Source organism: Argiope bruennichi, chromosome 8 (genome assembly GCF_947563725.1).
Source record: "Argiope bruennichi chromosome 8, qqArgBrue1.1, whole genome shotgun sequence".
Classification (NCBI taxonomy): domain Eukaryota; kingdom Metazoa; phylum Arthropoda; class Arachnida; order Araneae; family Araneidae; genus Argiope; species Argiope bruennichi.
This window is the reverse complement of record NC_079158.1, coordinates 76,638,581-76,710,669: the sequence shown is the minus strand read 5'-3', so window position 1 is coordinate 76,710,669 and position 72,089 is coordinate 76,638,581. Positions and strand designations below refer to the sequence as shown.

At 28.2% G+C, this 72,089-nt stretch overlaps 2 protein-coding genes across 3 annotated transcripts; one reads left to right on the top strand and one right to left on the bottom strand.

The window, feature by feature from the left end:
- Window positions 1–12,311: 12,311 nt before the first annotated feature.
- On the top strand, window positions 12,312–36,157 carry LOC129980956 (DDB1- and CUL4-associated factor 8-like). Of its 2 annotated transcripts, none has more exons than XM_056091485.1 (12): window positions 12,312–12,449; window positions 13,666–14,519; window positions 15,063–15,203; window positions 23,890–23,984; window positions 24,632–24,739; window positions 24,844–24,904; window positions 25,394–25,448; window positions 25,548–25,655; window positions 29,861–29,991; window positions 31,368–31,487; window positions 32,393–32,509; window positions 35,679–36,157. In XM_056091485.1, the coding sequence occupies exons 2-12, from the start codon at window positions 13,698–13,700 to the stop codon at window positions 35,781–35,783; spliced, it is 1,863 nt and encodes a 620-aa protein (XP_055947460.1). In that variant the 5' UTR covers window positions 12,312–12,449; window positions 13,666–13,697; the 3' UTR covers window positions 35,784–36,157. The 2 variants fall into 2 exon arrangements, with proteins under 2 accessions (XP_055947460.1, XP_055947459.1); XM_056091484.1 differs by lacking the exon at window positions 12,312–12,449 and adding an exon at window positions 12,622–12,888.
- Window positions 36,158–38,259: 2,102 nt separating this feature from the next.
- LOC129980519 (ankyrin repeat and SAM domain-containing protein 3-like) lies at window positions 38,260–53,865 on the bottom strand. The gene is made up of 9 exons (XM_056090854.1): window positions 53,632–53,865; window positions 52,114–52,318; window positions 49,930–50,051; window positions 47,774–47,855; window positions 45,783–45,900; window positions 44,349–44,517; window positions 44,088–44,229; window positions 41,639–41,781; window positions 38,260–38,909 (listed from the first exon to the last, which is right to left on the bottom strand). The coding sequence occupies exons 1-9, from the start codon at window positions 53,742–53,744 to the stop codon at window positions 38,741–38,743; spliced, it is 1,263 nt and encodes a 420-aa protein (XP_055946829.1). The 5' UTR covers window positions 53,745–53,865; the 3' UTR covers window positions 38,260–38,740.
- Window positions 53,866–72,089: the final 18,224 nt, after the last annotated feature.

The following is a 72,089-nucleotide window of genomic DNA, read 5'->3' as shown; positions in this document are numbered from 1 at the left end:
CAGTAATTAAGGTTCGGCAAGACTTAAGATTAATGTCCAGTTACTTGCAAAACATGACCAAATCGTGCCAACTTTCTGAATAAGAATGAGTTGACGATCTGCCTAGCCAGGACTAATAGTTAAAATAGTTATAAAATACAGTTTATAGTCTATACATTATAGTTTAAGTATAGTTTTATAGTTTGCAATTATAATAGTTTCAAAAAAAATTCGAACTCCATAATTTAACGAATCAGCACATTTTAGATCTCCCAGAATCTGAGCAACTTATTTTTTGAATGAACAAAAACGCCTATGAATGAACTTATTTTTTGAACCCCTATGAGTGAACACAATTATTCAAAAGCGTTTTCAGCTTGATGGATAAGATTTTGTATATGGTCTCCACTTCAGATTTTTAAATTTCTAACAAATTTTGAACAAAGTGCATTCAGAGGAAATTTGTTAATTCGGTGGTCCAAAAGTAATTTAACACAAGAAACAAATCGAAGAACGCTAAATGAATAACATTTGATTACAGATTTAACACCTGATGGTGTCGTGCCCGCTTTAATGAAAGTTCGTGGGAATGTACAATCTGTAAGATCTGCTTATGTCAGAACTCTTTTGTTGATAATTAGTATCACAATTATTATATATGATGATGATGTCGTGTCCGCGTTACCAGGGAAAGGGGGTACAGTAGCTTCTGAGGGTAAAGACCCCTGAGCACCCGAGGGCAGAAGTCTGACTTCCAGTTCATATGAAGATAGCGCTCACACACTCGCATGCACAACCCTTTTTTACAGAGAGGCTCTTTAACACACTTCACAGATAGAACACAAGGGGGAAAACAACCATACCAGGTCTCCCAGATCACGGGGAAGACGCGCTACCTCTAGGCCAGGAGCCGGCAATTTTGCCCCCTCTAGTATTCTATGCTTGATTATTAGATTTGTTCCATTGTTAGTAATAATCATTGGTTATATTTCAGTTGTTATTGGATGCAGAAGGTTTCAACAATCACTTTTATTATTGTTGTTAGCAGAAATATTACTGTTTAATGTTAAACAAAGGCACAAAATACAAACAATATAATAGATGAAACAATGAATCCACCTTCTGCTTCTCTGTTAAGAATCATTTCTCTTTTTGCAATTGATCATTGTGTGACTTTTTTTTTTTTTTTGAGCTATGCTTGGTGCGATTTGTGAACATTTCAATGAGGCTACGGCCATCGTTGGATGGATCGTCCTATGGACGATTTGGGAACTGTTGAAATATTACATGTTCCCTCACTTACCCTCAATCGGAGATCTGTTTTTCAATCCTGATTTGGATCAAGATGTTGATACAACATCTGACCCACCTGTGACTAGAGTAGAATCCGTCCCAGTGGTTCGCTCCTACACGGTATTTAGGATTTGCCAGGCTTTAGAACTTCCAGCAAAACTGGTTCCATCTGCAATCCAGAAGTCTGATATCCCTGTTGTAGAATCCTATACGGTCTATAAACTGTGTTATGCTCTGGGTTTGTCTGCACGGACGGATCCTGTCAGAGTGCCAGTTGTAGAATCCCTTGCGATCTACCAGTTCTGCTTAGCCTTGGATTTTCCAGTGAGATAGCGGTCGCAGAAGGACGCAGTTTAACATCAAAACTGTCGTCGGCTGCCCGATGCAGTTTTCAGATCAGAACTGTCTTCGGATGCAGCGATGGTGGCTGGGTGGGCGGGGAACAAAAGTAGCCCACCTCCACGTGGTGTTCCCTGAGCAACGCTGCAGTTCTTTGGAACTGCATCGGCTAAGAGGCTACTCAAGTATGAAATAAATAATGAACTTTTTATTTAGTTTTACAAAACTACACATCCAATTTTTGATTTTGCCCAAAATTTTTAATGCCCCAAAATTTCATTACAAGCATCAAATTCAGAACATGCAGAACGTGTATTTATGGTAGCAACAACTGCAATGCTTTTTTATATATACGTAAGAATTATATATTTATTTTTTCTAAAAAAATAAAAAAAAAGAATTTAAAGTATGCTTTTGAGAAAGAATTGTTGCAGAACTCACACATACAGAAAATCAGTTGCGTTGACAATCATCAATCTGATGGAGGAATTTTATAATGATTTAAATTTGAAAAATTATAGTAACAAAAATTTATAAATTCATAACATAATTCGTAGCCATATATTTATAGCCGGTTATGGCAAAGTAGATTAAAGGCCTTCTTTTCAAAGGGGCTTGGGTGCAAAAAGTCATTTGGGGCCCTAATTTTTTGTAAAGCGAAAAAAAAATCTGAACATATATTATTAATGTATATTTATTAATTGAGTGATTTTTTTTTCTAACAATTATTCCGAAAAATTACAATTTTTTGCAATTTCTTTTCCGTTGTTTAATACAGCAAGTGCATTTAAGCATTCTGAACACATGCTTGATCGAAGATAATTCTTTATTATTATTAAGTTACTGAAAGAGCGCTCAGCACTTGCTGTAGTAACTGGCAACGTAAATAAAAATTTTAACACATATAATACATTTAAAAATAACTCATTATAATTATTATTTTGTATGCATTGCAATACGTCTTGTGTTTTATTTACATCTTTTCCATTCGAAATCAAATCCCTTAACAAACAAATTTCTTGGATTAGGTTTTCATCTACATCTGCGTTGTAAAACTTTACGAAGTCTTTGGAACATTTCTCTAATTCACATTTTTCTATCAGTGATTAATTTTAAATCAGAAATACTATTTAGTATACTTTTAAACCCATCTTCTATTTGTACAATAACAGTATCAATTACAGGATTATAAAAATAACATCTAAATTCCATTACTGTTTTTTTTAATAACTTCGGAACATTATCTTTTTCTTTTTCGAATTCGTTTTTCAGGAAAATGTTCAAAATATGTGCTAGTCGAAAAATGTGTAAAAGTTTGTTCTTAAAGTTTGGATTTCAGTTTTTATTTTATTGACTAAATTTGAAATCCGAGTCAAGAACAATTGTTTCTCCTTCAAATAGTTTATTGATAGTAATAATTTTGGAAAATATTGCAAACAATAAACATAAAATAAATGACATTCCTTGCACCTAATAAACCTTTAGCTTAGGATACCGCTGTATTATCGTTACTTACATCAATGAATTCTTCTAGGGCATTACAAGCTCCTTCAAACTGTGCATGCAGTGCTTTCATCTAATATGTTTTGGATTCCCAACGAGTGTCACATAATGGTTTAAGAGTAAGGTTTAAAGGCTTTGCAGAATTTCCCATCTTTTTCCTATTGCAGAAAATAAGCAATATAAACGTTGTAATATCCTAAAAAGTTTTTTTACTATATATACTGCTGGAAGCGGCATCACAAATTAATAAATTAAAGGAATGTGATGGGCAAGAAACATAGATTGTATGGGGATTTAGAGAAAGTATTCTAGATTGCACTCCTTTATATTTCCCTTTCATGTTACTACCTTTGTCATATGCTTGCCCTCTACAATTCATAATATCTAAATCAAGCTCAGTAAATATTTTCAATAGAGTTTTTGTTAGTCCTTCCCCAGTCACATCAGTTGCTTCAATAAACCTTATAAATGACTCATTTATAGTTAACCTTTTCTCTTCAAATTTTATATACCAAGTAATAATTGAAGTTTGTTCCTTATATGAAATATCAGGAGTACAAACCCTTTGAATACTTTAGTACAGGGCTGCTTTTATATCATGATTAATTTTGTTGAGGACTTCATTACCTAATGCACCGATAATTTGTTCTTGCTAGAAAACGCACAATTCTATTTTTCGAATTTATTATTTTGTTTATATGATCCGTTAGCACAGGCGTATTTACTTAATAATTCGTTCAAACATAAAAAATTTCCATTATTAGGCTATCCTTTTATTTCGCGATTTCCCCGAAGTGGAAGATTAGAAAAATAGAATCATTTGATTTGATTTGTTTTACCAATAGTTGAACGTTAATTTAGTCGTTTTAGTAATTATGGTGAGATTGCTTAATGGCCGAGAGATTTCAGCAAGCTGAGGAATAAAACGCCAATGCCAACAACAAGTTTGTAAGAAACTTTGGACGTTTCATATTTTTAGGAGGAGGGATTTTTATAATTGCTTCAATTTTTGCACGATCTACTTCAATTCCAGCTTTAATGATATTGTGGTGAATAGCATATAAGCCAGTTAACAACTCTTCTACCCGAACGATCGTTTTGGTATAATGGTTAAGTTACTGGACTGCTAGCCACAAGGTCCCAGGTACTATCCTATCACATCCCATACCGCTTCATTGGAGACCTTGAACAATGAACCTTCAACCTTCGTACAGCTGTTGTGGCGACATCTACCCGCAACCAAAGTCGTCAGACTCACTTGACGCAGCTAAACCAAAGTCGTTAGATTCACTTGACGCAGCAGACCAAAGTCATCAGACTCACTTGACGCAGCAACCCAAAAGCCGTCAGACTCACTTGGCGCATCAGCAACCACAAACGCTCGCCATAACGCTTGGCTCTAATCAACTGGGTAGGCCCATTAAAACAACAGCTACTAATAACTTAATACATCACCACTCAACATCCATATCGTTCGTCTCACCACCGATTCACTGGAGGGAGAGTACTGTGGTGAATAGCATATAAGCCAGTTAACAACTCTTCAACCCGAACGTAAGTTTTGATATAATGGTTAAGTTACTGGACTGCTAACCACATGGTCCCAGGTTCTATCTTCGCGCATCTCATACCTCCAAATATAATGTCCTAAATACTTTATTTTTGGACCGCGGAATTACATTTGTTTCTGTTTGCATGAAGTTTAAAGTGCTGAAGACGGTCAAATACTTGACGCAAATCTTCAATATGTTCTTCAATTGCCAAAGATAAAGCAATTACATCATCTAAGTAGGCTAAAGTTTTGATTTTAAGCCCATTTCTGAAAAAGTCCATCAGCCTTTGGAAAGTTGCAGGAGCTGTCTTTAATCCAAAAGGTATTCTTGTGAATCGATAGATTCCAAATTGACACACAAATGCAATTTTTTCTTTGCCAGAAGGATACATTTGAAGTTGATAGTATCCACTTTTCAAATCAATGGTTGTCATGAAAGTTGTTTGCTTCGCGTTTTGCAAGAAGTTCATTCTTGGTAGAGGATATGAACCAGACTTTGTTATTGTATTGAGTTTGCGGTAATCCACGCAAAGACGAACTATACCATTGGAATTCGGGACAAGCACTACTGGTGCGGTATAAGGAGAATCGCATTCTTCGATTATTCCATCTGCAAAAAGTGCATCAATTTCTTTCTTTACGATTTCTTGTCTAGCAGGAGACAATATGTATGGTGGTACTGCAACTGGTAAGTAGTTGCTTGTATCGATTTTGTGTTCAATGAAAGGTGTAGACTCTGCCTCTGGTTGAAAGTATGTTTCGTATTCTTCGAAAGGGAGTTGAGTCTTTGCTTTTCTTTCAGAAGAAAGACCTGTTCCTTCGTTTTCATGAAGCTAGCAAGGATGTGCACTGCTAGCAAAGTATTGATATCAGAATGATTTTATAAAATGGAATTTTATTTGAGGAGATTCAGAGAAATACCAATCTCCTTTTTAGAGATCTAGGACGATTCTCGCAAATTTTTAAAAAATCGACACAGGGAAGAGTTTTGTTTCCTCTGGCGTTTTTAATGAGTATCTCCATTTTATGTATCAGTCAATAAGCAAGATCATATCAATAATTTTGTTCTGGAATGACAAGCCGTTTTTCTTAAGTCGTTGATACAGCCTTTGTCCAGCTACTGAATTTGAAGCACCTGTGTCAGCATATACCGCTGCTTGAGTGTTACATATATAAATCTCAATTATACTTCTTGGATATCCTTCCATTAAAAAAACTATAAAAGTTCATATGGTTGAGATTTGATGATAAAGTTACATATTGTCGAGCTATTCTATTGCATGTATAACATTTGACTTTAATTACTCCAGAAGCACCACCGTTATAAAAGGTCAGCGATACTCGGTTTTCTACAAGTCCATCTGTGCTTCTTCCAAGGATCCCCATGCCACCGAATGCATACTGACTCTCTCAGGGCACATGAGAAAGCCAGAAACAAGTCTCGAGGAAGAATGGTACAGGAGAGTTACATCAAAATATCAAGTTAAATCATGTTCATAAATACCAAGACCTCTTCAAGATTACACAATAACTGAGACCAAAATGCTACTTGTCAAACTCAATGAAATTACTTATTCAAAAGTGCAGTTCTCACGAAGGAAATCAAAACACAGGACCCAGACGGACTATTATTATTCTATATTTTCTTTTAATTATTTTTCCCTCCCCCCCCTTCTCTTCTTCCTTCCATCTTGTGCTCATCCAACTGGTTGGATAACTTAGAGTTATAGGCACCGGGGCACAGGATGGCGTTATGTTATTTGCTTCTTCCATGGGATCTGCCATTGCTAATGGAATCCCGCCTACTTTGACTGGGGATTCTGGGATCCTGCATACTGTGATTGGGGATTCCAGACAGAGACTGTCAATCATATTGAATTTTAGAACCTTTTGAATAAAAATTTCGTTTATGATTTGTCTTCTGTGTATCTGACTCTTTCTTATGGCTTTCCAAATCTAAGTTTGGCGTTTCTTTTTTGTTTCGTCGCAAATTTAAGTAAATATCCAATTTGTCTATTAGGTCATCGGGAATGACCTATTCGCACCATACATCTTTACTTCTGGAGGACACGTTTCTTCATTTGATCGACGATCATCTTTTCAGTTGATCAAATTCCGGAATGTTTAATTCTTCCAGTCTTCAAAATAGTTTCTTAACTCAAAGTTACGTAAAATCTTTCCAGGTTTTATCTGGGGCCTTTCTATGCTTGGTGAAAAGATTACGCAATTTCTCTGCGCTTAATTTCAATCTTTTCAAAAGCCAGTGGCGGATTTCCGCACAGGCGTTGGAAGCGGTCGCCTCGTGACTTGAGATTTGGGGGGAGGGCTCAAAACCTATATCGTAATGCTAGTAAACCTATATCATATTTTTTTCCATTGTAGATTTGTTCAGAATTTTTTTTCCCTTTTACTTAGAAAAAAAAAAGAAAAGAAAAGAAAAAAGGCCAAACGTAAACCAAATGTAGGTGGAAATAACTATGAATGAAAAAACTAAAAATAAATAATTGCAAAAATAGTGATATTCAAGAAATTTCTAAGATACAAAAAATTATAAAGTCTTGAAAAAAAACAATATATTAAAACCATTTGTTCCAAATAAATTGCAATATGATTAGCAAAATCATATGATTGAATATTCTTATTAACTGAGGGAGATATGGTATACAGGGACCGGAATATTTAGGCGTACCTCACCTGGATACAAATCACCTAAGGACTGCAATAAAGGAATCAACCGTTGAATCACTAACTGCCTCAATATGATAAGTTTTGGTTGCTAGACAAACAAACAGAGCTATATAATCTTTTGTGATCCTCAAGCAACGACCTTTGTAAATTTTAAAATTACAGGTCCAGCCTAATCAATGCCTGTGCTAAGAAATGGTCTTTCAAGCATTACTCTTTGTTTTGGCAGACTTCCCATTAGTTGACTATTTGATGACAATTTATATCTTTGATTTATGGATAAAAGAATGAATAAGTTTCTTACCCTTTACAATCCAATAGTTTTGTTTTAAAAAATATTAGCCTGTAACCTAGAACCGGCATGCATATGCGTAATATGATATTGCTTAACAAGTAAAAAAGCAAATTTATGTTCACCTGGAATTATTATAGGATGCTTAACATTAAAAGTCAAATAAGAATTTTTCAATCGACCTCCCACCCGTAAAATACCGTCATTATCAAAAAAGGGAGAGAGTGAACTCAAAACACTTTAGAATTTAAAAGTAAATTGTTCCTAATCAATTTCAAATCATTCTGAAAACATGCAATTTAAATCCACTTAATAATTAATTTCATAGCTGCCTGCCGTTCACTTGCTGATGGAGGGAAAAAGAATGAATTTGGCAACATATTTTCATCAGCTGCAGACATCCGTTTTTTGCACCTAGAAATAAATCTTAAACAAAAAGAGATTATATTTACTATTTTAGATAAAGAAGAACAGGTTTGAAATAAATTGTCCACAGTGTCATTAGTTAATTGAACTGCAGTACAAAATATAGATTTTGTCTTTTGTTCAGCAAAGACAGTTGCATCATTATCAGTCTCATTACTGATAGAAGATTGTAGAGGCCAATTTGAACTGTTTAACTTCAAGAATGATTGTCCATGCCACCAAAAAGGTGAGTTGTGGAGAAGTTTAGGATCAATACCTCTAGAAGGGATGTCCGCAGGATTCTCTTTTGATGGAATATAACTCCATTGTTGGTAAGGTATAACATCTAGAATTTCAGAAGTCCTGTTTGCCACAAACAGCTTCCATCTTCTAGGGTGATCTGCTAGTCAACTTAGAGTCAGACCAGGCGTGGAAAGAAATGTCGTAACTGGAAAAAACATCCCTCACAGCCTTGAAAAGTCTGACAAGTAGTAATGCACCTAGAAGTTCCAGTCTGGTTAAAAACACATGCTTAATGGGAGCTACTTTAGTTTTAACAGCCACTAAGTTCACTTCATTCCTTTCAGGAGATATGGGTTGAACACAATAGATGACGGCAGCATAAGCAGATTCTGAGGCTTCACAAAATCCCTGCAGACAAATACTCTTCGTAGTCGTATGGAGCCACCTGGAAATCTTAAGATCATTGAGAGTTTTAAGCTTTTCTTGAAATCGTAACAATGTGTCTAGCCATTCCTTGGGAAGTGGAGAATCCCACTCAAGTTTCAGCAGCCACAAACGTTGATAAAACATTTTCAGCGTGACTGTGCATGATGGAGATAGCAAGCCAAATGGGTCAAAGATCTTAGAGGATTGTGAAATGAATATTCTATTGGTAATTTCAGTTCCAAAATTCATGGATATATCAAATGATCGTTACAGATCAAATTAAGAATCTTCTAACAGTATAAACACGTTTAATTTCACATTTAGAATAAAGTGTTACGGAAACGCCTGCAGCAGAGTGCTGCTCAAGCCAATAATAAAACATAACAGTAATTGCTAAGAGCATAATACAAATTGAACATTAAATTGGTTGCCAGATACAATGTCATACATTTAAATGATGATAATAAAAGAAACACAAGAAAACAAAAACACACGAGAACAGAACAAATAAAATAAATACAATTATAGTTAAAATTAAAATTACAAATACATCCAACATTTAGTCTTTATTAGTCAGCATCAGGAAATGAAATATTTCTGTTATTTCAATTTAACATTTTTTTTGTTTAAAAACAATTTTATTGAAAAATATTCATTACTCAATAATATTTAAATAAATAATTAAGTCTATTAAATAATATATTTAAAATAAACATTATTTAAAATAGTACTAGTAATTTAATTATTTTTAATAATATTTTCCTAAAATGCAAATGCGATTTCCGTAACATCAAATAAAAGGGTGTGAGAAAAATATTTAAATAAGCAATTTTCGTTAGGAAAATAAATTTGTGGTGGTAACATTATAAGCCAGCTAACAACTTCCGGAGAAGAGTGTACACTTTTGTCCAGTGACTTTGTTACTCGGCTATGAACCCTAACGTTGCGAGTTCGAACCTCAACCTGCACATTGGTGACCCTGGTTCTGAACAACCACATCCTTCCTTCAGCTGTCGTGGCTCCATCTACCGGCAGCAACCACTCACACACGCTCACCGTCGCCCGCCATAACACTTGGAGCGATATCAACGTTCGTCGCTCGCCATAACGCCTGGCGCGATAATCACGTTCGTCGCTTACAATAACTGGCGCGATAAACTCTACCGACTCACTGGTGGGGGACTATTGTGGTGGTAACATTATAAGCCAGCTAACAACTTCCGGAGGAGAGTGTACACTTTTGTCTAGTGGCTTTGTTACTCGGCTATGAACCCTAACGTTGCGAGTTCGAACCTCAACTTGCACAAATTAAACTTTTATTACTGAAAATATTTAATATAAAATATTTATTACTGAAAGTATTTAAAATAAAATTTTACTCAGAGATTCTCTAAGTATTATTTAAAAAAATCTTAGATGAGAAAATTTTATACATTTTCTTCTTTCTTTTTTTCTCTGCATTGTTAATAGAAAATACCATTGAATTCTTCGGTCAAAGGATGTTGACACTGTTTATACGAATTCAAAGTTTGGAAGGAATGTAAATAAGGATATTTTCTCCTAATAGTTACTGAATAGAACGTCATTTTATTCTTTTATGTTAACAATTTTTTTTATTTTTATAAAAGGGTTGCAATTTTTTTTTATCTGTTTTATATATACATATAATGTAAAAATTGTTAAAAAGTAAGAGCAAATCTAAAGTTCAATTCATATTACTTTCTTGGTATAAATAGAATCTACTTAGAAAGGGGCTTCAAAATAATTTAGCGCTTGTGGCCTCATGTTGTTGTGGTGATTAGCATATAATCCAGTTAACAACTACGCTACATGAGCGTAGTTTAATCGCTGGACTGCGAACCACAAGTTCCTCGCTCATCTCAATCCGCTAAATTGTCGAAATCCGCCGCTGCTTCTGACAATTTCTCGACGGCCAACTATGAACTGAATGCGATGGAAGTCCGCATTCTTATTCAAATGACGTTCATTCGGGCTATAATTTGCATTACTTTTGGCCGAATAATCGACAAAATGGCAAGTGAGCAAGACGCCGTATTTTAGCAGATTCATATTTGTCTTTCTACTAAGATGTTATCAAAAGTTATGACAAAACTATTTTTTCATCGAGTATTTCGATTATTTGCAAGTGGAATTATTAGGAAAAGTACTTTTATATTATACATGAATAGGGAGATAGAATTGTTTTTTCTAATTCAGAATTCAATGAACAATAGTTCTAAAATTTCTCGTCATTTTATTTATCTAATTGTTATTTCCTCCGTAATGAATTGGTAAATTTATTTTCTGTGAAAATTCTCTGACTAAAATCTAGTTAATGGTTAAACTAAATTTAATAAAACGCTATCTTTTCACCCAGCACTCTTGTGCAATATGCATGCTAAGTAGAATTACTTTAATGTAGCCAGATTATGGGAACTCATTATAAATAACGGAAATAAGTAAATTGTATAATTGTAAATTGTTCATTTAAAAGTAAAATATCTGTTTTCTGCAACCTAATTTATATGATGCAATTATTACACTAAAGAAATATTACTGACTGCAAATGACGACAAAAATTAAATATCTGTGATATGTTAGTTTTTTAGCTGCACAAAAAGAACCTATCCAAGTATGCACTAAATTTATTATATAAATTACTACCTAAATTCTTCAGGACCTGCATTCAGAATTATAACTACGTAATTGGAAAAAGCATTTTTAAAAATTTTCTTTTTCATTTTTTCTTTCAATTACTCTTCGCTACAAAATCTATATAATTTCAGGTGCTTCTAAATTTTTAATAGGCTTTAGATAAAGATCTTTTGATAAAATGTTAATTAAAATAGTCATTCATCGAATATTCATAATATATTAACCCTTGACATACGAATTTACTTAACTTTCTAATTAAATGGCACATATTATTTGGAACAATTATTATTATTTTTATCCTTAAAATAATATAAAAGATTTTGAGGTAATGATATACAACATTTTTCCAAAATTAGATCTTAGTGTAGATATATCTCAAGAGTCTCATAAAAAAAATAGACTGAAATATTGACAATTTTTGACGGTCAGTAAAAACAAACAAACAAACAAACAAAAAAAAAACCGAGAACAATTTTTTTTGCAAATATTTTTGTAAATTTTTAAGAATGAAAGAAAGGGGCAGTATTTGAATAAAAAAGAAGAAGCTAAATAATACTTAATATCCTTTAATTAAATGTAAAAACTAATTGTTATGAGTTATTTTGAAGCCAAATTAGAAAAATTGTGCTTGTGTGTATTACTTAAATTAATAAATAAAGTATTAATTGGAATTAATAAAATTTACTATTAATAATAAATAATTTTTAACTAAAATGTAATTGAAATGGTAGTTCTTTGGAACAAATATTTGCTATTAAAAAATCGTGGAGAATGCAAGTTGTCAGCCTACTCTGTATTCTGACATCAAAACATTTTTTCCTTTGTTTGTTTGAATGAGGGGGGTTTAGGAATTTTTAGCTACAAAGGCTGTCATCCCATTTTTTTATCCTATTTTCAGATTCTGAATAAATTCTGAAATTATACCAACAAGACATATTTTTCATATCAGCTGCTACTTATGATTTCTACTTGTATTCATAGCCTATATAAGTTGTAGATAAGCTTTAGATGATTAATATTAAGCTTTCGAAAAATATGCTGTCTGATTGACAGCGTAGATAAAGTACGCAATTATTTGTAAGTTTCTACATTTAAGTCCATTAAAATGTTTCTATTTCAAAATGTTTGAAATTTCTAAAATAATGTACTTATTTCGTACGATTTTTATGTTACTTCATCAATTTATATTTAACAAAATAAATTATTAAAGGTATATTTTTGAATAAAATTGGCAGCAGCCTCAGCTGATTTTAATTTTATTACTTTTTTTCCATGTCATGAAATGAGACGGAAAATGTTTTGCTATGAATTATCAAATCGAACATCATGAAGATTTTCTAAACTGTTGGAAACTTTGCAGTAGTTCAGTGTTCAAGAAAATATTTACATTCGAGTTATACTTAATCACAATCAGCATTTTACTTGTTTTCGCTTTTGCGCATCTCATGTGTGATTAAACCATACTGTGAACTTAAGCAAACATCAAAGCATAAGTAAATTGAGCGAACGTTTAAAGGTATATATGCATGTGTACATAGTTGATGAAATACAGTCACCTAAATAATTCACTTATAATGCGTTTACACTATAAAATTTTCAGTGCTTCTTTATATAAAGTCAGATAAAGACGTATGAAAAAACAGGGAAGTATTTTTAAATGAATTTCCGTAGTTGAAGGATTTAGAACTTCATTTGTAAGATTTCTTTTTGTTAATAAAAAGGAGTTTCTGTTATGAAAATGGAGTTTTAGTAGTTAAAGAATGAATATAATCTTATAGGAACGTATTTATTGTAAAGCAAATTTCCTTCTGTGTAAACATGTCTTGTTTTGAAGTCTTTCCTCATGATGTGCAAGCCTTTTTTTTTTTTTTTTTTCTCTTTGAAAACTAACAGTAAACTTATGTTAATTATTATTTTAATTGATGGAAAGTATCTTGAAATTTCCAATGTTTAATTTTTTTCATAATATTTTTGACAAATTTACTAAATATTACAATTTATTTTTAAAAATTTAATTGTGACACTTAAAATATCTGTTTTTCTAGCACTTCTTTTTTTTTATGTATATATATATTTATTAATATTATTTTTTTAAATACATTTTTTAAAAAACTGCTTTAGCAACAGAATAAGTATTCCTGTCTAATTAAGTTCAATATTTTTTAAATCTTCATATTGAGAATAATATATATATATATATATATATATATATTTCTTTCAAGAATAGTATATATATTTATATATTCTTATTTATAAATATATATTTAATGTATACTTGTTTATATCTCATCAGAATTTTTGTAAAGTACTGGTGGCATTTAAAAGATGGAATCAACATCAAGTAGTTCAAAAAGGTCAACAAAACCTGAAGGCCATGAATCAGAGGAATCTTCTTCTAATTTAGATGGAAATTCTGCTAAGGAACCTGTCAATGGAAAACGTTTGAAGAAAGATGACAGTGGAATTAATATAATACCAGAAAGTGATAACTCTGATGGAAGTGATTCTTCTGATAATAGTATTGTATGTGTCTTGTCTTCGAAGTTGTGTGACCAAGCAAATGAAATTTCAACAGGTCCTGATGAAAGTGAGAAAGACAGTAATGATTCTGGTAATTTAGAATCTATTAGTATGACAGAATCAGAAGCTGCTGCAGCAGAAGAAAATTCTGCAATTGCTAAGCCTTTTGAAAGTTTTCCTTGTTTACAAGATGCTATACGTAAAAAAGCATCTCGTGATCCCCCTGGCATTATTAGTTCATCAGATAGTGAGGATGATATTGACATTGAAAAAGTTAAACCAAAAAATAAAGAAATTAAAAATTTTGACCCAACACCAAATGCTCCAAGACCAAAACATAATTGGTCAGCACCTAAATCAATTCTTTCTCGCCAATATGGTTACAGTTCCAAATATTCTCCAGATCTCTTTAGATATAATTGTTATGGTGCTCTTCATATGGTGGAGCGTTTAGAGCTTATGTATAAGATGAAAAAACATGATGGTTGTGTTAATGCTCTGAATTTTAACACTACTGGAACTAGATTAGTAAGTGGTTCTGATGATTTACATGTGATAGTATGGAACTGGACTATATCTGAACCTGTTCTAGAGTACAGAAGTGGACATCAAGCAAATGTCTTTCAGGTTAGTAATCAAGGAAATCATTTGCTCAATTTATTGTATTTCAGGTATATAAAAATATAAACTAAATCATGTAAAAACATGAATCTTCTATCATTTATCACTGTATAGTTATTTACAACTTTAGTTATGCAATGTATTTTTACATTCTGTTAAATGCTTTTCAATATGACCCTAATAGATTTAAAAATAATTGATTTATGTGAGCTGAATTTAATTTTAAGGAGCCTTAATCAAAGTAACGAAACTTTATTTAAAATTAAGATTGCTTTGTTTCAAAGGATTCTTCCATGTCTTAAAATATATTATTTATCATTGATTCTTTCACTTCAAGTTTTCTATATACCATCAATTTAAGTTGTTCTTGCCTACACTTAGAAGGGGGGGGGTATATAATTTATTATTTCTAAAACGAGGTTATTGCATTTCAATGTTCAGTATGATTGATTGTTAAAGAACTTGATACAAAATCAATATTTGACTATATAACTATATCTGAAAGTGGATTAGAATTTTAAATAAATATATACTTATATATTATTTTAGGCAAAGTTTATGCCTCTCAGTAATGACTGCTTCATAGTAACTTGTGCTAGAGATGGAGCAGTACGCCTTGGCGAGCTATCCTCGGAAGGTGTATGTAAAGGTACAAGGAAACTTGCTCAACATAAAGGATCTGCTCATAAGGTAAATTTCTTAAACAGTGATTTAAGAGACTGTTTTACTTTCAAAGATAATATTTTAAGATATTTATTAATAAAGTTCTGTTTAAATTTAAACCAGATAAAAAATCTGAAGTGTTTTAAAAAATGTGCAACAATTCTTTTTGGACCAAATATATAAAAATGCTTTTTACTTGAAAACTTCAAATTATAAAAAAATGAGACTATGTGGTAAATTATTTATTGAAATCTTTTTAATTAAAAGAAAGGAAAGATCGTTCAAATTTAATTTTTAAAACCTGTTGAAACCAAATATCTTTTTTTTTCTGGGTTATGTTCTATAATTTATATTTCATATTATAAATTGAATGAATATTCAAGGATATATTTGTTGTCTTTGTATTATTGACATCACTGCTATCTTTTCATAAATTTTTGAAACACAAAAATTTTAATAGAAAAATTATTAACAATAAATTTTTTATTGTAGTGATTATTTTTTTTAATGATGTTGCCATGACATTACAAATGTAACTTATTAAAAAATTATTTAATTCTGACACATTTTATTTTATTATGACTGCATTTTACTGAACATTAAAATAAAAAAAATTCTGAAAAATTTAAATATATATCCATTTTAAATTTAATTGATATAGAAGTACATTTATATTTAAATAACTTAATGAAATTTTATGCTACAGGATTATTAAATTTCTCATTAAATATTTTATCAAGATTTCTGCAATTTAACTTTTCCAGTGCTTGAGAGGATAAAGTTTTGTAATCAATCTTTTCATGTATTTTCTTATGTGTAAGAATTTTTAAATTTTATACACTTATGTGTTTTTAGTGATAGTGCTTGTTTTAATGTTTTCAGAACTTAATTATCAGTTATTTGATGAATGTAATTAATTTGTCATCCTATACTTGGGGGTAGGAAATTTATGAAAAAGTTTGTTGCGACTACCTGCAATATTAATTATAATAAATCATAAATTAAAAATGAAAGAGTAAGAATAATTAGGATGGGGAAAAAAAAAATCTAATTTTTTAATAGCCCAATAAAAGTTTCTAAAAGCTATTTTTATTTATGCACATATATAAATATGTTTTGGCAATAGCAAAACTTAAATTTTTATTAGATGGTAGCATTCATTTTTTTAATACAATAGAAAAACAATATTTATGTGATTTTAGCATTTTAAAAGTTTGTTTTTATATAATTTGTCTTGTCATAGTCTAGATATAATGATCTAAATTCATTTTTGTTGAAAACTGCTACTTATGTATATCTAATGCCGAGGTTCATTTTCTCATATTTGTTCATTAGTTTAATATTTCAAAAGTAGATAACTTTCTTTTGAATACTGCTTACCTTGTAAGTGGTATCTTATAAGTATTTTTAACCTGAAGGTTCATTTTTCATATTTGCTTATTAGTTTAGTATTTCAAAAGTAAATGATTTTCTTTTGAATACTGCATACCTTATAAGTGGCACAAATGCTACTCAATGAATTTTCTGCCTTTTCTTAGTAGGTTGGTGTATTTACTATATGATAATTATAATTATTTTATATATTGATAACAATGACTTAAACAATTAAAATTTCTTTTCCCACAATTTTAATTTGCTTATCTCAACTCATTTTGTTCCCTGATTTAAGAAAAAAAAAAAAAAAAAAAAAAAAATAATGAATCATAGAACATGATATGGAATGACATTAGAATAAAAAAATAATACACATATGTTTGAAATATTATGCATAAAATAGATTTTTTTTTATGCTTTGTTTTCTAAATTTTATATTATTCTTATCTAGCTTGCTCAATCTCTCTCTCCTTTTTCATTTTTTAAATTTTGTTTGAAATATACCAATTTTTACTCATATATCCTATAAACCCATTTAGCTGTTCATTAGTATTAATCTAAAGTTGTTGGTTGTTGTTGTTGCTAATCTCCATGGCCTAACTTAGTCAGATCAAATCCAAAAATCTGTTTCAAGAAGAAAGTCTAAAACGAGGAAGGGAGAAGAATAAGTTAATCTAAAGTAGTAACCATTAAGTAAAGTACAACATTTATTTATTTATTGTAATTTAACAAAGCAATTAATTAAAATAATTAGTTAAATAATTGATGTTATTCCAAGTTTTCTTTAATCTAAATTCATTTAGAAAAAATGTTACAATCCTAAATGATGGCTAGTTTGTATCCATTAAAAATGCTATTAATAAGAAAGAAAAAAATCATCTTGCTGATCTGTAATTCGAAAAGTGATCGCTACTATACTCTGTTTCACCCTAACTTGGCAGTATTGTAAAAGGCAGAAAATGTGACGCTCCGCGTTGGGAAAGAATTCCCCATCAATTCCGACTTTAAAATAGTTAAAATGCTCAGAAATTTATCAAATAATATCATAAATTACAGAAATCCTTTTTTTATCAGTATGTATTTAAAATTATTCTCAAGTTAGAAGTGTTTATCTGTTAAGTATTTTGTAAATAAAGCGAGCGAATAAAACGAAACGATTGACATAATGAATTCCACTTTGGCTAGAACCGGTCTTCAAGGTCAAATATTTGGCGTGCTTTTCTTTTACGTCTCCGCCAACTCAGCTTCATTTAGTTCCCAACCATTATCATCTTTCGTACTTTTTTATTCTCGCTTTTTTACCAGCTGATATTTTTGATACTATTAATCACATTAGTAGTTATTAGTTTTGATTGTTGAATATTTATTCGATTCGTCATTTCTATTCACTTCCAAAATGTCTGAAAAAGAAAAAGTGTTATCACCGAATACGCTGTGCACACCTTCAAGACGAGTGAAATCAACAAAAAGTGCAACATGAAAACAGAAATAAAGGCATCCAGTCCTTTAAGTACCCCTGGAAAGAAGCTACCAGGCTCAGTAGGTAAACATTCAGGTCAACTTATGAAAAAGTAAATATGATGATGTAAAAACGATTTTACATTAAAATATGATTTTACATTATCCTGTATCTGACGAAAACTCCATGCATTTATTCGTAGAAATGAGATCCCAACATTAGATAAAGTTTTAAAAGATGTGAACGATGATACAGATATCTTATCTAAAAACATTAACCGAACTACGCTTTACAGAATATTGAAAGGTTTAGGGTTTTCTTTTGAGAAACGATGAAACGAAATGAAATAACTTTAATGATTTATTAAAATAATGTATCAATAATATTGAACAAAATAATGAAAATAAGGAAAAAATTAATTCTCTGATTTAAAATGATAATATAATAAAGTTAATAAATATTTACTATTTGGCGAAAAATTTGCGAGATAAAGCTCCGCCAGCGATCTGCATTTCTAGTAACTTTATTGTTTAAAGTAACCCAGTTCCCCTCACATCGACTGTGATTCGGCATGCCTAGAATATACACTACTGCCAAGTTAGGGTGAAACAGAGTATAGATGCTACTACTAGCTACTTTTTGCTACTAGATGCAATTCCATCATCAAGTTACGAAAATGTTAGAGGTTCTGGAATTTATTTACCAAGGGCTGTGGAAAGTTGTCATCAGTTATGGGAGACAGAAAAAGAGAGGAAAGAGAGGAAAAGAAAAAGAAAAAAAAAAAAAAAGGACATTGGCAGGCATTGTTTTGGTTTTGCTGTCAAGATTTCTGTTATGATTAGTGGGCCATATAAGCAGGCTTACAGTCATCACAAGAGGGAATGTTTCATTCAGATGTGCCTTGGATATTCTCTTTTTTTATTTAGAAAATACAGATGGCTTGATTGTATTTTTCTCTATGGTCTGACATCTGCCATAATTATGCTTGTTAATCCAGGTTTAAAATCCTACTGATTTAACCAAGAACAATGCTATTATTTACACAAATTCTCTTAGCAGGAGCAAAGTCACTCTGTTTCATTAATCTGACTTGTAAACATTAAAATAAAGCTTGTTGAACATTATATTTGGCCAACAAGCCAAAATGCAAAATTCACCTAAGATAAGTTATTTTTTCACCAATCCATTCATTCTTTCAGATGGATTTCTTGGAAAAGGATTAGCAAATTTGTTTTCTCTTCAAAGAAAATTCACATTTTTGTAAATATCAAAATAGATGCTTCTTAGATGTGATTTGGGCAACGTTTTCCTTAAAATGAAACATCAAACGACATCTTTTAATTTTTAGGTGAATGTAAATTTTAAATTTAGAAACTAGATGCACATATAGTCTAATTTTCACAAGAATAAATATTAATTTTAAAATGCAGTAAGATTTATGTTTAAATATACAATGCAAAAATTTTAAGAGATGTATTATCATTGTACCAAACTGTGTGTGTATATATATATATCTTTTAATAATAAATATGATATGTAGGGCATTTTATAGATTAATTAAATTGTTTTAGGAATTTAAAAATCGGAAACATGCCAGTTCAAATATTCATAATTAATATCTTTACACAATTTAAATGGATACATTTCACATAATTTGTCAAATAATAAAATTATAATTAAACTAATCGTCTTTGCCAGCGACAACCTAGTTTGCCATGAATAATGCTTACTAAAATTTTTAATTAAATATTTATGTACTTTGGTCTCTTAGTAGCTTATTCACTAAGCTTCAAATTTTGGTAGTCATATAACTTACACTATTAGAAAAGCTTTACGATGTTCAGAACATTGTACTATATATTTCTCTAATTTACTGTCAACTTCCATCAGTTTTAAATTTGAATTTGAAATTGAGCAGTTAAAACTTCAATAAATACAAACTTTTTTGCTGAAACAAAAAACAAACACAATTTTAAAAAAAATGACTGCAGAAAATCGAATCCTTCAGTTCTGTAATCTTATGAATTGCACAGAATATTTTTTAAAATAATTTATGCAGTATTTCCAAGAATTATTCAATAAAATTTGTCTGATTCATCATAAAATTCAGTTTTTCCTTCAAAAATATTTAAATGGGGGTAAATAATATTTTATTTTATTTCAATCAATAATAAACTTCTGAAAATAATTATCAAGTCTAAATTTTATATATCTCATCAATCGTATAAATCATGTTCAGTAAAATTATTTTGACAGTCTAGCATTCCAATCTTCTCGGATCAAGCTTCACTGAGTTATAAAGCTTTGAATATCATTATTTTAGGACAATCAACAATTTCATTACTTTAGACAATCAGTCTTGAGAAAGTCAAAGCATTTATTGTCTATTTTCTTCAAAACAGTTGATGAAGAGGTCCAAATTCATCCATTTTTATAGGAATAGAATAGAAGCATTTAAATTTTCATAACTCCGTCAGTTTTTGAGCAAAAAAGTATAACTTTTGTTACTTAAAATATTAGTATTTCAAAAATATTTGATTAAACATGACTCGCAAAACACGGGATCTGCATAAAAATGTCAATTTCGTAATTAAAATGTTTACTGATTGAAATTGCATAAAATATCCTTATTTATTTCATGTAGACCATTTTGTTAGCAGATGTATGTCTATCTTTACAAATTAGCTGTTGGTTCCTGATTAGAGTGAATATCTTGTATGTATTGAACTAAATACAGTGGCTCACAAAAGTGTTCGTACACCAACAAGAATCAATTAAAAACCTCATTATTTACCATTATATATTATTATTTTTACATGAAAATTTTTTCATAGCATATTTTTACAGTTTTTAATAAAGCAGTGAAGAATAAATTTTAATTACGATGCAAATTATTTTTTAAAAAAGGACAATAAATAAAATTGCACAAAAATAGGACACAAAAGTGATCATATACTTTAAAAAAAATCACTAAATATGAAATTTTCTAAATTTTTATAAATGTTTAGTATTTAGTAGGATATCCTTTATTCTTTATAACAGCTTTTAAACGTTTGGGCATAGATTTAACTAAACGGTCCGTTACTTCTGCACTGATCTTGTTCCATTCTTCGATCATTACTGCTTTCAGTTGAATTTTCGATTTAATGTCGTGACTTCTTATTCACACCTCTAATTCTTTCCAAATATGTTCTATAGGGTTTAAATCCGGTGATTGAGCTGGTGTTTTAAGGGTTTGAGGGAAATGATAGAGGCAAAAAAGACGAACATTCATGGCCGTGTGCTTAGGATAGTTGTCTTGGTAATACACAAAGTTGTTTAAAATGCCCAATTTTTGTGCTGACACTTTTAAATTATTATTGAGAATATTTATATAAACTCTTTGATCCATTATACCATCAATGAATACTAAATTGCCTACTCCAGCCGCTGACATACACCCCCAAACCATGACACCTCCACCGCCATGTTTTACTGTTCCAACTAAATTCTTGGGATTAAGTTCTTTGTTTTTTTTTTCTCCATACAATGATTCTCCCATCCATTCCAAAGATGTTAAACTTGCTTTCATCTGCAAATAAGACACAATTCCAATAGCTCTCTGGCTGGTTTATCATAGATTTGGCAAATTTAAGCTTAGCAATTCTGTTCTTCTGACTTACAAAGAATTTCTTCGTGCAGAGTGGCCATGTATACCAGCATTCCGAATAATTCTACGAATAGTTTCACAGGAAATAGAAGTTCCATTTGATTCATTATATTGTGAAGTAAACTTTATTGCACTCAGACGTGGATTTTTTAGAAATTTACTCACAATATTTCTTTGACTTCTAGCTGACAAAATTTGAGGGCGACCATTACGAGGCTTGTTTGCAATCCTTTTTCCCTCTCTGTAACGTTTTATTATGCTTTGCACCGTTGAATGACGTAGATTAGTTATAGTTGCAATGCCTCTAATTGATTTTCCATCTTTAAAATGAAATATAATTAATTTTCGTACGTCTAAACTTGTTTCTTTACGAATGCGCGTCATATCTAAGAATAAAGTAAATAGAATAAATAATTGTGATATTAAATACTGAAATCAAACGATTTTAGTGTATTTTTCAATTAGAAGAAAAATAAGCCACAAAAGATATTTTTATGATAAATTTAAATAAATAATGTTTGGATGTACGAAGACTTTTGTGTTCTAATTTTGTGACATTTTTTATTTATTTATTTTTTAGAATAATACTAGTTGATTTTTTATAAAAATATTTGTTCAGTTTTATTAAGAACTATTTAAAGATGCTAATTAAACAAACCCAACTAATAAAATGCTTTATTAAGAAGTATAGAACACAATTTCTGCAAATTTCTTTAGTGTATGAACACTTTTGGGAGCCACTGTATGTTTTAAATCAAATTGAAACACTAATTTAATATGTCACAAAAGAAAATGTTTAGAAAATATCATATTTCAAATTTATTGCATTTCGTACAGACACATGTTGAAAATTATACTTTTCTAGGTATAATTTGCAGTAATATTTAACATATTTTTAATTTGAAATTTTGTCAATGTGATGACAACACATTGATAAAAGCTAATTTTTTCCCATGCACATCTAATGTGCTCGAGTAGGTTAAATTTTATCTTTATTTTACGTGAAATAAATTTTTGAAAAATAATGGTTAAAATTTTTATTTAAATATTTATTAAAAAATAGAAACTTAATTTATAAGTAAAAATTATCATTAAAACGATAATAATTTGCAATTTGTTTGTTGTCCTTTCATTGATTATGACCAAAATTTTATGCACAAATATTATTTTAGTCATAAGCCAAATTTCTTATATCTAAGTTGTGATATTCTTTAATAATAATGTTAGCATAGGTACTAGTATAGGTTGACAGATAGTCACATTATTAACAAATATGGTCCAAAATTTGATACTCTGATGATAAAACTATATTATTTTGTCTATATAGCTTTTTAAGTTTTAAGTTGTCATGTTCCTAGGCACACATGCCATTGGATTTCTTATTGGGGGATGTAATTTAAAGTTTTATAGAAATTAACAAAAGAATACAGTATTAAGACTATATACTAAATTTCATCAATCTAATTCAAAAAGGTTTTGTGCTATTGGGTTCACAAAAAACAGATATAATTTCCAAAATGTATTTTTAAAATTCTGAATTTCTAAAATGTGGAGATGCATCAAAATATTAGGATTGAATTTTTTGACGATTACAATATTTTCTATTTATATATTTCATGTATGAGAAAGTAAAAACCAAAGCATTTTTTTTTTTTTTTTTTCCTCCCTTTAAGTTATCCTTCCTTCCTACGTTTGGTTTTGCATTGCATTGTTAAATGGAAGGTGTTGCATTTTATCTTTTTATTTCCTTGCATGTATTGTCTTAATTACTAAATGAACTTTTTTATGAAAAAATATTAAAATTTCATAATTAAAAATATTAAAATTTTCCAGTAGCTCTTTTTTTAAAAAAATTTGGTAATGTTTAAATTGCATTTTATACTAAGTATATTTTGGACATAAGTATTTTTTTGATTGAATTATTATTGGTATATTATTAGAGTGGCTGCAGTTTCATTTAATTTTCTAAATAAAAGAATATTTTAATTTGAAATTTCTTATCATTTACCATATATCTTTCAATTTTAATCAATAACCAAGTAAGAACTTAAGTTTAGTTAGTTTTGATGAGTTGATTTTTTTTTTATTGAATGAAATTTATTTTTGTAAAATGAAATATTATTATGATTAGAATTTCTGCATTATATTAAATATTATTTAAGATTCGAATTTTAAAACATCTATTTCATATAAGAAATATATATTTTTTTTTACTTATTTATTTCTTGAAGCTTGCACTGCAAATGGATTCTCCACATTATTTTTTAACTTGCGGGGAAGACGCTGCTGTTTTTGGAATAGATTTGCGACAGGAAAAGCATAATAAGTAAGTACTTAAATTTAAGAAATTGAAAGAATATTTTAATATGCGTTTTATATTTGTTAAAAAAATCTTGCTGCTAGATTCAAATCTCATAAATTAGGGAACAACCTGATGGTAATGAGCCATTTTGTGAAAATTAATCTGGATAAATGCTGAAGACTTAGATTTCATATAAAAATTACCTGTAATTTCCAGTTACAAAGTATTAATCCTTACAAATTGCTTTTTCTAAAGTAAAAAAATAATTCTTGAGGCTGTCAATTATAGTTTTTTAAACATTGGAACTGTTTAGCTGTTTTTATATATTTCTATTGTTCATGTTTACAGAAACAAAATTTTGTTACTCTCTTCATGATGTGCTTAAGTTTTAAAATTCTATAAAATTGTTTTCACAATAACAATAAATACACTTCCTTAATATTTTCAATATTTAATTATAAAGATTGAATTTAATTAAATTTTGATTTCATACCAACTGATAATGTTATATTAGTGCAAAATTCTACTGTATTAATAATAAATTTTAAATTTAAAAAATGGGATATATAAAAAATATATTTTTTATAAAAGTATTTTTTAGTGGTTGTTTTTTGTATTCTATTTTATTTTTAATGTATGTCCAAATTGAGCTTTAAATATTTTCTTTTCAGATTATTAGTCTGTAAAAGTAAAGAAAAGAAGGTGCCTTTGTATACCATTTTCATCAACCCTCAAAAATCTTATGAATTTGCAGTTGGTGGTAGAAGTCAATATGTGAAGTAAATATGCTATAAAACATATTTTGTCAAATAATATGTTTCTTTAATTTTTAAAAATTAAGAAGTTCCATTTTTGTTTCTGTAATGAACTTTTTAAATTTTAGAGTCTATGATACCCGTTATCCTCTTGATACTGCTTATAAAGACTTTTGCCCTGAACATTTAGTAAGTTCTATCTATAATTTTTTTTTTTATTATTCATTCCTTTGTCTTTCTGTGTTTGGGATTAAAATAATATTCTACTAAATTAACAAGTTAATTTTTTCTTGCTTTTCATGCTTTTGTATTGAATATTAAGAATAGAGAAAGTGAATTTTTCTCTTAGAGAATTAATTGATCCTCAGTTATTGTATATGTATAAAGTGCCAACTTTACTTCTTTTTATTTCTTTGCCTGAATTTGACTTATTTAATATTTTGTAAAGTATTTTTGTGAGAAAAATAGTCATAAAATGATTTTTTTCTTATATTGTACATAATTTTAATGCATTAAGAATTAAAAAAAACAAAATTTGTTATATTTGTCTTCTGTGCAAATAAATCTTCTGAATCATGAAAATTAATTGTAATATATTGTCGAATCTTATCCATGTCTTTTTATAATTTTATTAAATGTTATTTTATTTGTATTTCATAAATGATTTTTTTTCAACAGGTGAATGATAATAAAGTAAATGTAACTTCTCTAGTTTACAATTATACTGGAACAGGTAAAAGAGGAAAAAGCTTAAAAATCATATGCATTTTTCTTTTCAACTTTTTTTTCTTGTCAAATGTATTCATGATTTCCCCACCTTTTTCCTGTCTAGAAATCTTGGCATCATATAATGATGAAGATATTTATTTATTTGATGCTGCAGCAACGGATACCACAGAATATATTCACAGATATAGAGGGCATAGGAATAATCAAACTGGTTAGTTACTTATTCTTTAAATAGGTTCTGAAAATTTTTCTGTGTATTTAAAGATATTTTCTTTCTTTCACAAATTCTACTTTTCCTTTATTTTAAATGTTCATCTTTTATTTTTTATTTTTAATCATATAAAAGGCATAAAAAATAACTATTATGTAATCATATTTTGTTTTTTACACGAAAAGTGATTTTAGAATAATTTTAATAATTCATAATTATTAAAATTATTATAAGTAATCTTAATATTTGCTATAGATTTTAATGTTAAAAGATTTTATTTGGAACTTGGATTTTTTTCCCCCTATTCTGGTCTAACCCTCTAAGTGATAGCCTTAGGCAGATAAGGTAATCACTTTTGATAGTTTGATATATTCTCTATGTATAAAATATGCATATTAATTATATTATAGCAAATAATTTAGCAACTGAGTGTTAGAATTGATTTACATTATATTTGATTGGTTTCTAATTATAATTTGGTTTTTTTTTTTAAAGAAGTTATTGAAAAAAAAAAATTAGCCACGATTATATTCTTGTTTACTTTCTGTTTTCTTAATTCGATTGATTTGAAATTATCCATATCTGCCTTAAAAGTTCTCTTGAATTTTTTTTTTTTTTTTTTGCCTTCTTTCTATATTAGTTTTAATTTTTAATATGATGCAAGCAATCAGTTTCTCTAGTTTTTGAAACAATAATTTTTTATTGATATAATTAAGAAAAATCTAAATGTTTTAAAAAAATCAAACCTTTTTTGTATTTAGAATTAACTCTTCCATGAAATATTACAATATTTAAAAAAAAATAGATGGTTGTAAACTCATTTATGGAATAACATAGTAAGGACTTGAGACAATTATGTTTCCGTATGCATTAATTCTAAAAAACATTCCTTGTAAGAAGTGGGCTTCTCCTAAAGAAGACACGAAACCAAAATTATGCTTCATATCACATCAAAAGAAACTGTTTAAGAAAAATATTAAACTTTTTTTATAAGAATAAATAAAGAAAAATGTTTAAAACCTTTGTATTTCTTTAAGAACATGATTGCCCTATCTCCTATAGAATTTTATGATGATTATAATTTTTCAGATTTTGTGTTATCAAATGCTTTATGTTTCTTTGAGGAATGTTTATTTTCTATGATTGGACTTAGAATCATATATATATTGATTTAAAAAGATAGTGTATTTAGATTCAAGCTGAGTTTTGTTTAGATTCATGAATTTTATTTTTAGAGCTCTGTTTTTCTGTTTTCAAAGTTGTATAGTATAGTCCTTTTTAAAAAAATGCAATTACATGATTATATCTCTTAACTAACCTCCATGGAAAAATTTGTATGTGTGTATTTAGAATTACTTAAAGAAAAGTTGTAATTTTGCCTTTTTTTTTTGTTTGAAACTGCTTTTAAATTTGAAATATTTTTTGTGAGATGCTGATGTTGAATTGTCTGTTGGGTTGATGATTTGCTTGAACTCAATTGTTTTTCATTCTTCACCTTCAGATATTACTATTACTGTACTATAATTACTAGTTCGTCTATTATTCCATATAATAAAATGACATAGCAGATATAACTACCTAGTGAATATGAAAGTACTATATCTTAAAACATGATATAAATTTAGTAAGTTTTATTTAAAAGTATTTGGAGTGGAAAAAATTGAAGTTTCAATTTTTTTTTGTATATTTTATATAAGTTATTTGTTCTTTTAGTTTTTGTTTATTTATCACCAAATTCGATTTCATCGAGTGATTCTAGTTTGGAGAAGTACCAGATTAGGACTTGGCTAGTCAAATATCATCTGTTTATAATTCTTTTGATCACTTTTGTACTATATTTCATAGAGGGTTACATTATCATTCTGCAAGATACTGTACTGGTGACTCAAAAGTATGCTTTGTTATTTCAATCTATCATGATATTTGTTACTAAGAAACTGCTTATATAGATTAAATATAATTTAAGGTACAGTGTTAGTACAGTGCAGTATAATTTTAGGAAAATAATGAGGTTAGAACTCTCTGTAGATTTTAATCCAAGCAGGTGTAGTTTTCTGTAGATGCATAGAATTAACATTGCAATTAGTGTTAAGACACATATTCTCATTTAACAGTGTTTTGGACACAATGTTCCATATGAATTTTAAGGACATTCACATTTTAGTAATTAGAAAGTTTAAGTTATTAATGTCAAGATGCTTTTTTTTTTGTTCCTTTGCTGCATTTGCCAATTTTTAAAGATGTAATTTATTTTAAATATAATCTAATTTTGACTACAGAATTTATATTTTCAAAAGAATAAATAAATATCTATCTTTGATATCTTTTTTTATTACTTTCTCATATTCAAAGAAAAAAATGATTTGTAATTGTGAAATTGATCCTCACAGATGAAATTTAATGTGGTATCTATATCTAAATTTATAGATTTTGATTAAAAATTTGTATCAAATATATTTATTATATTAACAATAAAAAAAACATTAATAACTTAAAGATGAAATTTAGCATACAGCCTTTTGTCCGAGTTGCAGCTGTTTATCAAATATAAAGTAAAATTCACCAGTGATTTGATTTTGTATTGTTTTGTAAATTCATGTATATCTAAATGTGTTTGCCAGAAATGCAACAATTTAGAGCATAGGAATTTGGCCAATAATCTTAGGATGAAAAGTGTAACTTTATATCAAATTTTCTATTTAAATGCCCTAAAATGCATTCTTGGTTTTTATACTAATTTATACTGTTAAGAAATGCTTTACTTTTTGTCTGTATATGTTAATGTTAAAAAGGGGAGGAGGGGAGATCACTTGCACTGTTAATAATATTGACTACCATGTACTGTTGCATCATCCCAATAATGACACACTTGAAGACTTTGGTGATACATCTCGGAAGCACTGTCTCTTCTAAGGAGAAGTAAACAAAATCTGTCTTAAAGCATTCTTAATAGTTTTTACGCTCTCTGGAGAGAAAGTTCTGTATGTGAAGATCTACTAATTGAAATTTCATTTATAAGCACTATGGGTTGTTAATAGGTAGTTTCTTGTTGGAACTCTACCTATTGCAATGGTTCTCATGGCAAGAGTTTGGAAAAATTTCTTCAATTCTTCACCAATCATGGTTCCTAGAACCCAAAAGCATCCTTCCTTCAAAAGTTTATATATAATTTAAATCCTAATTCATTTCCTAATTTTTATCTTAATTTAGCCCATATTAACTTCATTCTAAAACGGTCTCTTATTTCCTGATCCAATTCCACTTTTTATTTAATTACTTTTAACACATGCTCTATAAAATTACTCACTTTAGTATTTTCCCACATTCCAAGTGAACGGATGAAAATTCTTAATGTTTGCAACAACGTTGTAAAAATACCTAAATTTCCCTTTCCTCGGACTACACATTTCAAAGAAATCCCTATCAAAATCTTATTGTAAAAACACTAAAGGGAAAAATGTTGGTCTTTTTTACTGTTGTGTCACGATGTAGACTGACATATTTCTTACCACTTTTTATCTGTATAAATTATGCCTCCGGAATGAAATAAATTAAGTTAATTAAACCCAAAGTTAAATATTTAAAAAGTTTCTTCTATTTGACCACACAACTGCTCAAATATGTTCACATACATACATATATATAAGTCCAATGCTTTGTCCATGTTATCTTATATGGGAAAGATAACTAGAGTAATTTTGTTTGGATTTTAACTGGCTAGGAATATATTGTTAGAAATGTAAAAATCTTGTACGAGTTCATAAATGGCTCATCTAGCTCAACAGAGGTAGAAATGGTGGAGGAGGGTTGAAATTTTCATTTCACTATAATTTATTCTTAATATTGAAGGTAGAAAAATAAATCAACCAAATTAATGCCTCATTAAGATGAACAACTTTTGCATTTAAAGTTTTCCGATAATTGCAATATCTTACAAGTTAGGTGCTGAAAAGTGATTTTCTTTCCCTAATTTTGTCTATTTCTACATCAGCAATTTATGTTGTCAGCTAATAACTCAGTTGCCTTCAGATCTTTGCCTTCCAGCTTGCCGAGAGGAATTTTGTATCTATTGTTAATTTTTTAGGTATTATGAAATAAACATAAGCTTTGTTTTATTTCATATATATAAATTCAAGTATGAATCACCTTGTCATTTATGTTCTGTTGTGATGCTCAATATTTTAAATTTACATTTTGACTTTCAGTGAAAGGTACTAATTTCTTTGGATCTAAGAGTGAGTACATAATGAGCGGAAGTGATTGTGGTTGTATATTTTTCTGGGAAAAACAATCTGAGCACATTGTGAAATACATGTATGGAGATGAAGGAGGAGCAGTAAGTTAATTTTATTATGTATAGTTATGTATGTTGTATATGTATAGTTATATATGTTGGAACAGTTAAATTTGATTCATATAAAGGTATGATACAAGCATAAATAGATTCATATTAGTGTTTATACTTTTCATATTTCAGTACTTAGGAATTAAATGTTTCACACATATACATGCATATATCAAACCTCTTATTCAGATTTGAATCTCTCTAATATTTTTTCCTGAAAGTTAATGATTGAGGTTGGAATTTTTATAAACAAGCAAATACTGTGAAGAATATTAAATGCTTGAAACAGAAATTATTTGAACAAAAAAAGATATAAAAAAATTTTTTTTTGTAAGTCATTTTGATATCAAAAGTATCTGGTATTATATGTAGATATTATTTTTAATTAAAATTATACTAAAAAAACATTTATGTTTTCGAATATATCAACACAATTTACTGCAGTGTGTTTGATATGATTTTTTTTAAAATTGCAGCTAGTAACCAAACTAAAATTATAGAATAAAATGAAAATAAATAAATAAATTATGATATATGTTTTTAATATAATTTTTTTGTAAAATTTGTGAGCATCAGATTTTGTATGAATTATTCATTTAACAAATCTGCTTTGTGTATCTTAAGATTTATCTTATTTCAGTATTAAAAGAATATGCAAAAATAAAAATATAAGATATTTTTAAGCAATTTGTTTGATCAAATTAAAAACAAAAACAAAAAGGTAGTTAAACTTCATAGAACATTTTTCCTCATGCTCTCACACAAAAAATGAATTCCAATGAATGTTTTTAAAATAACTATTTTATCTTAACTAATTTGATTATTACTAATTTGAACTGATTATTACTAATTTGAACTAGATCTATTGAGTACCAGAAACTGACAGAAAAGAAATATTTTGTCAATAACAATAATTTGCAACTTGATCAGATATTGTACCAAATAGCATTAATGTGTCAGCATTATTAATTGTTATGATGCAGTTTTTACAATCATGTGCATGGCAGTCTGTGACTATGTGAGTCTATTATCATAATAATAGATCAAACAACTTCTGATGTAAGCTAAGTGATGTTTCTTTTCATATTGCTTTATCAAGATTACCATTGTTTAATCACAATCCTGTGTGTCTTTAGTGAGATTATAGATTTTTCCCCCCCATATGAATAATAGTATTATTCTTATGTTGATTTACTTACATATCTATTCAAAATAACTTTTCTTAAGGGAATACAAAAAAATATTTTGGAACTATAAAGATTTAAAAATGTTATTTCTATCATATATTATGTTTTTTAAGCATTTTTGTTGGTTTATATGTTGAAATATTTTGTAATATTGTATTTTATTATTTTCTCTTGTTACAGGTTAATTGTTTAGAGCAACACCCAACTATGCCCGTATTAGCCACAAGCGGTCTTGATGATGATATTAAAATATGGGTGCCATCCTGTGAAGACCCTCCTGATTTGAGCAACTTAAAAACGGTGTATATATTATTTATCCTTCTAAAATGAATTGTAAATTTAGTGACAATATTTTAGTGGCAAAAAAAGTCTTTCAATCTTAGAGCTTTTTTTTTAATGATTAACTTTAATTTTCAATCAAATTTAAAATATTTAAATACTCACCCTCCATTCTTTTACTTCTCCCTAAAATGCAAGTGAAATTTGTTAAATATCTATCTTTCAATTAAAAAAAAAGATTACTTGGTGCAAAACTGCTTCAAAAGCTGAATGTTATTAATTTAGAACTATATTGAATTCTGTATTGTATAATCCATTCATTTTTTTTAAGATAAAAAGAAAAAAAAAGATCAAATATATTGGAAATATTATTGAATTACTTATATATTAAGTCGATTTAAATTGGTTAAAAGTACTCAGTATGTCTTTTCTGATATTAAAATATATGAATTGCAATCAATAAGCAATTAAAATTTTCAGTTTATAATTTCTTTATTCATTCATAATTACGAGGGTTATGAAACATTAAAACTTCAGGTATCTGTCCTGTAAGACAAAACAACTATGTGTTTATCTTATTTTTTTAAAGCTGGCATGGGGGGGGGGCGAGGGTATTATTCATAGGGTATTATATCAGGAAAACCTGAATTCAAAAAACTTATCTCTCATTTTTTAACTTTTACTGCCATAGTTTTAAAATCTTCCGATTAAATGTACTAAATTCTGAATTGCAGTTAGATTCTGACAAAATTGTTGTTTTGCTGAATATTTTCTATGATTTTTTATTGACTTTTGTTGATTATATAATTATTATTGAATTGCATGCAGGTTGTGAATTATGTAATTGTAATTATTTGAAAAGAATGCATTGCTTACATTTAACTACTATTTATTTTAATATAAGTTATACACTTTCTTTCAAATAGCATATATCCCGAAATATGCAAGAAAGGGAAGAAGATCATTCTAGGGAATATCCTGATGCTTTTGTTGACCAAACAATTTGGTTCCTGATGCAGCATCTTTCTAGATCTAGACGAAGGGTAAGTAACACTATTATTTAACTGAAACTGCAATATGTATATATACTCTAATGTTATGAATTATTAAAGTATGTTTAAGGCATTTAATTATCATATAACCAGGAATGATTGCAATGTTTCAAAATTACTGAAGAATGACAATTTGATGTAATTGCAATAATATTGATGTGGTATGCATGCCCTAATATTTTTGTAAAAATTTTATTATCCAAGCAAAAAATTTAATTTTTTTTGAAAATAATTTGTTTTATTGAATCATTTTATAATATTATTTACCTCTTGTATATCTTTACATTTAAAGAAATAATTACTAAGTTTAGCTTGCTTTTTTTTAAAAAAGGAAATGTATTTTCTGGAAATAACTTATTTGTAATTTGCTTAGTTAACACTTGTGAAAAACCAGCGTGACAAGCAAGATATTTTGATCTACTGAGGGCTTTTCATTAAATTTCCCAAGTAATAGATTAGAATCTGAACTATGCATATTAATTGAGGATGAATATGAGAAACAGAAAGAGAATAGTCATATAATGAAAATAATTTTTTAAACTATCTAAATAATGTTGACTAGTAAGGTTTTTTGAAATATTTTCTGATCTCAAAACTTCACCCATACTTTGTAAAAAATTTTCTTATTGTCAATGTCTGCTGTATTAATGTACTACGTTCTATCATGATTTTACATATATAGTTAACCGTTGCTATACATTGATGAACAAATGATCTTGATGAAAATAATTATTGGTGCAATTTTATGTTAGGGGCAACAAATGGGTTAAGAGAATGCGATTGCCTTTGAAATCATAGAAAATTGAGACAGAAAGTTTATACATTCATTAGAAAAAAAAAAAAAAAATGCAGATGATTGCAGGCAAATCGAAGAGAGTATATTCGTAAGGATTTAGGTACCTTGCATTGCAATGCAATTTTAAATTATTATATGCTTTAAGTTGACTAAGGAAGTTTTGAAGGAAATTTTCTGTTCTCCTTTAACTGTGCAAATGGGAAACATGTTTGTTTGAGGATATAGGTGAGCAGCTAAATTGTTCCGAAATATCTCATATTTTTTTTATGGGATACAGAATCAGGTGAATGTATTAGCCATGTTTTGGTGAATATCTTTACTGGTGAGACAATTTTACACAATTACACTACTGCATTGACAAAGTCATTGTCCATAAATAAAAAGTTATTTCTGACAGAAACACAGGGAAAAAAAGAAAAAAACCCCACAAGACATTTTCACTGCAGTTGAATTTAGAGCCGTGATGGCTTTCTCCCAATTATGAGACAGCATAATGAAATAGCAACTATGATAATGCATAATGAAATAGCAACTATGATAAAGCATAATGAAATAGCAACTGTGGGACAGCACAATGAAATAGCAGCTATGAGACAGCACAATGAAATAGCAACCGTGGGACAGCACAATGAAATAGCAACTGTGGGACAGCATAATGGAATAGCAACTATGGGACAGCATAATTTAAATAGCAATTATGAGGAGACAGGATAATGAAATAGCAACTATGAGACAGCATAATTTAAATAGCAATTATGAGGAGACAGGATAATGAAATAGCAACTATGGGATAGCAGAACAATCAGCTATATGCTCTGCAAAAATCAATTCCTGTTTTAAATATGTGTAAAGTTATTTTGCTATTAATTCTGATGCTTGCCCATTCATTCTATTATGTTTTAACTACTACATTGATCCCTTTCCCGGACATTGACCTTTGTCAGTTTTGTATTATATTAGTTACTGTCATAGGATAACAATCAACTTTTTCAAAAAGGCTCTGTAAAGGCAAATCCTTGTCATATATAGTTTTAAACAGTTACTATAATGAGTTGTCTTGAGGTTGGGACATACGTAACAAATGTACTTCTATAGCAATTTCTTTACAACATTATCCCATTTTATCCAAATCCTTATAGCTGCATTGAATTGATTTGTCATTTGATTGGTTGTCATTTTTGTTTATGTTTTTACTATTAGCATTATACAACATTATTTGTTTTCACTGTTAGTACAATGTACCAGTCATCTTAGGCCATTATATTGCAGGTAAAATCTCCTTGTTATTCTGTCCACCTGATACTACCTTAAATCTGGAAACAATACTGCAGATCATGTCCAGTTTCATGGCAATATCTGTTATCCTTTTTCCTTCTCTAATTTTTCAGTTATTTCGCTATATAAAATCAAATATAAATTATGCCCAAGTGATGTAATTTTCTCTGGTGTAACTTTCTTTCAACATGTTGAAATGTCATGCCCAGTACTTATTGGCTCAATGCTATTCTGTCATGTAACCCTTATATACAAATCGAAAATTTGAAATGTTATCTTGATTCACTCTATATCATGTCTTCATAAATATTCCTACAAATTGTCATATTCGATTTTATTGTTGACATTGAATACTAAAATTTTTTAAGGTTTCATAATAAATACACTGAAAAATAAGACGGGAAGGTGGCAAACAGACATAAATATGGAATTTATGGACGATAATTATATTGTCCATAAATAGTTATTATATTGTCTCTATATTATTTTTTATGCACTAATCAAATAAAAAACATATAAATGACATTTGGTTAATTGATTAAATTTGTTTTTAGACAAAACAAATGTCATTCTATACTTAAGTCATTCTCTATGGCAAGTATGCTCTTTACTGGAAAATGTCTGCTGTTTTTTCCCCCATTATGTATGATACATAAAAGGATGCTCTCAATTAATCAAACTCGTATGTTAAAGGAAGTTAATTGAAAATTAGTTATTGCAAAATATAATCAATATGGCGTTCCTCTGTGTTATAAAAATTTATTAATAAGTTTTTTTTTCTTATTTTGTTATTTGAACAAACTTGCATAAATTTGTATATATTTAAATTTTATTGCAAGTTTTTGAAGTAATTACCATCTAAAATGTAATAAAAATATTGTATCTCATTTTGAATGATTAAGAAAATGTCATCTTATTATAGGTCTCAAAATAAGGTGGAAAATGGATCAATTTTATGTTTTACTATAATTTAGAAATCCTATTATTTTATGGATATAAAAATTTAATCCCTGGTAGATTTTATTGTATGATAATGATAATGATATGCCTTCCATATATGAAATTGATCTTCAATTTAAAATTTTACAGCAAATTGAAGGTTCTAGCGAAAGGGATGATAGTGATTCCAGTACGTCATCTGATGATGATATGGAAGTTTCTGGTGTATCAGCTCCTCAGTGCAATCAATCATAAAAAGAAAGAGGACTCTTTTTTCTCATCCAAATTCACTACGGAGAGAAAATTTTTTGTTTGGGATTGTTATGAGGATTTTAGTTTTGAATAAAGAAAGCAATATTATAATCAAAAGGATTGTTAAAAAAAATTATTATGCTTTTTTTGCCTTATCAGATAGTTTCATTACTCCTATTTTTGTACATATATATATCTATATATTTGATTTATTTGTACCATGCGAATCTTAGATTTCTCTAATTTCTTATGAAGAAATTTTGATGATTATTCTATTTGAAAATAGAAATGTGGATGCAAAATTATAATATCTTCGAGACTTAATTGTTGTGTAACTGTGAAAATATATCTGTTTAATAAAATTAATTTTATATGAATGTTGGCTTAACAATTATATCTATTCTAATTTCATAATGATCTTTGAAATATTTTCATTTGTATTCTTTTTGCAAATTTCTTATTGTAAATGGTAAGCACAAATCTAAGAGATATATGTAATGAAACAAAAAGTATGTGTATAGATATTTTTATAATACATTTTATGCAACTTCCTAATTTTTATACATAGAAATACGTTATCCAGATAGTAAGAGTATCATTTTATTGTACTGATTAAGGCTTATAGTGAATGAAAAAAAAAAAGAAAGGGAGGGGCGAAAAATGAATGTTTCATTATTTGAAAAACAATTAGTAAAGCTGCAAACTTATGAGTTGTTTTGAAAACATCAAAATCTCGTTATTAGTACATCATTGTGCTTTGGTCTTAATTTCATTTCTCTTTTAAAACAATCTTTATAACTTCATAAGTATTCTATAGTTCATTACTTAAAATTATACAAAAGAAAAATTTTCAAGATAAATTCAATTCACATTAATATAATTAGAATCAAAAAGTGAGCATTTCCTTGCAGACTTTATTAAAAAGATATTATAATTGAGATAGAAATGAAAATGATTATCTATATTAATGAAATGGACCGAATAATGAGAGCTACATTTGTATGACAAATAATGTCTATAAATAATAGAATATTCAAATATAATAATCCATTATTATAATTGAATAACAATGGAAGTGATCTGGAATATATCAACAATATATTGTATGGCTATAGTATTTATTTATTTCTGAACCAAATTCAATTGCTTTTTGGTCTTGTTAATGATTTTAAAGCAGTCTTATTTGCTGTCCTACTAAAACATCAGGAAAAATTATTTTATATATCCAATATAATGAAAGTTGACTTTTTTATATAAAAAAAAGTAAAATGGGGTAAAATAAATCGAATTTGGTTAATTCAAACTTAGTATACAGAGAATCGAAGTTTTTTTTTTCTTTTTTTTCCTAATCAAGATCTAAAATTTATGTAATAACTTATTCTGTTCATCATTATTGATGTTTTATTGTGAAAGAAATCTATTTTGCATAATTTTTTTATCTCTAATCCGTATATTTTTCCTTAATTTTGCTATAATATGGGTAATTAGTTGTAACAAAATGTATTGAATTCCTATTGAGATAATTAAAAGTAAGCTATCCCACTCTTTTACATGTTTAAATAATGTAACTTCAACAATTTAAAGAGACCTCTGCTTTCCTGCATACTCGGTCATTTATAAATTATTAAATGCCAATTTGTTTATAAGATAATAAAACTATCGGATCATAGAAATAACCATATTTTGATGTTTTGTGAATGAAAATGAAATTCACATATTTGAAACATGGTAATTACCACTGAAAACTTTAACAAGCATATACTATCATTCTCAATCTTTTAAGACTTGTGTAACATAAAGAAGTCCCTTTAAAAAGCACATTTTTACATGAAAATAATTGATCCTTGGTATTTATCAGAGTATAGAAAAAGGAATGAAAAACATATCTTTGAAGGAAAAATGTAGGCTATCCTGACTTGCTTGCATTTCACTAATATCCTATTCAATAGAAGATGCAGCACAATAATTACAGAGCAGTGTTTTTAATTAAATTTACTAAGATGAATATGTTATAGTACTTCTTTTAAATACATGGGGTGATTGTTTACAGAAAAAAGATGCATATATATATTTTTCCTTTGACATTGGTCTCCAAACAGCATGGTATATAAAACTTTTTTTGTGTATTAAATATTTACTGTAATGAAAAATCTGACATTTTTTTGCTGTTAAAGACCCATTGATTTTAGGTGACCAGGCACTTTATGTTAGTAAATTATTAGGATTGATAAGAGTATATGATGCCAGTTATAATTGAACCTTATTTTTACTTTGATGGTAACAATAATGCTTATTTTTTGGAACAAAGAGTAATTGTTGCAGTTAAAAGTTTTAATTCAAAATACTGTGCCCAATATTTAGTTTTTTTCTTCTGTATAAAATATGTAGCTAATGTAATATTTTTATTAATAAAAAAAATGTTTATGTATTGCATCAGCTAAATTTGATTTTTGATAGAAAAATTAAGCAACTCAAAAAAATGATATAAAATATTTTTTATTCAGCAATAGATTTGGCACAAAAATATGACTTATGCTTTTAGCAAAAAAAATGTACAAAAACTTTTAAAGCAGTTATATAAATGTTATTCTTAAAAACTATATTATATAAAAGATAAAATATTTACAACACATTGCACATGAATATAGTATAAAATCTTTGGCATGATAAAAACAATATTATAATAAAAGAAATAAATGCAGTCTTTAAAACAATGGTAAGTTTGAGTCAAGACAAATACATATATATTCAAAATGTAAATAAACTATATAATTAACTAGACATTGTTATTATTTGCAATCTAGTCATCAATGAGCATAATAAATGTTCATTAATCAGTGTTTACCCATGAATAAAAATTCAATATAATCGTCAGCTTTTTGGTAAAATATATGAAGCACTTATGATAATAAGGAACCAGATATATAAAATAATGCTCTCTACAATTAAAAAATAATGTATTAACGTCTAAAATTAGTTTGCTGCAGAGCAAGCATTGTATGATGATGAATGGAATCTAACAATTTTTCCATTTCACCCATTAAAGGATGAATAATGTCAGCTTTATACTTCAACCAGTTGGAATCTGGTGCACGGTAAAGCAGCTTTTTGAAGTTAACATAACTTTGCCTGGAATAGAGAGATTAGATTAAATTCATAAAATGAGATACAGTGTTAAAAAAATTCATTTATTAAATATACAAATAATATTTCTGAAAATCTTATTATTATTTTTGTTAAAAAGAGTCGTTTAAAGAGTAAATCATTAAATAAACCTTATTACTTTATTTCTCTCCAATCCATTATGTAATTCAAAACACTATTTGAACATAAAAGTTTTTCTGTTAACAGGCCTTACAGATAAACATCCAAAAGTAAGATGCGAAATTTTTATAAAAGGAATTTGATGCCATGAAAACTAAAATTGCAATATTATTTATATGTTGAAAGAAATGTCGTTTTTAAGACAAATCTTAGGTTTGGGAGCCAACTATTAAGAAACTTTATTTTGATTACTGGATTATTGAAAATTAATTTATAGTTATATTAACGTCCTAGTTTAAAGAAACACTGGCTCTTTTGGGACGGAATTCGTAATTTTGAACCACGGTCAGATGAAGACAGCTGAGCTGGCACACCATACCAATGCGAGGGCGATTTAACGTGCATAGACCCGCTTACACGACGTTTCTTCGGTGGAAACGGGCCTCAAACCTGAGAAAATTAATAGAAATGAATAAAAATTCCTCTCAGCAAGCTGGTAGGCAAAGGTAGATTTCCTGTCATTTAAGTCAATGTTTTTAAATTTCCTTCAATTCTTAGGTTTAAAAAATAAAATATTGCACATGGCTTTTGATTTTATTGTTATTGCATTATTCAGCAGTTACAAAACAAATATTATAAAAATAAAGTACAAATAGGGAAGTTTTGTTTAAAATATATAATATGCATTTAAACAAATTCAAAATCAAGGAAGAAAGTATACATAAAAGCTTTTTTCTTCTTTTTTTTCCAAAACTGACTGCACAGATTATGCTAAAATAATTGAAAATCATTTTTTGGATTCTAAGTATTTTTTATCTAACAAAACACTTTTGCTTCAAAAGTTGTTCATCTTTATGAGATGCTAGTTTGCCTAACTTGATTTATATTTCTGTCTTCAACCATAAGGAAACAACCAAAACTTTTACTCTCCATACAATATACCAAGACCAGTTAAAATTACACTATTTATCGTGTTAACAATATAACATGAATATTTATTTTAATTGAGGGGTGGTATTAATCTAAGCAATGTCTACAGAAATTTTCCTGAAGTTGTGTCATAAGATCCATTGCAATAGATCCATCTTACCATTGGGAATATACCCAAAAGAAATCTCATCAAAAATACATCTTTCTCAACTGGGGGGGGGATACTTTAATAATAAGTATGCTACATTTAATTCTCAAGTTTCTGATCTTAACATAGAATATTCTCCAAAGAAATAAATATCTATTGTTGTTGTTTCTTATGGCACTTGCCATGGACAAGCACGCTGTTCGAAGCCAGCTGATTTAAGCCAGAGAGGGGAGCGCCTCTTGTTTCTATCGTAGCGCCATCTAGGGCCAAGAGAGCGTCTTAGTTACACACACGTCACAACCCTTTTTACGGGGCGGACTTCATTCACGCATTTCATTCACTCAACCACAGATCGTAATTTAGACCCGAATCAGAGAACGATCACCCCTGATCCAGTACCCCCAGTGGTATTACTCTCGACATGGAAGACTTTGTGACCACGACAGATTTAACGCGCGTCAGCCACCAAGCACGTGGGGAATCTTCGGCCGGCGGGGTTCGAACTCGCAACCTAAGGGACGCGAATCCGACGCTCTACCAACCAGGCTATCCCGGCCTCCAATAAATATCTTAACTATTAAAGTACATAGATAATAATAGTCATTGTAATAATAAAACTACAATTTTCATAAGGAGGGAAAGACATATTTAGATACCATTTTTATATGAAAATAAAGAGATATTAAATGCATTTAAAAAGGTTTTAAATGAGTATCTATTTGCTATTTATTTAGGAAAGGAAGAATAAAATACCAGTTGTACTTAAATAGTTCTGAAGATTTATTTTAAACATTCTAATCACAGAAAAATGAGAAAATACATAATGTTTTTAGAAATCTATAGAAGGAGATAAATACTATTTGTGTAAAAGGATATATATTTATATATATATAAAATATGAATAACAAGTGTAACTTATCTGAGTGTAGTTTTTTGCATACTTATAGTTAACCTGATGGTTCTGCAAGTCTCAAATTGATGAGTTATATAGGCCTAAACAGTGAATGATTAGTACAGAAATTTAGAAGTACAGCTATAGGATGTGAACTATATTTTTTAAAGAACCATTTCTGATAAATGAACAAATACAAGCAGCAAAAATATTGTTTAGCGATGTTAAAAAACATTTTGTTTGTTTTGTAGAAAGGTCCACAGAATATTTTTAAGCATTACTCCCTCCACCTATTGTCTTATTTTATACAACACATCACTCTGGCAATTGCAGAATCATATAGAATGGAAAACCAAAACATGCAACAAGCAAATTTGGATTTTGAAGGAGGAAAAATCAGTTTTACTAATTTCCATCCTTTGTGCGACATCTTTGTATTGACTTTCAAATTATGACTTTTAATAGGGCACCAAGTTTCTAAAATACTCCGTATATGAATACAAAAATACCTCCAATAAACAAATTTAATTATTAACTTGCATGTTCACCGTTCTGAAACAAAAAAATTAGTATCATCTTATATTTTTCATTATTACATTATAAAATACATTAAGTTAAAATTACTTAAGCTTTTCTTCAAGGAGGGTGGTATAGCTTAATGTGCGTTGAACAGTATCAGAAAAGTTTTTTAAAGTTCTGATGCCTTCATTGAGATTGGTTTCTGCAGCCTTTTTAAGTTCCGATTCTCTTGTTAATGCAGATTCAAGCTGCAAAAGAAAATTCCACACAATATTAAAATTTTGAAGTATTGATAGAATTTTTAATAGTCACAAAAGAAAATATATACTGCAAGTTTATTAACTTAGATGTTTTGAGTGAATATATATGCTCTGCAGTGTTTTTGCACTGACTGCCATGGATTCTACATTTTATATTAGCTACCTTTGGTGACCATTTGGTTTGTCAGGATTAATGGTAGCTAAAAATCAAATATTTTTTAAAATCATGTTTTAATGATTTCCTCCAAAAAAACACTTTTATATTACTAAACATTTAGGACAAGAAATTTACATGTGTCTTTTTGCAGCTGCTTCTAGGAATTGAGATATTTCTGCTATTAATTATTTTTAATTATTTCTTAAAATATTTAATTAAACATTAAAAATATATGTCAAACTTTAGTATTTTTGCTCAATTTTAACCATACTTCATCTTGCAGTTTCTAAAATAATTATTGCAAAAAAACAGTTTTATATGTCAAATTAAAAGTGTAAATAATTATCTTTTCAAAGGCTTTGATTTAAATTTTAAAGGGTGCATCATTTAATTTCCGTTGACATTTAGATCGTCCTTGTTAATATAAAGTTATATGATGTTACTGAATCCTTTCTCCACTGATGAAGGAGAATTAAATGGCTATAGCAACTAGCTGGTTTGCCAGGAATATTGGTCATACTTAATTTTATTTAAATTCTGACATAATTTTAAGTTCATGATTAAAGCAAATTAGCAGACATCAAAGCCATGTTATTTTAATTATCCTATACATGTTCAGCTCATTGTGCAAATGAACCTTTCTGATTGGAGATCAGTCCCATCACATCCTAGCACTATTAAAAAATTATATGTCCAGTTCATTTTTCTTCCAAATTTCACAGTACAGTACCCTCAATTTTTTTTTAGCTTTTAATAACAGAAGAAAGCCACTCAACCAGAGAGTTGATGAAACAATGAAAATGATTTGAATTTCAGGGAACAATGTAATCAATCTATTGTTGAGAATTGGGAAAAAATGAATAAAGTTGACAAAATTTAAATTTGCATGATTATTAAATTGGTATAGTTAAAAAAAGGAAATTAAAAACATTTTTTTTTGGTATCAAATTTATTTTTGAGCAATAATTTGTAATGGAAGACACAAAACATCAATAAAAACAAAAATTTTTGTTAGTAAAATTAAGCCTTTTAATATGGTTACAGAAAACTGAATCTTTCAGCATTGTAATCTCATGTGTACCACAGAATATTTTTAAAAAATAATTTATGCAATATTTCAAAGAATTATTCAATAAAAATTTCTCTGATTAATCATAAAATTCATTTTTACCTTCAAGAAGATTTAAACGTAGTAAATATTTTATTTCAATCAAATATACTTCCAAAAACAATTATGAAAAATCTAAATAGTATTCAGTAAAATATCTTGATAATCTAATGTTTCAATTTTCTGTGTTGAAAGTTATAAAGCTCTGAATATCAACACTTTAGGACAATTTCTTAGTCTTAATCAGTCTTAGGGAAACTCCAAATTGGTGTATTTTCATTTTAAGCCGGTTGATAGAAATGTTTCTATTATACAAAATCATGTATTTTTATATAATAGAGACATTTCAAATTTTCTCAAACAGCTTTAATTGCAAAAGCGTGGAATGTTTTTCTTTGAAATAATATTCTCTCAAGAATATTCTATTATATATACTCATAGAACAGAGCATCTGCATAAAAATAAAAAAAAGAAATTCATAATTCATCTGAACATTTATTCTTTTAAACTTCATAAAATATAATTATTTTATTTAGATATATGTGCTAATTAATAATTTTACAAATTAATTGTTGGGTCCTGATTAGATTGGATATTTTGTATATAATAAACCATGTATGATTTAAATAAAACTAAATTATTGAATTAATAATATAAAAATGTTGAAAGGTTTTTTTTTAAAAAGAAAATAAAACAATTCACGTTTATTTAATTTCATACACACACATGCTGAATATTTCATTTATGTAAGTTTAGTCTGCAGTAAGAATTGATTTAATCTTTCGATTTGGCAACACGATAAAATTTAATTTTCCCCAAGAACTCATAACATGTTTGTGCAGGTGGAAGTCTATTTTTATTTTGATTATTATTCTTATTTATATTTGTATAATTTATTTTGTTATTTATGTACATACGAAATGAAACCTTTCTGCTCTCTAATGTCTCAATAATAGAGCTTTCATTGCATTATTCATGTCTATATATTTTTCAAGGAATACAACATTTAATACATATTTATATATTTACCTCTTCTTTCCGCTGCAGTAATTTCTTGTTATCTAACACTAGTTTATAGCAGAATGTTCTGTCATCAAAGTTTCCTTTTGATGCATTATTTAGGTACCATTCAGCTATGACCATACACAATTTTTTTCGTGGCCCAACAAGTCTGAAAATGAAACAAAAATAAATTTATAATTTTTGAATTAATACAAAACTATTTTTAAAAAATCAAATTCTTATAATGAATATTTAAATAAAAGTTTTTAATCCATCTAATAAGCTTACTGAATTCCTATTTCTTTCAAATCTTCCTCTGTGAGTAACCAAAACATATCTATATCAATACCATGGTTCTCAAATACATAATAGTACTTTGATAGTTTCATCTCATTAAGCAACTTTTGAAGATCTGTTTGATTTGAATGAGAAGAAGATTTCATGCCTTGTGGATTGCCTACATTAAATAAAATAAAAAATTCAAATATCTGGTTTAAAAAATTCAATTTGATACAGACCGTATTCACTTCTAAATAATTATAAATTTTATTAAAAACATACACACATAAGATAACAACTAAAAAAATAATAATTGAAATAAAATTTTTCTGACATCTGTACAAACGAAACATAAGAATTAAGAAATAATTTGAATTGAATACGACATTTCAAGATTATACAGAAAGCATATTCTAAAAAAAAGATAATTCACATTTATTAATTTTGTCAACAATATTCAATTGCTTTTCTAATAATATAAAAACTTTTAAAGCTCTAAGATATGTAATAAGGACTACTAAACCTGCAACGTAACAATAAAACATATTTTAACTATCATATTAGAGAGAAAAATTTATATTTCCATAAAAAAAAAAAAAAAAAATTCACTATAATTCTGTATGCATTTGCTGTAAAATGCTTTAATACAATAATTATTATATATTCTTTTAAACATAAAATCAAAGTTTGCAACTAAAAGTTTGTTGATGATTTGATTTAATCTAAACAGTGATCAGTATATTTAACCAAAATTATAGATTTGAAAACAGCCCCACTGGGGCAAATTTAATAAAAAAATATTTTTTACAAAATATATTGAACTTTGTTTTCACTGTTAATAGAAATATTGACAAATTTTAAAATTCAGCAATAGTTTTCATTAACTGATTTTTAAGACTATTTCTAAAAAACTATAGCAATCAAAATATATGCAAAGTCATTATTAATTATGTGAGTGCATGTGTGTATTTTGGTACTCTTTAGACCAGATTATTTAACTTACAATCACCAAATTTCCCATATATATAAAACTTGGACAGTGCGAATGTGCACCTTGGAGCAATTTAAAATTAATTAAGCTGAATGTTATGTTTTTGTGACAAAAATTCTGAAAATATTGAACATGAATTTTACATTGTTGAAGTACAATACTGTGAAATTTAGAAAATAAATAAACTGGACATTTACTTTTTTTTTTTAATAGTGCTATGATACCATGAGGGTGATCTCTTTTAGAAACTTTCATGTACACAATGAGAAAAGAATATGCAAAAACAATTTTTTTAAAAAAAGACTGCTTTAATGTCTGATAATTTGCTGGAATCATTAACATAAAAATATGTCTATATGATTTAAATAAAATTAAGCATAATGAATATTTCTGACGAGCGAGCTGGTTATTCTAATGTGACCAATGGTAAATAAAAATGTAAAAAGACTTACAATTTCTTTTAGCACATAAATGAGCATCTACCAAATTCTTCACTTTCATATGTCCATTTTTAACTGCTAAACTTCTAGCAGTTTCTCCTGATTTTGATTGTGAATTTGGATTTAAACCCTAAAATAGTAATAAAAAATAAAATATTTTATAAACAAAATATCAAATAAGCAAAAATAATAAACACACATAGGCAAATTTCTATTTATAAAAAAGAATGCATATGTGTATTTGTGTTCATGCTCTAAAAGTCAGGCCATTTGACCTACAACTATTAAATTTGACACATGTATACTTTGGAGTAGGAGAATGCATACTTTTTGTTTGCAAAATGTTTTTGAAATTTTAAATAAAAATAAAGTGACATTTTTTATATTATTTCACAATAACTTCCAAATTGTTTCATAACAAAATTGATTTTTACACAGTTACTAAATTAAAAAAACAAATTATGATACTTGTTAAAATAATCATGATACTTTTTTCGGAAATTTGGTAGTTCATTATATATATATATATATATAGCTTAATTTCCAATAACAGATTATTACATTGATGCACAGAAATTTAAACCACTTTCATTGCTTCATTAATTATTTAATAGCATGATTTTTCCCCCATTGCTGAAGTTTCAACAAAAGTTTGTACTTAAAATATATGCTGATTACAAAACAAAAATGTACAGTTACAATACCATGAAATTTAGAAAAACGATAACTGGACATTTACGTTTTCTAACAGTTGACTAAGAAGTGTGTTTATAAGAAACAGAACAGATGCAAGAAAATTAAAATAACATGGGTATAATGTTTAATAATTTGGTGGAATTATGGATATGAAATTAAATCTAAATGATTTATCTGAAATTAAATATAGCCAATATTCTGGCCTAGTGACTGCAAGGACCACTAGCAATAAATTAAATGAAAAAGAACAATTTGATTTCTAATAAAACAAATGCAAAAATTACTTTTACAGCTAAAATATATATAGACACCCTAATTGACAGCATGTGAATTTTTAATTATTTAAACAAATAAACTGATATTTAGAGCTGAATGCACATTATATATGTAAAACAGTTAAAAGTGTGGGTAAAAAGCAACACTTTAGGAATGTGAACCTGTACTGACCTTTAACAATAGTCACCATGTTTATATAATTGAAATGTGGAAAGACAATTCAATATTAATTTTATAAGAGAATTAATATGCCATTAAATATATAATTATTATAATTACAAAAAAATAATAGCATCACCACCTTACTATATTCTATCATTGACACCATTTTATGATTTTTAAAAAATTAAATTAATAAAATTTAAAATAAACCAGAGAAAAATACCTCTTTTTTTACACACATAAATTTACATAACATTGTAAATGTCATTTCATATAAAAAAATTCAATGCATATCAACTTTTTATGTGTCTAATTAATAAGCTCACATGGTAAAATCTGCCATAAAATGGATTTCATATTTGTATTACAGTAAAAAAATAATTTCATTTTGAAAATTTGAAACATTTGTTCCTCTTTCCTTTGAAAAATGGCTTGCATTGTCTAATGAATCATAAGACAGAAGAATAAAACCACAAAAATCAAGTGGGACTTAAATGTAGTAGCTTGACTTATATTTATATTCCTTAAAATTTTGTTAATCAATTATAATAAATTCCCAAGTCTATTGATAGCGTTTACTGCTTTCATAAAAGCACTTTTTATAGCAATAGTTTATAACAAATTAATGTGTCAAATTTTCATTGAAGGAAAGAGGGACCCTCTAAGAATCTAAAAGAATAATTTTAAAATACAAGGGGATTTTCTCCCATTAGAAAATAACAATTATTTTCTTTTATATACAAAAACAACTAACTGTACCATGAAACAAAAACAATAAAAATAAATTAATTATTTTTATTTATAAATCTTATCTAAAATGACTAGTCAAACTTTTAAATTCAACTCTAACTTCACACAAAATTACTTACTAATCGAAGTAGATCTTGCACAACCATTTCATGTCCAGCAGCAGATGACAACATTAAAGGTGTCAGTCCTTCTTTCTTATCTCTGAAAAAATGAAATTATAAGCATAATGTAATAAAATCTAGAAACTTTCTGATACCTTATGTCTTCAAATACATATATACATATCATTTAAAAAAAAAAAACTTAAAATGCAAGACAATGCAAATTTAAAATTTACAGATGGAGAATTAACTGTTTAATGATATTCTCTTTATATTGTTTTGTAGCTACAGCTGAAGAAGTTTTAGTTTTTAAATACTTTTATAAATCTATAATAAATTTTTCTCTCACTTCTTAATGTGGTAGAGTTTTGAATTTTAAATACTGAAGATGATGCATGTTTAATATTTTTAGAATTTAATCAAATTTTTATTTTATAATAATGGTGCCATTTTTTAGTAATTTTGAGAAATAACAGATCTCAAGAATATCAAATAGCAAATTAAATTGCTGTTTAGTACACTAATAAAGCACATTAGTAAATTTTTCCTGCTATTTTTCATATGTGTGGCACTTACTTGAATAGACGCAGTTAGTAAAAGTAAAAATATCCTTATTAATATAGTTTGAAAAATTTCAAAAGTTTTAGATAAGAGGGACACATTTTATATTTATTAAATAAAAAAAAAGCATTTTATTGAGTTGAAAGCCAGTAATGACATTCAAACACATTTATTGAGTCAACAATGTTGATAAAAAAAAAACAAAGCAAAAAGAAATAAACAGAAATATTTGATATAAAAGATTATATATTGATCTGGCAAGTCATAATTGATGGATGATTATATATATATCATCGATATTATGGATTGAAAAAAAAAATAGTGGAAAATTGTTTGTGTGATAAATATAATTCTTTTTTTTTCTTCTACATAAATACTAAAGGAGATGACATATCAAATTTTTGAAAAATAAATAAGAATTTAAAATAACAGGTAAAAAATATAAAAAAATGCCTTGAAATCAAATGAAACAATATGTATCATTATTTTAACATAGAGAAATGCATCTTGGAATAACGATAAAGACAAACTAAAAATAATTATCCTAGACTGTAATTTCTGCATATGTCAAATAACATAAATTTTATATTGTTTTCATTTCAATTGTAACTTCTACATGTTATAAAAAAAGTGCATTCTACCTTAATGATCATATTAGAAAAATAAAATATCCCCAAGAAAATAAAATTAGCAACAATGAATAAGTTAAACCAAAAAAAAGTTCATTCATATAAGCTCATGCCAAGTTCCTAAGAAAAAAAAAAAAAAAAAAAAAAAAAAGTAAATTATCTAGTATTGTATTTTATGAAATTCAAATTCTCTGGTTGTTTTTCACGAGACATTCTCTATTAAATTTAAATTAGTAAATTATAAGAAATGTTTATTACAATGAGAATGATACCCTTTATTTTTAATTAAACTAGTACACATTATTTTATTTTCTATAGCATTAAAATATTTAGTACAATAATTTCAGTTATAGATTTTTAAAATTCAATTTCAGTTATAGTTTTTTAAATGCAATTTCAATAGCACATCAATAAAGTTTTTATGGAATTATTATTGGAGATTTTTATGGAGAATTTATAAAAAACTTAATCCTTTGATTATTATTAAGATAATCACTTCTTAAAGAAATCCATAATCAAAAGGTTGAAGTACAAATGATATGTACATAATATTTTGAGTTAAATATGCTTTTTTTAAACAACAAATATACCTTAAGATTATTTAAAATATTTTGAAATAAACAGGCCTATAAGTATAAAGCATGAATTAAAGGTATCTGTTTATTATTATAGCCCCTAGGTTTGGTCGGTAATTTTCAAATCACACCAAGTTAATGCCATGTTGGTGATGGTGTATGTTTTTTGGTATTTTATCAGAGAAGCCATAAAAATAATCAATTATCAAATTAAATGAAGACATGTTTCAATGAATAAAATGCAGCAATCAGTACCTCAAAAATTAAATAGATTATGGAAAAGCAGTATATAACAATATAATTAAATACTGTAAAAGTTATATTTGAAAAAGATTGATTATAAAGATGCATATGAAAATTCTAAAACAAAAGATTATTAAATACATAAAAATGAAAAAAAGCATCTTACACATGATCTACAACTGCTCCCTTTTCTATTAAAAGTTGCACAACACTTCTGTGTCCAAATGCAGCAGCATACGAGAGTGCTGACCAACCTTTGTTGTCACAGTCATTAATAAAAGCTCCATGCTAAAAATAGAAAATGGCATTAAAGTAAGTATTCTTCACTTTTTAATAATGAGTATTAATGAAGAAATCTGAATTAAAAAACAAAACAATGTAGATACTAAATGTGACTAAAAATTTGTAATTGTATTTATAGCTTTGCTCTGACACACTATAACTGACCTTCTACTATAGACAGACAAATACACTGGTAAATGGATGAAGTTTAAAATAGAGAAAGGTTTGCATAGGCATAACATAGTTGCAACAGATTTTTTGTGTAGTGCATTTTTTTCTATTTTTAATTACTGATATATTTTTAACCTCTAATAGTGACAGAAAGAAATAAAGTCAGATCTGACAAATTTTGATTCATGTTCACCTTCTAATTTATCAAAATAGGTTAATATCAAACAATTCTTAAATACTACCTAATAACTTGTAAGATCTAGGATAAGTAGTATATTTAGCCATTTTGCAGTGCCATGCACAGCACACTATGAGGTATTTTTTTTTAATAACTGTCTTTAACAAATAAATAATATTTTAATAAATTTTTATTTTATATTGCAACATTTTTAATTTAATAAAATTATTAAATAATTTTTATTTTAGTATTTTGTTATTATTTAATATTAAAAACTTCAATTATAATGTTTTAATTATTTTTTTTAAAAACTTACACAATGGACAAAGTTAAAGCACAATGTGTGTACTTACATGCTGCCCAAAGGTACAACAAACATTACAGTGTTGTACCTTTGACCAGTACTTATTATAAAAAGAAACAAATGAAAAATGAACTTTCCTCATATAAAATGATAAAGAAATAATTTTTGATTAAATCTCAAGTTTTTATACATAAAAATTTATTTATAATAGCTTATAGTTTTAAAAAACTTCATTCATTTTTAATATAAATTTATTATATTACTATTTAATAAAAGAGGAAAATGATTAAAGAACTTTATAATTAAAAAAATTACCACAATCTAAATTCAGATTTTTATTAACCTTTTTTTGTTAAAGCAGAGTTTCTTTTGAATTCCTTTTATGAGCAAAATTTTTGGGGGATCTTATTTTCAATGTCTGAGAAAGTTAGGATTTCAGGACTGTATAAGTTAATCTTTCATGTGACTTTTAGTTTTTATTCACTTGTTCCTGTTCTTCATTGAACTAAGGAAAGGTCTCATTTTCAGGGAGCATCATTAAGGAGCTTAATGGTGTATTTAAAATGGTAAGACATCTGGACAAAATTCTACAACAATGTCCCTTATACCTCAGAAACTTAACTATAATTATTATTTAGTGTCCTCATTTAATTTGGAAGCACTTAAATATTATAGAAGATAAAAGAAACAATTAACTTCAAACTAAATAAAAAATAGTAAGAAATATAAAATAGAGAAAGGTTTATATAAGAATGACATAATTGTAATAAATATGATTATGTTGGTGCCTTTTTAATAACTTAAAAAACAGACTGAATAATTAATGATCCAATATATTATAATAAATTATGTTTTATTTAATAATTTGAATAATTCACTGTAATTCTCATATTTTATAATTCACTGAAATTGTATTTTAGAACTTTATTTACTTGGCAACTAGACTAGTAACACTTCTTTTAAAACTGACTTGCTTTATCATTCATTCAGCTGAATAGTTCTAAGCAGCTGCACGATTAGAAATCTGCTAATGTTAAGTTTAATTTGCAAGTTTATAGTCATGTATAATAAGCATTAAAATTTACATTTAACAAAGTTATAATATAGTAAAAACATGGAAAAACTATCCATAGGTTAATTATTATAAGTATTTTAACTAAATAGATAATTACAACTTTTAAAAACTTTCTAGTCACTTTTGTAATTTGATTTTTAATTCTGAGTTACACAATCCCTAAACCAATTGTCTTTAAACGATTTTTTAAAGATATGAACTTTATAAAATAGTTTGAATTTTTATGCTTTTATTCTATTTAGAATAAAGCTACACAATACAAAATTTATCTTTTAAACTTATATCAACCAATACCCAAAATCAAATTAAAAATTTTAAGTATACAAGATTTAATATTTACATCTATTAACAAACTGACAGCATCAGTACTGCCACATTTTGAGGCCAGTATCAGTGCAGTATGTCCATCATGGTTTTTTAAATCTGTAAAAGCACCTTCTTCCAGCAAAAGTCCAACAATTCTTAAGTTAGCACAACAAGATGCATACATTAATGGTGTCCAACCACATGAATTTTGCTGATTAATGATTAACTTGTTTTCAGTGCTAAAAAAGGAAGTTTAAAATTTTCATTAATAATACAACATAGTATAATATATATTTGTTAATAAAAATTGGCTAAAACTATCACAAATATAACATAAAATTTAAACATTCATATATATATATATATATATATATATATATATATAAATGAAGCTTATTTTCTAAGGAATTGTAACTTAAAAAAATAACTAAGATTATGTGGCTAGAATCTGTAATATACCAAGCTTAGTTTTCAATTGAAACAGGGAACCCTCTACTCCATAAAACTATAATTTATGCACAGAAAATTAAAGAATTCAAATTTTAAATGATATTATGCATTTCAAATTTGAATTCTTTAATTAAAAATTTCACATAAAATGAATATACTAATGTGCTCAATAATGAAAATATATAATGTATCACACAACAATAAAACAATTAGAATGCAAAAAGAGGACCTGATGAAAAAAAGGAGAGAAAAAAAAAATGTTAATTCCATACTTGTAGGCAAGGTAAAATTATAGTACAGCATATAGTGATTATATATTGTGATGAAAAATGCAGATATAATATATTTTGCAAAATTTCATTTATTAATATTTTTTAATTTAGATTAGCACATTGTAAAAGCTTTTTATTTCGAATTGCCATCATAAATTTATCAAAAGATTAAAAAGATATAATCATCAAATTCAAGCTACTAATGTTCCTTCTAAAATCTAAAACAGATAATTCAGAATCATTAAGTACAAGGTTTCAAATATATATTTTATTAAACATAATAAAAATTATGTCTTAAACATAGAACATTGATTTTTCTTCTTACAGTCATAATAAGAAAGACATGTTAAAAAATATAATGGAATTAAAAACTTTCCATCAGTGATCTGAACAAATATATTTAAGACTTTACTGTTTGACTTATTATGGTTCACCTCCATTGACATTCCATTTTAAATACAAACAAACTTAAATAAAATAAAAATTTTAGTTAATCATTTTCTTAATTCTTTTAAATAACAACTATTTACCAGAGCACTCAATTTGAGCTTTAAAAAATAAAATCATTTCACACAAAAACTGTATTCTTTTTACTCCTTTAAATTAGGAATAGTCTTGCACTATACATAAGTATTTAATTCAGTCTTGTTTTGGGCCAACAAATTATAAATTTAAGATGAAGGCAAATTCTATATTAGAATTTGTAATTGAAAGCCAGTATAATGGCTAATAATAACGAAAAATTACATATCTATACTATAAATGCAAATAAATAAGTTTTCAAAAAGCATCAGTGGAGCTAATTTTCTAATATACAAATAATATAATACTTTTCAATTAAATCTATGACTCTTTCTTCACACCCAATACTGGCTGCAGTATGTAAGTCTAACATATATTCGCTTTCCTCTGGAAGTAATTCTTGAAATAATTTAAGATCCATTTTATTCTAAAATTTAACTTTTTTAAATAAAAGATTTAGTAATGCATAAAAATAGCAAGAAGTTCTTAAAGAAAGGTTTATAACATGTGCAACAGAGTAAAGAATTGTTTATAAATCTCCAATTGAATTGAATACTTGAAAACAGAAAGTTACGTAAAATGTTATTAACCAATAAGAGCGATCGACAGTTCCTTTATATGGAATGACGTCATATAAATTTTTACTTTCCAAACTAGTATCGCTCTAGAGTCACTAATTGTAAATTTGAACCCTAATACGCAAGTAATAAGGGAAAGTTGGTTTAGATTAATTTAGTTTGTTTAAATAAATCTCATTTTGAAACAATACTAGGATTATTGTGGAAGGGATCTCGAAATTTAAATTGTGGTTGGAAATTCGAACTTGGTGAGGATGATTGTGGAGCTAGTAAAATTTCTGCAAACTTTCATGAACATTAATTTTAAGTTTTTTTTTGATTATAGAAATCAACATTTACATACATGACGAATTTTCAGTAGACTTGGATTTAGAAACTAAAATCCTCAGGTCTTAAAGCTAAGATCTTACCACAAAGCAGGGCACCAACCCTCCATTAACTGCGGTAAAACTCAATTGTAAAATTTTTATAAAATATTTAAATTGAAAAGCCTTGCATCGACGAAACAGAGAGAAGTATTTAGTATCTAAGTTATTCGATGTATTTCATGTCAGTGCACATTATTTAAAACTCGGCATTTAAGACCATTCCATATCAATAAAGTGATGATAGTCCAAAATCGACCATTAGTACGATAATTCATCAGATTTAGTATGGTATAGAGTTCATCACTCTATTCCTACTCGGCCATTTTGATTAGGATGTCAGTAAATGTGGGTAGAATGAGAAAGTCTTCTAGAATGGTAACTTGCGGTCTGTTCTAGGGAACAGGTAATTGGAATGAAGTTAGTATAAAGTGATTTTGAATGATCGGCCTAAATGAGTAGATGAAAAAAATGGAAAAGGCAGAAATGCCCTTTAATTGGTACTATCTTTACTCCACACCCCGCCATTATATTGACATGATGTGGAGTAAGGATACTGAATATCAAAAATTCACAAACATCTATTCAGGAATACCACAGACAGAGTGCTGTGACTTAAACATTGATATGAAATGGATGGAAAATTTTTTGATGACAATTCTTGAATCCGTAGTTCAACGGAGAAAAACACCGGATTCTATCGGGTTAATTCGGTTAGTTGTGAGAACAGGAATTCATCGATACATATATGTCAAGGAGTAGAAAGAGATTTTATCCAGTTTAAATACAAAAAGCACATGTGCATGGCTCATGATTAGAGACCTTCGAAATTTCTGTAGCAGAGAAGATTAAATCATGAATGCTCTATTAAGTTTAAAATGCCGGATTAAAAGTCTATATTTATATTAGTATAAAATTATTTCTCAAAAAATACATTGCATAACTTTCAAGGCGGTTTATTAGTAATTTTTCGTTTCGTTAATATTTTTTAATACAATATCTTGTGAATAGTTAATTCCCGTGCGTGGATCTTTATATTTTTGACTAGCTTCTTTTGACGACTGGGAGATTTATCGGTGGTGGTTGATTCCAATCAAATCTTTGATATATAATTTAGCATTCATGGTCCCAAAGTATATTTAAATCGCGGTAGAAAATGGAGCATGGGATTTTAATAAACTTTAATCTGTTTTATTCATTGTGGACATAAATATTTCTAATAAAGAATCCTGTTATATCACATCGATAAAAAAGTAATTATCTGAATAATATATCTTTCAACTACTCATTGTTTTGTTTTTCGCTACTTCATTTTTTTCTCTTGTTTCTGAAGTAGATTGCGCAGAAAATGAAAAAATTCTTTCTTTCTTAAATTTCAACGATTTTTGAAAATCACGGCATTAAATATATGAAACAACAATAAAATCGCAAAAAAAAAAAAAAAAACCCGTAAAAATTTAGAAAAAAAAAATAGACATAAATAAATTGCTTTTACACATTAAAAACTTTTACACATCGCTATGAAATTAAAAAAGATATTTCTTTTGAATATTATTATATGCAGTAATATTTCCAGAAATCACCCCTAAAAAATGTCAATATATTATCGATTGATTTTTAGTTAATAAAAATTTTAAAAAATCATTATGAAATTCACATACACACAAGAATATCTGTGCAAAATTCGGCATCTCTAGATTGAATGGTTTGCCCTGTAGAGCGCGCGCGCGCACACACACACACACACACACACACACACACACACACACACACACACACACACACACACACACACACACACACACACACACACACACACACATTCTGCTTTAATTTTAATACTAGAATTGATTCCTATAAGAAACTTGTTCGTGATAAATACTGTTAATAAATAGACTGCTGACAGTCAGAGTATAATGAATGAAACAAATACTAACGGCAACGATCATAACCTAAAGGAAATGAAGCAAAAAAATTATTTTGCTATAACTTTTCCAAGTTTGTAGAGGGCTGAAATTACAAAGGTATACCGTTAGGCTCATGGAAAGCATGCTTCTGTTCAGATATTCTGTCTCTTTTCTTGAATGAAATTCTGTGAAGAATTGCAGATAAGGAAAAGGTGCAATTTTCATTTAAGGAAAGGGTTATGTAGACTGTCACATTTTACGCTTATTTCCAAGATTTTGTGATAAGATCAAATCAAAATTTTAATCGTAATTATATTAAATTAATTTCTTTAATATTTTAAAAGCGGAATGACATTCCTTGTTGTTAAATGATAAGCATCTAATCGACACTAATCTCTCGAACCATCATTTTAAAATCAAAGAATATTGTTACGGAAAATTCGTCTGATAAGTATTTTATGATAAAGTTCAACAAGATCAATAACGGGTAATCATGATTTATATTATAAGAAAGCACTAAAATATAGAAAGAAAAACACAGTGGAAGCTTATGAAAAATGGCTCCTTCCGAAATCAACAACGTACAAACAGCAAATCGTCATGAAATAGCAACAACTTAAATATTTCAGTGATAATTCGATAGAAATCGAGACTTCAAAGAGAGGTCTCGTTCAACTACAACTTCTTCTTCCTTCTTATTCTTCGCTTATATACCTTCCGTAATAAAATATATAACAATCGAGAAGAAGCTATGAATCTCGAATCCAAATAGAGTCTAAAATTCCAGCGTATTCGAGAATTTTCATTTGCATCGCCAAAGTAGAGGAGGACAGAGATCATTGACACAGCATCCAGTCAGAATTTGTTAGAGCTGTAGAGGGCATTTATACATTTTTAGATCATTTCTTTAAAAGCATTAAAAAAAGAAAATATTTCTGCATGAAATTTCTAGCAACAGCTTATTATTTGAAATGAAAAACATCTTTTGTTGCTTTTATTCTTTCTTCAAAATTAAGCATTAAAACAATCTGTGGATTGAAAGATATGTTTTTGTGCTTTTTGAAGGAAAATATTCATAACCTATAGTGCAAAACCAATGTAAAATGCCTTGTATTAAAATTTATATGTGCAAAATAACCATATTATTAATTGGAAACGGAAAACTGTCAGTCATTACTTTTACATGGGAGGACTTCAAACGAAAACTTGGAAAAGGTTCATAATGTTTCAAATATTTCTAAAGTGAAATCGCTGGTAAAAAGACAAAACCACCGAAGCAGAAAATTAGATATATCCGTAGCAACAATAAAAAAATAATAAATCAATATTTAAAATTTTGAAAGTTTAAAAACATATGCTTAGCTAGTCCAAGTACGATATTCAACATAAAACAGTTCGTAGAATCTGGTATGAAAATCATCTAAGAGGAGATTAAAAGTGGATTCATTGTGACTTAGGATAGTAGAAGACGACGAATGAAAATTAATACTCTTGGAAATTTTAAAAAAATGCAATCAATTACGGAAACCACGATGTAGAATTAAAGCCCAGAATGCAACTATAGGATCAAACATTAAAAAAAAAATAGTTTTTATATTTTACGTATTAATTAAACAACTCTGAAATTGTTCCAAAAATCTGTAAATCCTACTGTATATATAAATACTCTCTTTTTAAATATGAAATCAACAGTGCAGGGAGACAGTATTACAAATTTGTAACAGTACATTTTATTTTTAGTAATTACAGAGCGTGCTCTTTTATTACTTCTACTTTATTGCAAATAACAAGATTATCATTCTGAAGGCAATTAAAACTTCTATTTTTTTAATGAAAAATAATTTTAGAAAGAAAGAAAAAAGATTCGAGAATGTTGTTAAAAAAAGTGGAAAGGAAGAAATAAAAAAAAAAAAAAAGATGCAAATGAATTAGTTATTTCATTTATGACTTTTTACGATTATGATAAGAAGAAATACAAAAACTTTTCAGATATAAAAAATCAGCATGAAACTGAAACTTGAAAAGAACACTTTTTTTTTAATCATTCTGTTAAAATATTTAGATTACGCGCTAAAAAAAGTAATCAATTCTCTGAAACTCGGAGGGGTTATGTCGAAGGATTGTTAACACGAAGCATATGAAATCGATTAAAAATCAGTGAAAAAGCGCTGTTCCAAAGAATATGAAGATTAAAAAAACTTTTAGAAAGAAATGAAACACTTTTTTTTATTCTGTAATCGGTGCAAACAAAAGAAATAAAAAGAAGTACAAAAAGAGTCCAAAACAATTATTGCAATAAAAAATGCAGAGAAATTGTGAACGCCCAAGTAATTCGATTTGCGTTTTGCAATTCAAATTCATTCGAATAAAGTTTCTGCTTGACATTTTTTTCCCAGAAAATATACGAATTGCTTTTTAGGAAAGCTATTAGTGAAAAGAAAATATTAATTAGTAAAGAAACTTCTTTTTCTTTATTTTACTAACATTAAAGTTCCTCAATTTTTCAGAATCATTTAGCGAATTATTATTTACCAAACGATTTTGAACTCGATTAATAAAGCTGAATTATTCTTTAATTCGTTAAGAGAACTTATTATTAATTTTATATTAAATATGTATAAAACAATCTAAATGATTAACCGAATTTACAAAAGTAAATTGAAATACATACTTTAAAAACTTTTTTATCAATATAATTTTATTTATCATGAATTTATCTGAATTGACTTGAAAACAAATGAAATATTTATAATAATTTAATAATAATAATAATAGTATAACAAATGTTGATTTGTAATAGCGTTTTCATGCCATGCTAATCTCATAGTTTGAAAGAGACAATTACTGAGATTCTTAATGGATGATGAATGAATGATTACACCGGACTTTGCAACAAACATAGAAATTGTTTACTGAAAAAAAATGACGGTCCTATAAAAATCAAAATTTTGGACCTATTTCTAATAGGAACCGAGTTCTGAAGATTTTTCTGGAGAATTCCATGGAGCGTCATACCCTGTTGGAAAAATGTGAACTCGAGAAGCTGAAACATTTCATTCATTTTCTCTTTGGAGTACTGAAAGCCTGAAGTTCAAAGTCATCCTAATGAATGATGAAATTGTTCCTATTAAGCGATTTTTTATTGTTTGTGTTGTTAGTATGTATATATTGGCTGAGTTTTTGTTATCTGTTTTTAATGTTTTCGAGAATATTTGTGGAATAAATCGCCATTTTCCGTTATCCAGCGTAAGGAACTCCTTTCACATTACACTAACCGGACAATTTTCATAACAATATAAACAATGCGATTTTTACCGCGGTAGAAGTAACTGAGACTGGATCTAAGGACAAAGAAATAACTTTTAAAAATCCTTATTTTTTTCGCTATTGTATAAAGATTTTTTATTTGTTTATTATGTAAGATTTTTCATCAAATGTAATCGTGACAATTTTTTATTGCAACCTTAAAAGCTGTTTGTTATAACTTCAGTAGCCATTCAAGATGATGGACTTTTGACGAGTTTTTGGACCATTCTCAAGATTTTGACTGCTGGTTTTGGATAGCCAATTTAACAACTTAAATCAATAAATTTGTTATTTTTTTTCACGAAAAAGGGCAATTCGACTAGACCACTTAAGTAGGAATTACACTTTTATTTTATAGTATGTGAATTGTTTAAAACAGAGACGCAATAAATTAATACAATTAAAAAATACCATTAGATTTTAATTCCTCTTAAATGCATCTAAATCACAACAGTTTAAACAGTTTAAGACTTCAAGTTCTGTTTAAGAGGCCGCATCTTATTGCTTCAGTATTATATAATGTTTTTTTAATCTGCAATTTTTATCCTTTTTCAGTTCTTTTTTAAAACTATTAATCTTTAATTAGTTTACATACAATTAATGATCTCAAAAATTGTAGAGAAGCTGCATATGTAAACAACAATGCTTCTCATTAAGTTCAATCTGAGTTGGTAATTGGTTTTTTTTTTTTTTTCTCCCATCAGTTTTTTTTTCTATATTACTTTAGTAAAGGGTTAAATATGGTTGTATAGGTTGTGACTTCAATGGCGTTTCCTGTAGGGGTATGGCATTTCGTTTTTTTTATTTTTTATCTTGTGCCCATCTAACTGGTTAGATAATCTCATTTCTATAGGCACAAGATGGCATTATTTTATGTTGACATTCATAACCAGATTGAATGATGTTATTTTATAATATATTTTAATCATATGTTTTTTGCAGCTTTTCCAAAAAGGATTTGACAGAATTTTAAGATCAAAACCACTAATATAGCTAGGAAACCCTTTTCCACTTATCTTTGCTAAAAACAAATAAATAAAACTGAATAATGATATAACATGATCTTTCTTTTACAGTTGAATAAATGATGAACTAATTTCTAATTACGAGTGCCAATATTAAATGAAGAGATATATTCGTAACATTTCTTTGATTAAAGGCCTAATCTAAAGAGATATTACAGCAATCAATGTTTTCTTGTGATTTGATGAAAATCAAGAAACAACAAACTTCCCTCATTGAAGTTTTGCAATGTAGGGCAAACTTGCCTTATTGAAGTGGAAGAAATGTGGAGCATAGTGCTACCCTTCTACCAAAATGGTATTTAAGCAAGCACTTAAACGCACCAAAAAAGGGACCATTACTAGGTCGCTGTGGTACATTATTCTGTGAATCTATTCTAGTTTTATCTATCGTCTTGAAAGACTGCAACTTCGGTTTTTTCTTTTTTTTCTTACTTTTTTTTATCTCTCCCTTTTTCTTTTCTTTTTTTTCTTTAAACATCGCTGGACTAAATGAACAACAGTATACAAATAAATACCTATTCTCGGGGTTGCTGCGAAAAAGTAAATCCCTAGCACACCATCGCAAATACTGTCACCTTTTCTCAGAAAGTCATTTTCTTCTTTTTCTTTTACTGTTCTTCTGGAACTTTTATTTTTTTCGTAGCATTTGCATGTTGTTGGATTGAATAGATCTCTGGAGATTTTTTGTTTCTTTCCCATTTTCAATTTTCACGACGATCGTAAATTCTTCCAGAGCATTTTTCTACGGAGAGTTACTGGAAGCAGCTTTAATTTCCTGATTTTCATGCTGACGCAGCTCTTGCTTTGTTTTAGTTTTTCCCGCATGTTGTGTTTTGGAGGGATGTGTACATAGCAGAGTTAATTTAAGTCTGGAATAAGACGACAGTGTTTTTAGACACAAGAAAAAAAGGGATTATATGTGTTACTAATGTTTCTGAGCCTTTGGGAGCATAAATGCATTTTCTTCCATTAACTTTTCAAAAAGGTATATCATAAGATATATTTTTATCTGACTGAATTGCATAACAAGAATTTGAAACATTTCTATTTGCAGTTACATCATTGGCTTAAAAAGAATTATACTGCTTCGAGGATTTTTTGTAAACTTTTAGTTAAGCAAAAAAAGAAATTCACATAAAGAAATTCTTTTATGTCTAATCTTCTGTTGTATAAGAGTTTTAAATATCTTTAATGTGATTACCTTCAAGCAGCAATATTACAATTACTAGTTTTTTTTATATTTTTTTAATTTCTCTTTACGAAGAGTAGTATTTTAACTGTCAGAAAATTCAGCTTTGCACTTGTTTTTGTTTTCTCGTATAAGAAGTATAGAGAAAGTATTGTAATAAATGAAATTCGAACTCGAAATTTTAATAAATCTACACTTTTCAGACCTCCCGTGAGAATGAAATAACACATTTTTAGAATTATGTCTGTTTAACTGTGAACATGTCAACCAGTTCTAGGGATCTCCCTAAAGCTTTTTCGCACACTCTATAATAAAAATGTTATTTCAGAAAACGTCTTGAATAGCATTGGCGTTCATTAGTTGAAAAACATTAAATTTTGGCGTGAATTTAGCATTTTTATTGGATCTATCTTGGCATCCTTGGCGAGTTATTTGATGATTAATCTCTGGCATGCGGTTAACAGTACCGAAAAATCTAATTTGTGTTTTAGACATGTTTTTCTCAACCGATTGAAACATAAATTTGACACAAAATGTCCTTATAGTCACAGTCTCATACCAAATTTGATATATTTAAGTCATTGCATATTTGCGTTATCTCGTTTACATGTTTCTGAGGGTACAAACTGACTGAAAATCTATCCCATCTTGAAATTGGTACAAAATTAGAATCGTGTTTACATTATAGATGTTAAATTTGTGTGCCGAATTTTATCTATCTAGCTCCTTTTGTTTTATAGCTATAATGAAAATTTATATTCCAACAGCCGGACAGACTGACTTTCTCTGAACGGATTTTGCTCAAAATTTAACAAGAATCTAAAAATTTGATTTTAAATCTGAATGCCAGATTTTATACATATAACTTAAAGAGATTTGGAGTTATCTTTGTCACAGACAGACAGATGGATATTTTCAAAAAATGTGTTTTTCTAACTCAGAGAGATCTAAAAAGTAAAGATTCGTCAAAATCTCGAGTTCGATTTTTTGATAATTTTTATATTTTCTCTGAACTTTGTATACGAGACAGTAAAAATATATATTTATGAAAGTTATTTTTGACCATAAAAACATATCTTTTTATTTGTTTGTTTTATCATTACTGGAAAAACAGTAAGAAATAACAAGATTATCTACTTAAAACATCATTGATACAAAGTTTATACAAATTTCTAATTCAAATGAATAGCTTTAAAAAATATTCTTCAAAGAATTATTAACTTTTTATTGTATAAAAATAAAACAAGAAGTTAGAAAAACTTCCAAGCAAAGTGTTACAAAGAAAGAAATTTAGTTCTTCTTCCTCAACCTTTTCTGTTTTATTTTTTTTCTCGAAGAAATATCCATTTCATTAATTCTGCAAAAATCTCTCAAATTCTGTTATTTCCTAATACTGCATTTAACCAGCTGTTTTAATCAAAAGAAAAGTAAAAATAAGCCTGAAAACCATTGTAAGTTTAAAAAGAGCGATAAGAAAAATAAAACATAAAACTAATAATTTATATATTTTCTTTTCTTTTTAGTTCCACTATGGCACAGTCTTAAATAAAAAGGCATTAACTCAAAGAAAAATAAAGGAAAGCAAATTAAAAAAAAATCTGACAAAATAATGATCGACAGTTTTGTCCCTTCAGCTTTTTTTGTCTCTATCCCCAACCTTTGAAGTGATAGATCGCCGGTAGTGAGAAACGATACAGAAAAACAACTTCAAAACAAAATCATTAGAGTGAAATGGAGGACGAATGAATTCTGGGAGAAAGAAGTGCATGAGAAAGAAAAGATATAAATGAAGATCACTTCTTTCTCCGGGTTTTACTCATCCGCCCGAAATGGTTTCAACTCCGAGATGAAGTGGAATATAAAAAAGAGAAATAAAGATAAAATTATTTCTCGTGTTTGTTTATATTGAGTTTATCCGTTTATGTATGATATTGCCTCATTTTTTTGTACTTTAGATTATACATGTTGTAAAAGATTGCAAAGTTGAAATGTATTCTAGCGTTAGAAAATAACTTGTGCAATATAATATATTCTGTCCTGTTTACATTTTTACATTTGCACATCAATGCTGGGAAAGAAAATGAAAGATTTTCTAATCTCAATTAAATTAACAAAGCTCATTCTCTCCTCCGATGATGCCGCTGAACTTATAAAGAATTGAATTGAGGTTTGAAGTAAATATCTTGGAATGCGGTTTTAAAGTATTATTTTTATTGAATTCTTTCAACAGAAATGGTTTTAAAAGTCGATGAAAATAACATTAATTTAATGGAGAGGTCGTAGAAAAATTATTTATTCGTTATTAACTTCATTTATTATCAGTATTTATCAAAGATTATTTTCAAATACTATTTATAGTAATAGAATTAATAACATTTCAAGGACATTTAACAAGGACATTTCCCAAAAATGTGTATTTCGAACTGAATGCGGAGATTTGTCAAAATCTCAAGTTCAAATTTTTTGACGTTACCCTACTTTCTTTATACTACGCATATGAGAAAGTGAAAAAACGCTTTGAGTTAGATGCATTAAATCTAGTACATAGAATTTACATTATATTTGTAGATTTCTCTCAACTTTTGACTAAAATCCATTCATAGGAGATCTGTATGTCCGGATTTCTGTGTACAAGTGAATACAATAAGTACAAAACGTGGAGCTAGATAAATAAAATTTGTTAAATAAGTTAGCATCTAAAATGCAGATTTTTATATCAAATTTTGAACTAAATCTGTCACTGAATTAACCTCTGTTAGTCGGTACTTTCGCATATATGTGAAGGCAGTAATACATAAGCGCAATGCCTTAAATCAAAGAAATATGATATGTAATTAATCTTGTGACTGCAACTGCAGTACCATGCCAAATTTTGATTTGAATCATTTGGAAAAAGGGTAAAAAAATAAAGTATTTTTGGACCTAGTAGCTTTGCTAACAAATTGATTTTAAAGATTCTGAGGATAACAGAAACAGTACAGGAAAAAAAAATCTTAATCAATGAACACCAACTAAAATTATAATTAATAAATTAATTTCAAAAAATTAAATGAAACCTACGATCGCAAATTTCAAGTTATCATGTGAGAACATTATTATTTTTTAAAATCATTATTTGTCTTAGTTAATATAAGCCATTAGCCAGTTTAAACCGCTTTGAAATAACCACGAAACTTCTCTGTCGGTCTCTCTCTCTATATATACAGTGACTCAAACAATTGAGAGTACACCTTACTTTTACTTGATAAATCCGACTTCCAATATAAATAACACATTACCGAGAAGAGCAAACATGTTTTTATTTTTATCCATAACAAATGGTTTAATTTAGAGTAAAAATAAAGAAAAATCAACAAAAAACTCCTAAATTGAAAAGTTTCAGAAGCATTTTAAATAAATATACTCAGATTTTTACCTCAAAAAATTGAGAATACACCAATGAAATTTTTACAATATCACGCATAGAAACAAAGTGTCACTGTTAAGTTGCATGCCTTTTGGCTCTTATAATGGCCTCTAAACGTCATGGTACCGCTTCGATCCATTTTTGGTGGTATCTGAAGATATTTTATCCCATTCTTCTTGCACCACTTGTTTTAAATGGGTTTTGCTTCTAATATTGTGTTTTTCAACCACCTTTTCAAGATGGCTCACGAATATTCGTTGCCATTTATGTCGGGGTACTGTGGTGGTGTGTGAAACTGCTGTTTACAATGAAAAAGACACCCTATTTTCATGTTACGAGCATTCTGTTTGGTGTCGTTGTCCTGCTGGAAAATGGAATTTCCATCTAAACTCAAATTTTTAACACTTTCCTTTAGATTGCTGCGACCATATGGTTCTTTCAACTTGCTTCAGAAACCTCTCAAATCATAGGCAAAAGTGTAAGTGCTGAAACTGTGCGAAATGCCATTAGATAAGCTGGATATAAAAGTCGCATTGGTAGAGAGAAATCGTTCATCAGCTTGCAAATTCAGATAAAGCACTTAAAGTCGGCAAAAACTCATCAATTGAAGACCAATAACTTTTGAAAGAAAATTATATTTAGTAACGAAATAAAACTCAACATTTCTAGCAGTGACAACCATCGTACTGTATGAGAAAGTCTAATATTGCATTGGATCCAAAAAATTTACATCCTACAGTTAAACATGGTGGTGACTCCGTCATGATTTGAGGTTTCATCCGGGGTAGGAAATTTAATTCTTATGGATGGCATTAAAAACCATATGGTTTACTTGGATATACTTCGCAGCAATCTAAAAGAGAGGGCTAAAAATTTGGGTTTAGATGGAAATTTCATTTTCCAGTAGGACATCGACCCCAAACAGAATGCTCGTAACATCAAAATAGGGTGTCTTTTTCATTGTAAACAGCAGTTTCACACACCACCACAGTACCCCGACATAAATGGCAACGAATATTCGTGAGCCATCTTGAAAAGGTGGTTGAAAAACACAAAATTATAAACAAAACCCATTTAAAACAAGTGGTGCAAGAAGAATGGGATAAAATATCTTCAGATACCACCAAAAATGGGTCGAATCGGTACCATGACGTTTAGAAGCCATTATAAGAGCCAAAAGACATACAAATTAACAGTGACACTTTGTTTCTATGCGAGATATTGCAAACATTTCATTGGTGTATTCTCAATTTTTTGAGGCAAGAATCTGAGTATGTTTATTTCAAATGCTTCTGAAATGCTTCAATTTAGAAGTTTTCCGCTGATTTTTCTTTATTTTTACTTTAAATTAAACCATCTGTTATGGATGAAAATAAAAACATCTTTGCTCTTCTGGGTAATGTGTTACTTATATTTAAAGACGGATTTATCAAGTAAAAGAAAGGTGTACTCTCAATTTTTTGAGTCACTGTATATATAGATGATGATTTTTTTAAGCTTTCATTTTCAATTTTTCTAGCTCGCAAACAAAGTTTTGGAGCTCGACTAATTTTGAGATGAAATAACAGCTATGATGTCATAGTTCTAGGTCAGCTTTTTAAAAACGCATCTGCTGTCAAAGAGGCATACGTAATAATAATAATGCAATACTGGTAAAAGCAGGTAAAGAAATATATGCGATTAAAAGATGATGGTGAAAATTGCCATTTACGCTTTATTCATTGCCTACGCGAGTTCGAGCTTCAATATTCATTGCCTACGCGATTTCGAGCTTCAACTCCGTCCCCCCAACCAAAAAGGATATCACGCTCTCACATCATAAAAAAGAAAGAGAGCATCCATTTCGAATTGCTTCGCTACTAGAGACTGATGCTTTTCTGAAGAAATTTTAAGGAATAAATACACTTACTCAGTTTAATTAATTTTTCATTTGAGCAGGGTAAGATTTAGAAAGTTTTATTAAAAAATAGCGGAACGTTTTAGTGATGCAAATGTCGTTCTGCTGGTGCCATATATACTACAAATTGCAGACATCGAATTCTCTAATACAATATTTCCGATAATATTTGTGAGAATAATATTTCTGATTATCCCAATCATCAGACATCAGGTTCTTGAACAATCACAGAATTTTCGAATTATCATGGGAATTCCATGAAAAGAACAACAAGTTGCAAAGAAATCCGTTAGAATAGCAAGATAATTAAAAGATAAAACTATGAAATAAAGACAAACGATTTCAAAAAGTTGGAGCAGACGTTTTTAGCTTTTTATTTTCTGTTCTGACAAAATTTGAGAACAGACGATTTTAATTTATTCTAATTAAAATCATCTGTTCATAAATCAGTAAGAATTTCAAAAGGATAAATATTATCTGTTCGTAGTTCACTTTAAAAATAACACTATAATGTTTTATTAGCAGTAATATTACTTTCAATTATAAAGCGTAATTTAATTAAATTCTTTAATGGATGTTTATTCACCAATTATTTTTAATTTTCATTTCTTAAGAAGTTATTGTAGCAGAATATAACTCAACAAGTAAAATTTTTTTATAAATAAATCAGTATTAGGGTTACTAGGAGAACAATTCCGTTTGCGTTTCTGGGTTACCATATTGGCGACGAACTCGGAGCACACTAAACTAGGATTCAACCTATTCAACCGATTCAATAAAAATGAATATCATGCCAATGATTTATATATGATAAATATTATTCGACAATGTCATGCAATATAATTGTTACCTTGTCCAAAGTTCATAATTCCATGCAAGTGGGGATATAAAAAAATTTATTCGAGAGGAAGACCATTCCCGCTATTTGAAATTATATCTTTCTATCTGCGAACAGAATAACTCAAAAACGTTTTGAACTAGACGGACGAAATTTAGTATATAGATTTTGCTCCACATTTGTAGAATTTTTATGAAATTTTGAAAAAAAAAATCAATTCAGAGGAAGCTTATCTTTCTGGATGTCTAAGGGCAAGCGAACACGACAGCTACAAAACATAAAGAGCTAAATAAATAAAATTTAGTGCGCAGGTTTAGCATAAAAAATATAGATTATTAAAAATTTATATTTTTGTTATATCAATTTTTATCGATATAATTAATATTAAATATCGATTGTTATATCAAATTATAAAACAAATCTATCAAAGGGTTGACTGTTTATTGGTCGATACCTTCGCATGTATACAAACGAAGACTATATTTTTCTTATAGGGAGGTAGGGGCTAGTTGTAGTAGAAGTAATTTGCCTACACTCACGTTACGCAGCGGTTTTTAAAAATGTTCATCCAAAATTTTCGTTAAATATGAATGGAGTCAGTCTGTGCCTAGACGAAATGGATAATGAGAAATTATGAACACGTGCTCCATTTTAGCTCGTAGATGGAGAAAAAGATATTTTGTAAATTTTGATTTAAGACGAGTTAATTTATTATTTTTTATTTTTAAAAATGATTTTACTTATTTACCTGTCCTGATATTAGGTTTTAAAAGCTGTTTTAATTTTTTTCCACATCAGAATATTTTTTTTATAAATAAATAAATAAAAAAAGTCCGAAAATCTGTGATGGGCAAGTTGTAATGGTTAAACACTTGCGGGATTTATTTTAATTTCTCTTCGATTCACGAATTTAGACTTTCAATTTAATGCAAATCCTTATTTGAATAAATTACCAAAGATATATCAAAAAATCATTTTGGAATTTCATATTTTAAATTTTTTTCATTCTGTTTTTAAAGGGAAAGGTTTAAAAATGAAATGGTCACTGAATTATTGAAAAATGAAAACATAAAGATTTCAGACATTTGACCACTCTATAAAATGCATTGTTACAGAAAATTCTTTTCGAAAATTAAGATCTGGTGCCGTGGGTGTAAGGTGTAATAATCTAATAGGCTCAGTAACAAACAACGATGCTTTATTCTAGACGAAAACAAGAACATAGATGTAACAAAAATCTGCCAAAATATACGCAAGAACAGTACTTGCAGTAAACAGTAATACACAAGCAGCAAATCCGTAACAGCACTATCAGAGAAAATCCAATTATTTTCTTGAAAACAATTAAACTGATTATTACAGCAATTTTTTATAGATTCCTCGATACAGCAAAAATATTGTCACCATAATTTGGGTTCCAGTAGAATTATTGCCAAGATTCTTGCTGTTTCTGGAGCCTTTGATTTTGTCGGCGTATTTGTCGCCAAGTCGGCATTGATTCGGCATCCTTTCAGCAGCTATTACTATTTCCATAAAACTGTCATTATTACCGTGAACAGATTGTATAGGGAAATAGTATTGCAAATTCGTAATGATATTTTATACTAGCCGCTTTTGGTAACGAGCTGGTTCGTCCGGATAATGGGTAATTTTTACTTTCAATTAAATTTCTTATGTATAACTTAATGATTCCTTCAAGAAAATATTTTTAGGCATCAAATTATTGCAGACATCGAAATCATGTAATTTCAATAGTTTGTAATTCGTTCCATTTATTGTGTACCTAATAAAATCAAATTCCATTACAATAATAATGCTATTAAATACATAGTTTTCAAAATAATTTCAGGTTTATAGCACTATGATTTCATTATTCCTCACCAACTGATTCCCTGGAATATTGGTTATAATTGATTTCAGATAGGTTATTTGATATAACATCATATCCATGATTCCATCAAATTGTTTGTAATTCGTTCCATTTATTGTGTACCCTAATAAAATCAAATTCCATTACAATAATAATGCTATTAAAAACATAGTTTTCAAAATAATTTCAGGTTTATAGCACTATGATTTCATTATTCCTCACCAACTGATTCCCTGGAATATTGGTTATAATTGATTTCAGATAGGTTATTTGATATAACATCATATCCATGATTCCATTAAATTGTTTGTAATTCGTTCCATTTATTGTGTACCCTAATAAAATCAAATTCCATTACAATAATAATGCTATTAAAAACATAGTTTTCAAAATAATTTCAGGTTTATAGCACTATGATTTCATTATTCCTCACCAACTGATTCCCTGGAATATTGGTTATAATTGGTTTCAGATAGGTTATTTGATATAACATCATATCCATGATTCCATCAAATTGTTTGTAATTCGTTCCATTTATTGTGTACCCTAATAAAATCAAATTCCATTACAATAATAATGCTATTAAATACATAGTTTTCAAAATAATTTCAGGTTTATAGCACTATGATTTCATTATTCCTCACCAACTGATTCCCTGGAATATTGGTTATAATTGATTTCAGATAGGTTATTTGATATAACATCATATCCATGATTCCATCAAATTGTTTGTAATTCGTTCCATTTATTGTGTACCCTAATAAAATCAAATTCCATTACAATAATAATGCTATTAAAAACATAGTTTTCAAAATAATTTCAGGTTTATAGCACTATGATTTCATTATTCCTCACCAACTGATTCCCTGGAATATTGGTTATAATTGATTTCAGATAGGTTATTTGATATAACATCATATCCATGATTCCATCAAATTGTTTGTAATTCGTTCCATTTATTGTGTACCCTAATAAAATCAAATTCCATTACAATAATAATGCTATTAAAAACATAGTTTTCAAAATAATTTCAGGTTTATAGTACTATGATTTCATTATTCCTCACCAACTGATTCCCTGGAATATTGGTTATAATTGATTTCAGATAAGTTATTTGATATAACATCATATCCATGATTCCATCAAATTGTCTGATATTAAAACACTCTTATTTTTAACTGCCTTACTTCAGTTCTGCTTATTCAGTTCATAAACTTTTTCTAGCGGAGATAGTCCCGCAACATCCCAAATCATAGCGTTATTAAAAGCGAAAATATCCGATTAATCTATCTTCTAAATTTCAAGATATTGTGAATTGAATTTTTTTACTTGTTTTTTAAAGCACACAGGTATTAAGCAGAATCCTTCTTTCTTAGCTTTCAGCAATGGAAAAAAAATTAAGCGTATAAAGATTTAATCAGGCAATGAAAATGGTTTTAATTTCAGGTTAACAATGTAATTTATGCAAAATGTTTTTAAAAAATTTCTAAAATTCAGCAAAAATGACCATGATTATTAAACTGGTATCATTAAAAAGACATTTTTTAAATATTTTGAAACGGTGTAAAATTAATTTTTGAGTAATAACATTTTCGGAAGTTATCGCAGAAAACACTAAAATTCAATTTAATTTTTTTTTGTCGTGTGATTATTTTAAGCCAAATTTTTGCGCAGTAGCTTCTAAGAATAAAGACCCCTGAGCACCCGAGGGCAGAGATTTGACTTTGAGCTCAAATGCAGATAGCACACACACACTAGCTTGCACAACCCCTTTTTTCAGGGGGGCTCATTCACGCACCTCACAAAGAAAACAAAAGGAAGAGAACAACCATGCCCGAACCAGGACTGGAACCCTGGACGCCTAGATCATGAGGAAGACGCGCTACCCCTAGGCCAGGACGCCGGCCTTCAACTTAATTATTAATTACTTAAAATTTCAAAACAAATCCCTCCGAAATGCACATTCCTATCCTTCAAGATATGTCAAATTTGGTAGCTGTAGGTCAAATGGCCTGCCCTGTAAAGCTCCAACACACACACACACACACACACACACACACACACACACACACACACACACACACACACACACACACACACACACACACACACACACACACACACACACACACACACACACACACACACACACATTTTCACGATTAAAATTTCTAGCAAAATGCATTGAATTTAAGAAAATGTTCACTTTACTAATTGAAAAAACTCTGCAATAGAAAAACTTCATTTAATCAATATAAAGATTCTAGCTGATATTTCAGTATTCCGAAATTCCCTATTTTCTTTTATAGCATTGAATTAAATAAACATTTCAATTCATTTTCGTATTTCTAAGCAATAAATATAAGGAATGTCTGCAAACTTAGG

What these genes read in the sequence shown, in the direction of transcription:
- LOC129980956 (XM_056091485.1), top strand. Translation starts at nt 13,698, where the DNA reads ATGGAATCAACATCAAGTAGTTCAAAAAGGTCAACAAAACCTGAAGGC. An exon ending in GGTAGAAGTCAATATGTGAA is followed by an intron (nt 24,740 to 24,843) that starts GTAAATATGCTA and finishes TTTAAATTTTAG; the next exon opens with AGTCTATGATACCCGTTATC. An exon ending in GCATAGGAATAATCAAACTG is followed by an intron (nt 25,656 to 29,860) that starts GTTAGTTACTTA and finishes TTTGACTTTCAG; the next exon opens with TGAAAGGTACTAATTTCTTT.
- LOC129980519 (XM_056090854.1), bottom strand. Translation starts at nt 53,744, where the DNA reads ATGGATCTTAAATTATTTCAAGAATTACTTCCAGAGGAAAGCGAATAT. An exon ending in GTCATAGATTTAATTGAAAA is followed by an intron (nt 52,319 to 53,631) that starts GTATTATATTAT and finishes TTCCTTTTTTAG; the next exon opens with CACTGAAAACAAGTTAATCA. An exon ending in TTTATGTGCTAAAAGAAATT is followed by an intron (nt 44,518 to 45,782) that starts GTAAGTCTTTTT and finishes TATTTAATGTAG; the next exon opens with GCAATCCACAAGGCATGAAA.